The sequence below is a fragment of the Pararge aegeria genome, chromosome 3, assembly GCF_905163445.1.
Source record: "Pararge aegeria chromosome 3, ilParAegt1.1, whole genome shotgun sequence".
Lineage (NCBI taxonomy): Eukaryota > Metazoa > Arthropoda > Insecta > Lepidoptera > Nymphalidae > Pararge > Pararge aegeria.
Genome location: NC_053182.1, coordinates 11,430,344 through 11,502,432, shown reverse-complemented (window position 1 = coordinate 11,502,432; position 72,089 = coordinate 11,430,344). Strand labels below are relative to the sequence as shown.

Sequence of the window (72,089 nt, the reverse complement as noted above, 5' to 3'; positions counted from 1 at the left end):
TTTACTTTGTTGGTAAAACAATGAGTAAAAGCAAACTTTACAAAGCAAGTTAACAAAGTTAACGACTAAGGAAATAATTCATCATCATTATAATAAGTCCATTAATGTACCAAAGAAATCTCTTATAGGATATAGAGCTTAACCCACTACGCTGCTCCAATCCGAACTGACGGTCTTTTTAACAAACTGACAAATTATCAAAATTGCTTTCGATGGTCTCAGCATTATGAAGAAAGAGTTAATCGTTGAGAGTCGATAGACAATCCTCTTAATGTAATAGATTCTAAAGTGTCTTTTATGGATCTTACTCGCTCCTCTTTAGCATTTATTCCATTAGGGAAAAAAGCATTATACTAGGTTTTTTTTCTTTTTTCCGCTACAAGTTCGCTCTTGCCTGCAATATCACCTAGCGGTAAGTCAAAATGCAGTCTAAGGCGGTAGCCCGCTACCGCGTACCGTTGCGAAAAGGAGGTCGTCAAACAGGGACACGCGAGGGCGAAGTTGCCCCCGTCGTCGGGGATCGAACCCGAGTCATCCTTTTTTTATTAGACCTCCATACACATACCATATGAAAATTGTGTAGCACCCGCGACTTCACCCGCGTGTACTATTCTTGTGCAAGTACCTCTTCGACGCACTCTTTGGCGCACTACTTTGTGAGATACAATTGCAACAGCAGAAATGGGCCCCAAAGCGCTCACCACTGCGCCAAGGAGTCAAACAGTACATAAGGAGCCAAACAGATCGAGTCGCGAGTGTTCTACTAGTTTTGTAACAACATGAAGCTAAACGTTTATGCAACGTGACGTATTCTAGTGTATCAATTAGAGTTCTGTATGCCGACGGCCCAGCGTGACGTGGCGGCACGGCGCTGCGCCCGTCAACCCCGCGTCGCGTCGCCCGCCGTCCGCCATCCGGGGACTGTCACTCCCTTTTGTCTGTCGAATATGCAAGCAAATGATCGCCTTATTTTACTACAACGAACAAAATTTCATACAGCGCTTTTGATGATTTTCGTAGGTAGGTATACCTGCCTACGTCTGTTGCTTAAGTAGGTAGGTAGGTAAAGGATATAAAGGCATTTGGTGTGCATTGATTTAAGTTTTCAAGTTCCCAAACAAGGTCTGAGTTGATCTGCCAAAGTATGAGTTGTCAAATTGAAATAGGTAGTTGTTTGAAGACAGTTTTCTATGGTTTGTTTTATTTCATATCCACCGAGGTACAAAATATGCCTGAGTGCCCCAAAGAGAGAACTCTTCCTAGATACTTCAAATCAAGAACAAATTTGCATCTTCTAGGCAAACGATGGACAAAATACTTTAAAAAAAAGTTAACTTGCAACATAGACTTTTTTAACTTCCGGGTGCTACGGGTGTTTCCCTACTTTAATTTTGAATGGAACAAAAGGTTAAATTACAATAGAGTTTTTATTTTACGATCACCTTAGGCCATAAAAGCAATTATGTATTTATTCGTAGTCGCCGTTATTAGCGACTGAGCGACCTGCTGCGCTTCGTTTCTCTATAATTATAGCGCCGTGAGCGATTTCAGAGCCATTGAAAACGATAACACGGAAGCTGCTGAGCTAAAGTTAAAAAACTAAGTAAGTATTGTTACTATAATGCATTTGCTAGTAAATATTGAGTTTGTACAAAAGCGGACCCCGACAACCCTTAAATAAAGTCCACGGGGTGCCATTACATCGGCTCAAAGAGTTGGGTGTAACCCACGGTGCTGCGAGAGTCGACTCTGTAAATCTAATTAAAATATCAATATGTTTGCTACGTCCGCGTTAACAATTCGATTTCACGGTTCACGCCCTTTGTGCTGCATTACTTGTCACTATTACTTACTTATTTGCATCTCGATTAAACGTCTTGCTCGATAAACCAAGATTATGGTTTGATATAGTTAATATGAAGTATAGATTTACAGGGTAGTATTATATTACTGCTAGACAAATCCAACTCATTAATAATCTAATAAACGAAATTGCACTTTGCTCAAGTAAAAAGAAAGACCTGTTTGTAGGACTTGCTTTTGATATCGTTGAAAGTACCAGAAAAAAAGCTTTTTTTTTTTTTTTGTATTTAGGCTTAGCTGCTTCTACATGAAATGAAAAACTTCATTTGGAAATAACACAAAAAAACTTCAGTTGGAAGTACCTAAGTACTAACTCTTGGCCGCAATATCTTCTTAGAACCATTTTTCATAAATACCTACACTTTATGAATAAATAGACTACGACAATACAAACATCGCCTGTAGCTCCAAAGTAAGCTATGGTATAGCTTGTGTTTTGGACACTAAGAATATGATAAATAGATACATAAATACTTATAATATACAGATCATCATAATATTTACAGCCTTCCTTTCATTCATTCATTTAGTATGTTAATATCTGCTTTCTTTGCTCACGAAACGAGAATTTGAATATTTGACTGCCCTTTCACTGAACATCCTTCCAATTCGGGTTATATTTGTAACTAGTGGTTGCCCCTGACTACGTTCGCGTTTGTTTTTGTTTTTAAAGCACATTTTTAAGTTGTGTACCTATTCTGGTTAAAAAAGGGTGCAGTTTTTTAAAGATAACTTTCTAAATTATTCAAAAGAAATTTTTTTTTACTTGTGATATTTTCTACATTATAGTTCGATTGGAAAGTATATTACTGCTTTTTACAAACTCTTGATGATAAAACTTTTTATTTACATAAGAATTAATATTGCGATAAGTTCTAATGTGCATAGCGCACTTTTGTTTCTACTGGCGATCTATTAAAATTTTAGAACACAAAAGGTGCTATTACGACTTAACTATAATAGTTAGATATATTTCTTCGCGGACTTTAATGTAGCAATAAATGAGTATCTTGATTATGTAACATATGTTTTTTATGTATCATCAGTTTTTAAACATTTCTTATGTACAACCAAGTTTTCTCAGTGAACGTCAATTAATGAATTTATAAAGAAAATTTTTCTACTTCGGGTTATAAAATTGTAATTTTCTCAAGGACCTTCAATTTTTTTTAATAAATTATAGCCCATGTTACTTTGTGAAAGTTTAGATTTCTTTTCGGGAAAAAATAGTTAACATTGATCTAGTAGTTTCGTAGCCTATTGGGTACAAACAAACAAACCAAAAAAGCTTTCCTTTTTATAATATTAGTAAAGATTATCAGCATTGTAGATAGCGGAATCCCTATAACCGGGCACTATGTGATGTTTTGCTGGTAGATTTCTGATAAACAAAAGCACGCTTAGAAATTATAGCAATTTCACGCCCGATACAATATGTCAACGTCAGTCAACGCTTTTAAACTGATAGTTGTGTATCGCAAACGCTCAATGTCGACCTCGTAGATTGAAGTAAAAATGTTGTCGCGCAATCCGCCGACCCTTATTTTCGCCATAACACAATAGAACCAGGTAGCAAAGCAAACAGTAATAAAAACGTGACGTATCAATCGAGTTTTTGTGAATGTCATAGGTATATTCGCACAAATCAAATACTGAAGTGTTAAAATTTTTGTTGACAAAGAAGTTTTAAAGTCACTCGACAGGGAGCAAGCAGAAGCATTGTGTCGAGGGATCATTAGTTAGCGAATGTCAGCCCGATTCCGTTCCTATATTGATCACTCGCCTTTATCTTTACAAGAAGTGAGCTCAAATAAACAGTTTAAGACGTGATTTATGGCTTCTTTTCAACTGTTTTTCATTATATTTGTATTTCAACCTGCGATTGTTTGTTTACTCTGGTATTGCCTAGAGTCAATAGACGTTTTCGGAGGTGACATAAAATTTGTATTTACATTTACCTGCCCTGCTTTTACTAAGGAATAAAACTCGGGGGTATCTTTGGGTACAAAAATAAGAAGTGCTAATAAATGAATTTAGCGTTGAACTGCAATATCTGATTAGGCACTATGTTTTCATATACCTACTCCAATACCGAGATTTCGATGTCGGTAGGTAGATAAATGTAAGTAAGCACCTCGTCACTCTAATGGTTAGCATATTAAACTACGGAACACGAGTTCCTGGGTCCAAATGCACGCTTGGGCAAAAATTTTTACCTTTCAAGTTTTCTCTGTTTAAAGAATTTTTAGAAGGCACAGGCGGTGTCAACCCCCGTGTTCCGGAGAGCACCGGTTGTTGGCTGTTATTTCTAACTTGCAGTTAGAGCAGTGAGGTGGGTCTATGCTCTAAAACCGTATTCTGTGTATGGAGGTCTGTAAATAGCGGTGGGACGTTAATAGCCTGCAGATGATGATGATTATGGATGAGGATTATTGGTAGATAGAAAGTAGGTACCTAGCTAAACATATTAAAACCTATCTGAACTAAAACCAAATGTGAACGGAGCATTGTCCTTTGGAAACTATATTATTAGCCTTTATATTTCAGATGTTGTTTATTACATTTTATCAGTGTCATTAATTATCACGGGCGCCTACTAAAGGACAAATGTTACAATGCACGGCTTGCGCGATATTTATCGCGTTGTTCTCAAAAAAACTGAACCCTTTTATATTACAATTGTCACCCTTTCACTTCCAATTCAATTAAATAATGTCTGGTCATTTGGGGCAGGCGCAATGCGGGAGCCGCGCAGAACTATAGCAGGCCAAGGAGCGCAAGTTTGCGCAGTGTCGTGTTCGCGCCTCCCTCAGCCCTCGGTGAAAATTGCGCGTCATCCTGCAAGCACATTAATCACTTCCATTATTAAACTTGTTATTGTGTTGATTTGAAGATAACGTGTTATAAACGGTGCCGTCCGCTCCCGACAAAATAAGCTTTCTGTAATAACGTGTAAGCGATCCGGCTTGAGAGCGCTTTGGAAAAAAAAGAGCATGATTAATGATATTTTACGTGCCATCTATAGACTATAACAACAAATCCGCTTAAGTTTTGATTTATTGGAAATAGATTTTAACTACCAAAATTATTAAAAAAATAAGTAATTAAAATTTTGAAATCAAATTTAAAAAAAGTAAACGGTCCTTTAAACAAGATCACAGCGTTGAAGCGATCATAGCCTAGTGGTTCGACCTCGGCTATTCTTTCGGTGGGCCGAGTTCGAACCTCACGGGGTTTTAAGCAATTAAATATCATTTGCTTTAACGGTGAAAGAAACCTGCACACCTGAGAGTTCTCCAAGAGTTCTCAAAGGCTAGTGTTGTCCGACATTCCGCATTTAAACTAAGACCTTCCACCTACTCTAAGTATCTATACTAATTCTGGCACAAGGCCCGTGTTCTACATTGGGCCAATCATGGGTTGTTAATAATGATGATGATATATGTGCCATTCTATTTTAATTATTTGCTTAGTGTAAGACATAAGTTGGATCAAAGCAAATGAATCACTAGAACATACTTAAGCGAAGGTTACATCGCCGCATTTTATCCGTGTCTTTAGCGGCGTTCAAATTTGCGTTCTGCGGACGACGAATAACAAAATTCTTCTAGAACGTGCGCCCCGCCGCTAAGGAAGCTGTTATGATGCGGTGGTTTGGCCTTGCCTTTAAACGAGCGTGTGTTAGAGTAATTTAAACCGATATAAAACTCCATCCACGAGAATTTAAGGTTTGAGTTTTGAGTCAAGTTGATCGACGTAAAGCTGAGTTTCAAATGGTATGAAGATAAGTGATGGCGATGTGACCTCGTGTTATGGTAATCCGACTAAAATTGATAAGTCGGAAACATGACAACGTCCTTTTTTGTAAATTTGTTTGAAAAAAAACTGACATTGATATATAAGTAAAAAGCAAGAAATAAATATTTTCTACAACATTTTAAGGGGTCAAATAAAATGTAGAAAATTGGTATGTGTTTTATATATAAGTTTGGGTGCTAGGTCCGGTTACCGCGTATCCCTTTTGATTCCTCCGACGGAAAGAGTGACCTTGGAAACATCGGTCACCAATTTCTCAACGAGCAATCTCCGATTTCCAGGGGGTGGAATGCCCGTCGAGGTATGCTACTGATGGGCGGGGTTGGACTGAGAAAGTTCGCTGCGTTCGCCGTATGCAATGAAAGGCCGGGAGCGTGCATTTCTCGTCCACTACTCTTGCTCCTACGGAAGACTTGCGGGTGATGGAAACGGGGTTGTCGATCACCCACAGAGCGGTTCTTGAGTTGGCTGGCGTGCTGCAGTTCCAGCACGCCTCTTACTGACGAAACTGGGCCCAAGGCATCGTTAAACGGTGAGTAGGAACACCATGGTGTTTTAATCAGTAAGAGTTCAACATAACCTCTTCGTCTCCCCATGGCGCGGGGGTATCCATATGAAAAACTAAATTATCGTTTAGTAATAGACCGAGTACTCGTTTTTTACTCGGTAGATACTGGACGTACTTAACAGTTTTTTATTTACTCCTACTCGGCAGAACTCGGTTTAAATGCCCAGTTATTCGGATAAGCATGAGACAGATAGAATGGCTAGTATACAAAGCTACCAGTTTCTCTATCTATATTAGTAATAAGTCTGATACGTCTCGTATAAGCGTAGTACTATAATTGCATAAACAACACTTACAACCTATTTAAGAAACGTGGCTACTAAACTTGCATAAAGAACACTTGCTTAATATTTACGAGACGTATCACGACACGACACTTGCTTCGTATTTAGGAGATGTACTAAACTTTCATAAACGACACTTGCTTCCTGTGCACGAGACGTACTAAACTTGCATAAATGACACTTGCTTCCTGAATATGAGATGTATTAAACTTGCATAAACGACACTTGCTTCCTGTATACAAAACGTACTAATCTTGCATAATTAACACTTGCAATCTGTATAAGAGACGTGGGTACTAAACTTGCATAAACAACACTTGCTTAATATTTACGAGACGTATCATGACACGACACTTACTTCCTATTTAGAAGATGTACTAAACTTTCATAAACGACACTTGCTTCCTGTGCACGAGATGTACTAAACTTGCATAAATGACACTTGCTTCCTGAATATGAGACGTACTAAACTAGCATAAACGACACTTGCTTCCTATATACGAGACGTACTAAACTTGCATAGACGACGCGTGCTTCCTGTATACGAGAGGTACTAAATTTGCATACCTAAAGGACACTTGCGACCTGTATACGCAACGTTCTTAACTTGCATAAACGTCACTTGCTTGCTGTGTACGAGACGTACTAAACTTGCGTAAAAGACACTTGCTTTCTGTAAACAAGACGTACTAAACTTGCATAAGTGACACTTGCTTTAAAGGAAAGTTCCATTAATTTTCTTCGTTACTTGGCACCGACTTAAAAATGTTGTAGAAAATATATTTTGTATCTTGCTTTTTAGTTGTATAACAAAGTAGCTTTTTTTAAAATGTGAAAATTCTTGCTTTAAGTAGCTACATTTACAATTATCTTATAATAGTTAAATGTCAACTGCTCATAAAATATTTATATTCCCGAGCCTGGAGTTGAGGAGTTTTATTAGCTCCTTTATCGAGCATAAGTTGCTTACCAACCATATTCCATTTAAAATTTTTCTTATCTATTTATAACTAACAGTTCTGAGGTAACAAATTTAAAAAATAATAAAACCGAATTGATATTGCCCCTTCCTTTATTTCGTAATAATAAAGGACGTATATTTTTATAAGTATTTTTAATTGATATAAGAAATGGTGGCACTTATATACTTAACTAGTTAGCAGAAAGCCTAGAATTTAATTAAAAAGTCCATAAAAACATAATAGTGATAAAACCAAGGTTTTTTTTATTACAAAGCAGGTCAAGCCGTGACGTATATGTACATCCGTGACGCGAAAACACCGACTCACTTTCGGTGACTTGGCAGGAATTTCCGTTATTGACGCAATCGCCTTCGAGGTCTGCTACTTTGGAGGCTCGACTATGGGCATTCGTGTCGTTCTGCGAATTATATCAATTACTAGAGTATTTTCCTTGTTTGCCTCAAACTTGCAAATCAATTTCAAAAATAAATCCTTGTATTTACTACTTGGTTTATTGAATCAATTACTAAATCTTTTGCTGTTCTTGTTTAGCGATCTCATATCTTAGATACTAATACTGCCCGCGGCTTTGCTCGCGTGTATCGTTTCGTAACTTCTCCGCTTTTATAAAATTCGAAAGCTACAATGTAAAAGTAGTAAACCAATAAGCTCGAATTTACTAAATTAGTAGGGTGTCCGGAATAAAGAGTATCCATCAGGTAATTCAAAGAACTTTTTGAAACTACTTTCATGTCTTAATATAGCTTTATAATCCCATCAGCTATTTTAGAACAGACACGACGCAGCAGTTAGGACCGTTATCTCACCATTGTTGATGGGGCCCTCAAATAAAATAAAGATTTTTTTAAATAATGTTTATTTAAAAAAATACGTCCATGCGTAATTGTTTAAATTTTTCATTGTTAGTAAATTTTTTAAATATCGCATTCTTAATGGGTTACATTATATATTATGTATTTTAGTAAATCTCATCCCGGCTAAAATTTCGGTTTTTGCATGATCCTAAAAGTAAATTCTTGTGTATGATATAACCGAGTGTTGTGCGATGCGCGTACAATACTCTGCAGACCACTACAATTGGGGGCCCTCTGGTTCAGTTGGGGAAGCTACACAGCTGGGGGCCCTGGCATTTTGCATGTCTAGTAACCCAATTGTTACACTTCTGATGAAGACGTTTTGCGACTGCATCAACAGCCAATTGCAGTTCACTGCTGGACTAAACACCTTTCCCAACGGGAGGATTACCACGCTGGGTAGACAGGTTGGAGATCGTTCGGTGGCATATATTATGTACTTACTTATTAGTGATGTTTTCTTGAAAAAAGAAGACAAAATCAAAAAACTCAAATCTGTTGGGCTGTTGCTATTAATATAGTATAATTATTTATTTAAGTAGGGATTTTCTACTGAATATATTTAAAAGGTTTTTTATACATATCTATAATATCTTTTAATTACAAAAGTACCTAGTTAGTTCTTATATATAAACGTCATGGTGATGATAGCACAAGTTTATGTGTATCGTGTACTATTACGCACTTGATAATTTACATAACCAGATGATATTGTTGAAGTGTGAAATAGTAAAAACCGCGTCAGCCTTTGGTTATTCCCCTGTACCTGGAACGAGTTCCGCATATCGAGGTTACATAAATTGTACGTAGCTAAATCTTTTCATTTTATTAAGGTAGGATATTCTAACATTTTGTAACGCCGACAATTTCTCCATATTTATATAGGATGATGGTGACACTTGATACACAGGATACCACAAGAACATGACCAACTAACTAGCAGACAGACTAACTGCTCTTCTAAATATTATTTTATTTAAGATATATTATTAAACCTCTTGGTGACGGCATTTTGGTAACCGCGGCGCGGCGTAGGGACCGTTCGGAGAGGCGTTTAGTCAAGCGGTGGACTGTTTAGGCTATTGATAAAATTATTAAATAAAAGTATTCAAGATAGTATTCGAGATCATGATCATCATCAACGAACCTTATATTCTAGGAAAATTTTTCTTAAAAATTAGCATTTAAATTAAATTATTAAATTATTACGGCTACGGCGTCACCGGGGGAGTGGGGCGAGCGCGAAAGCTCGCCATGAGAAGAGCCCCAGGGCTCGACGACATCGGGGTCGACTTCCGTACCGGTGGTAGAGTCACTACAAATAGGCTGACTCAACGTTTTAAATGTGCTTATAGACTCGGTCTGGTTGAAATAAATTAATTTTGAATTTTGATTTTTTTACCAAAAATTATACTGTATATTTAAGTACAGTAACAGTATACGTGTATTGAGTCTAATAAGCGCAATGAATTGAGAATCCCCTTCCTAATGAAGTTGTATTGAAGAATAGAAAACAAAAGCTATCTTAAGAGAAATTCCGAAAGAGGGATTATTAAGATAAACAAAACTTTGCATAGGTAGACCCATAAAATATGAAATACTTAGTTTGTTACGTTACCGCTCGTTGTTGCACCCTCATTATATTCTAACAAAGGACGAAATGTTACACGCCCCTAAAACAATACTATCAATAGAGCCGATCCGGTGAAACTCGTCCCCGGACGCGTCAGAAATTTTGACGTTTACAGTTTTAAATTTAACAAAAGCTAATTTTGTTGCATTTTACTGCTTTGAAATAGGATCAACAGCCATTAGGGCATTTTTTGCCACGCCTTTTATTAGGGTGTCGTCCGAAGGCCATGCGGCAAAAGACAAAGCGTTGACCGGAATTGCAGGCATAAACAACATTTGACGGCTTCTTTGCTCATTTATGATCCGCATGCTCGGCTTTTGAGTATTTTAGTATAAGATAAAACTTAGAAAGTTTTGTAACAATTTTAAGTAGAATGCAATGATTATATTACAATAATACGACGTTAGGTGTATGAAGGAGTCCTACCTACGTATAATGGTGTAAGTGCAAAAACACATACAGGCATAGAGTAGATACTTAAGGCTGAAACTTTCTTAAAAGATCTGTAATTATTTAAAAATTTGCTAAGTACAGTAATATTGCTAAGTATTAAATAGCAATAAGTTTGTATACACATGAGTAAAAAAAGTTTATCTTAGCTATAAATAAGTAGTCTTTGTTATAATAAGTTGGTTCACTTATAAGGTTTATAGGTTAGTGAATTATAGCATTATACTGGTCCCATCGAATACTTTTATAAAGTATAAAGTTGGCAACTTTACTAAATATGATCCCTTTTAACAGAAAGATTATTCTAAAATATGACAAACCTGTTTTCGTGTGTTGCATTTGGAACCCTTTTAGTAATATTTAAAGGAAGGTCTAAAATAATAGCGTCTAACAAATGACTCTACTGCCCACAATGTGCCTTACATTAAAATAGTTACTAATGGGACAGAACATGTTGTAACCCTTTCATTGTACTCATTTTTTATTGTTTTATTTGGGGGTCAACTGTGAAAAGTTTTATAGATCAATTAATTAAATGTCTGCACGGTCATTGTTGCTAAGTAAATATGGAAATGAACCAGTTGTTAACAATGCTTTGATTTATTAGTTCTGTACTAGAAAAAACCAATGTGAGAAGGTGAGAACTGTACGACATCTGTTTTGTTATTTGTAACAGCGTAGACCTCTTTCTTTTACAATAACGCTACAGTTTTTTTATAGCGCTGTTGCTAATTCCTGGAACAAACCACGTAGTGGTAACAACATCTTGATTTTTTAAACAATTTGCAAAGCGACTCTTTTAGTTTACAAAACTAAATCTTATTGTGTGACATCTTCCGTCTGCAACAACCTTATTTTTACTACCTATATATTACTATTGCCTTGTACTCTTCTTCTTAACATAGCTAATAGTGTATAATATAGTAGATTACAGCATACAAGAAGATTCAGTATTGCCTGAATGTATTTGTTCCCAAAGCTTACCTTATCTAGATACCCCTTGTATTCGATTATTTATACTTAGTTTTAAGAATATGTTTGTTTCCTTTTTCATAAGTTTAGTTTTATCGATTGTTTTTTTTGGCACTATACACACTGCGTCTTTTTAACGTGTATTTTTTAAAAACAATTTGGGCTTGTGCTACAATAGTAATTAAACAAATGTGGAAAAAAACGTTACATTAAAATTTAAAATGAAATAACTAATAGAAAAGTAGAGATATCAGTTCCTATTTTATTTAAAAATTGTAGTTACCCTATCTCGCAGGAAGTGGTTAACGAAGTTTATCTTATTAGGTGATCATCTACAAAATAATAAATTACGTTTGGCCATTGACCATTAGGAAGGTTGCATTTTCTGCATTTTAATATATAGTGTTAAGCAATTAGAATATCACTTGCTTTAACAGTGAAGGAAAACATCGTTAGGAAACCTGCATGCCTGAGAGTTCTTTAGTTCTCAAAGGTGTGTGGACCCCACCAATCTGCACTGGGCCAGCGTGGTGGACTATGGCCTTATCCCCTTCTCATTGTGGGAGAACACCCGTGCCTTGTAGTGGGCCGGTATATGATGAATCGAACGAATACTGTTACTAGGAATAAGCTTCGATGCTACTAACTATAGGTACTGACGAAGGGAAGTGAAAAGAATAGCCGGCTCCGCAGTCCGCTATTATCTCTCACAAGCTAGAATAATGAAATGTCTTGCAAAAATGTATATTGTAAAAAACAAATGCTGACTCTCTTGCTTGGTTTCTTTTAGACAGAACCTGCTGTCCGAATTAGTGGTAGAGTCACTATAAACATATCTGACATTTCAAAAGTGGTTTTAGACTTAACTTGTTTGAAGTAAATTAATCTCTCTTTGTGGGGGGAGATTATAGCAGAGTTATTTAACCCACACGCCCAATTAGTTTCCACACGGCATCATACCGAAACGCTAAATCGAATAGCGGTAGGGTGGTAACTGGGAATTGGGCCTGGGACCTGGGACCTCTCTCAAGACCACAAGCACTCACCACTGCGCCAGGTAGGTCTTTAAATATATTAATCCGGTACTAAAAAATCTCGTAATAATAACTGCCTGGTTTGTCTAGCGGTTAAAATGATCTCGACTACAGATGTCGAGGTCGACGTTCAATTTCCGGGTCGGATTAAAAATTGTAAAGTAGTTAGATACTTGCTAGGGTTATTGTTAAGTTATCAGGAAACGTAATTAGGATATTTTGCTTAAAAAAATGGTTTAGGGAAGCGTCTATTTTCGTAACGTTAGACTTACTTGATTTTTAAATTGGCTTCGTTGGAAACATTTTTAATTTGACTTCTGTTTGCAAATAACCACCGATATTACTATTGCAAACAATTTGCTGTGGGAACCAAGCGATCTTCCTTCCTCTACATAAATTTAAAAAAAAGCGGTTTGTAGGTACATACCTAATTATTTTTTGTATAGTGTTTAGCATGAACCTAGTTCAATTCTCACTGTAGTATGTATTATGTTGTAGGCACCTATTGAGAGTGTAGGCGTGGGACAAATTTTGTTCCAATGTTCACATCATAATCGTTATCATATGACGTCCTATACCTACATAGGTCCTATTTAAATTTAAAGAATATTACACTTTTTATATTTCATAGTGATGTATTAAATATTTTATAAGAACTGACTTTATAAGCCAGTACCTATATTATAAGCAGGTAGCCAACGCAAGTAAGAAGCGCGGTGAATATGTTAGTGCATCTTGCCCATAGTTCCATCGAGGAACACAGAGTTCCTAGCGGGTGCAAGGCAAACAAAACAGTTCCGTTTCCCCCGCAGTGCCACATGCCAGACATTTTATCTGTTTAAAAACAAAAGATAGCCAGAGTATGAGTTGTGCCTTTTAACCTAACATGGCATTGAGTGGGATAAAAAAAAAATTTGAACTACTACTCAATTTGATGTTTTTAAAATATTCTTATTCCAGAATTAAAATTCAATTTCGATGTAAACCTGAAGAGGGTGGAAGTTAATCTTTCACATGATAAGGTATCGAGATTCAATAATGGCGTGTGTGTAATGATGAGGAATCTCAAAATTAACAAACATAAAGACAAGACAAAATGGCAAAAAAACAAACAATAAAAAACGCAAGGTACAAGCCTTGCCAACAGTTCTTTAGGTACCTTTTATGAAAAATAGGACGTAAAAGCTTAAATTTGTATTACGAAGACAAAGTTGTTTTAAATTATGAATTAAAAAATCAATCTAATTCTAAGAAAATTTCTAGAAGACTATTAGAACTACTTGGATAAAAAGTTGTGGCAAACAGTGGCAAAATTATAAATATGCGATGGGATAGACAAAATTAAAAGAAAGCTTAAGCTAGAGAGTGACAGTCAAAGAGAATTATCAGCAAAACCCGTGACCATTGATCATTTCTATTGATTGGGAAGAAACCAATGTCCATGAATAATTACGGGTTAGCTATACCTACCGAAGCCCAACCTATCTTAGCATTAGGTGCTATTTTAAACAGTTCACTTACTAAGATTTTCTACGCAAACCAATTACATATACTTATAGGTATTACCTATGAAAAATTGGATACAATAGTTTTTTAATGAAATACTTTGTTATGAAAAATATAACTACTCTTTCATAAATAAAAGCATCTACCAATGCACATATCTATTTCTTAATTATGTTAAGAGGTCAAAAATTTCAAATTCAAAATTCATTTATTTCAAGTAGGCATTAACAAGCACTTTTGAAACGTCTGTCCGTGTGACTACTACCACCGGTTCGGAAGGCAGATTCTACCGAGAAGAAGCCGGCAAGAAACTCAACAGTTGCTCTTTTCCAACATCAAAAATTTACATTTTACATTTTAACATTCGTTTTTCTATCTTGTGAGAGATGAAAGCGGAGCCGGATGCTTCCAAGCAACCTTGTCATTAAGAAACTCATCAATTGTATAATAGCCTCGCTGTAATAAGGTGTTTTAACACATTCTTTAAACTTATGCATTGGTAGGTCCAAAATTACCTTAAGAATCATATTATAAAAGCGTATACTCAATCCCACAAATGATCCCTGTACCTTACGCAGACGATATGCAGATGACACTAATTTATGACCATTTCTTGTAAGTCGACTGTTTATGTCCACTTTTTGTTTAAGACTGATATGTTGTCTTACAAATACTATATTGTTATAAATATATTTTGAGGCTACCGTTAGTATACCTATTTCTTTAAATTTTTCACGGAGGGATTCACGTGATTTAAGTTTATATATTGACCGTACAGCTCTTTTCTGCAAGTAGTTGGTAGTAGTGCTAGTTTACTAATAACCTTATGTATCATCATACCTGCAGGCATTACCTAATGTCTGTTAAATATCCATTTGTTGTACCTATACTTCATCTATTGTAGTGTTTTTTCTTTACGCTTTGTTAAAATAATGTTATTCTATCTATCTTTTCATTTGAGCGCGCAGGTCGCCTCTGCAATACTCTTTGGCCATCCTATAACTTGGAATTATTTAACAAGAAGAAAAGAAAGAAGAACAAAATTATAACATAACGTTCACCCATACCATCTATGATCATAATATTAGTCTTTACTGGATGGCGCCGCGTGCACGCCCTCGAAGCAAAGCTCTGCGCCATGCCTTGCATTAAGATCAAACGCCACGGCTCTGGGACACGTGTCTGTTATTTCAATAATAATCAGAAGTACGTGACGAGATCAAATACTTCATGAGTTGCTACATGCATGCATGTTAGACTTTCAATTTCTCGAGCTAAATTGATCTATTTAATCGTTAAGGATTTAAAAAAAACAAAAAACTATGAAATTAATGAAAACTTCTTTTATTTAGTTTTCTAAAAATTTACTAATTGTATGCTTGAACATTTGGTACCTCGCAATTGTATGAACTTTAGTTTCGTAAAATGTGAACGCGAATTATTTATACCTACTAATAACCGACGGACGAAGAAAATTCCAACACTCCGTATGGCATGCAAGAACACGTCCTACAAAATGCCGCCGTCTTCTTCAACCTGAGGCATCATGCGCCTCTAATAACACCGGCAACCACGTCCTTCAGACCGGAACATAGCAATGCTGGCGGCAAAACCAAGCATTTGTTGTTGTGTTTACGGTAGTTTTTTTCCAGACGCGCTCTGTCACAACAAGCTCCTAAAATAAAATAGGTTTGCCGTCAAATTGGATAAGTGCAGTGGTGTAAGCTCTACATGGCGCTCTCTAAAAGAGAGAAAGAGAAGGCCAGTTCTGTTCATAATGATATTTTTTTTTCTTACTAAGTACGACACACTTCGCTATCTAGCTCCAAAATAAGGATTATTCAAGTGTAGCTCGTGTTACTGTTACGTATAGGTACTAAGCCTAAGTCAAGTGATGAAAATTTTAATGAACAATATACATAAATACTTATAATACACAGATAAACACTCTGAAACTGAAAAAAAAACATACGATACGTGGAATCGGCGTGTAAGTTTACATAACAAAAATCTGTTAAAATTATTTTGGAAGGGAAGGGAAATTACCTTACGCGGTCCCGTTTTTTCTTTTAGTTTCAGGGCTGATCGAATTTGTGGGATGAATCGGACGAAGTCACGGGCAATAGTGTTATGATAATTTAGTTTTAAATTACGCGTCTGCTTTTATGAAGTTTTAATTTCATAATTTTGCAGAAAACCAAATGCGTAATAACCAAATAAGGTTTATCTTGCACACCACTCTTAATAAATTGTTCTAAATAAAATTGAATTGAAAAATGTTACAAAAATAAGGAATCCCCTGTTCCCTGTATTTTAACTTGAAGTATTTTAACTTTAGGTTACATAACGATTATTTTTATTAATCGAACATTAACACATTCGCTAAGCCTGGACTGCTTTCAATAAAGATATCGCTTTCGGCAACTTAAAAGTGAGGGTTTCTGCAACAAAGGCGACATTTAGACACTGCATTAACGTCGAGTGATCGGTTATTGATACTTCATGATACTTCTAACAACATTTTAGGTACAATTGTCACAAAAACTACGCCGCCTATTGTTATCGTTATACGCATAAGGGATGTCTTTAAAGTTATAAGGTTATCTGTGAGTAATCAAAGTCACAACTTTTGTTTTTTTTTGCTACAAGTAGGTACCTGCCTAGTAACCTAACAAGGAGTACTTAGTGAACAGAAAGCATATGCTCCAAAGACCAAATAGCCTTAATTATAAGTAGGTACCTAAGTAGAGTAGTGCTAGTGCGAAGCGCTAGCCGGCATGCGAAGTTCTCAGTAGGTAGGTATACGATGAATGCATCTGCGCCATAATGTCATAGTGCTGTCTCACCTGGTAGTAAGTAATGATGCAGACTAAGATGGCAGGTTAACCTGTTAGGGGTATGGTAGTTATCTATGTGTAACCAGCGAATGCAGAAGCCTCCCGCTAGTGTTCTATAAAAACCATGGCATAAAGCGAACAACTCACACCTAACGATGGTTGTATCAATAATATTGTTGTAAAGATTCACATATTTTTCTTTACAGGTTGGGAAAGAAGTACCTAGGGAGCGTCCTACTAACGAAACACAGACGGATTGAGTGGGTATGTAATAGAGTGCACTGAGATCGCTTTAACGCAATAGAATGTTATGCATCCCTAGTAGGTATAATCGAAATATTAACAATGAACCTGGTAAAAATATCAGATTTCGACATTATCGGATCCTGGGATCAATCTCCCCCAATAAAACGCGTTGGTACATAAGATACATTTATCTTGCTACAAAGGAACAAAAGGCCAGAAATATGTATATAAAACACTCGAAACGTCGAAATAGCAAAAAGCCCATCATTATACATTCATATGCTTTGTTACTTACAGTATTTATTTTGAAACATGTCGAGGGGAGAAAACCCTCTTTCCGCTCGAAAGCTCCCGAAATTACACAAAGAAGGCGGCGGGTTTGCAGAGGCGGCATCGCAAAGCACTGTTATTGGCCCTACAACGCCCCACCAGTAGGATGCTCCGCCCTGATGAAAACTCTCCCCGAGCCGATGCTACCCAAAGGCTCATTCAGTCGTTGGTTGTCATAGAGGCAAGACGTGTCGTAAACATTGAAAGTTGTAACACTTACTAGAAATTTAAATTAATATCAGTTTTGGGGGTTTAAGTAGTGATGTTGATTAGTGTAGCCCTGTGATCGTAGAATTCGCGTTATGCACGCAATGAGTGATCCAGCTGCTTTGGCAGGAATGTTACCATTCGATTCCATCGGACTATATGAGCAGCCGAAACCAAGATTTATTTTCAAAATGCCGCGTGTTGTTCCGGATCAGAAAGCAAAATTTGAATCCGATGATCTGTTCAAGAGACTGAGCCGAGAAAGTGAGGTAAATAATAGATATATATTAACATTCAATCTATTATATTTTATGAAATAATGTTACTGTGTTGCCTCAACAGGAAAATTAAGGAGCATGAAATCTGCTCATTACGTAAAATAATAATTAAGAGTAGGTAAAGGAAGGTTATTGGAAACGTTCCAAGTTTTATCCTTTCTGTAAATTTAGAGCGTAAAATCATTAAGTCCTGGATGTTGTTTAATTCCAAAATATACGAGGAGCGTACGATGTTATGTCGTAAATCCTGCTAATGCTAAGTTTTGTGGTAAAGTCGCTATTCTGCATAAATTTGAGGCCCCGAGTCCTTAAGGTCTATACTAATCCGTACCACTCCACATTTTCTCACTTTAGCTTCGATAACTAACTGAGCAAACTCTGATTCTCCTACCGAAATTTTCATAATACGGCTTGGATCAAGTTATCGCAGATGAGATAAATAGATCGTTATTGGCTTCGATCATAGATGCTCTTCTCGATTGCTCGCTGGGTAAAAAAGTGAGCTTTCATAATATGAACCCTTAGCGAACACTTCAGAAAAAATTTACTTCATGTTTTGAAATTCAATTGATTTTGAATAATCTTCAAATCAAGTTAATTAAAAACCAATTAGATATATCTCTTTGTATGAGGAGGTAGTCAGTTGGACACAGTAAGAACGCCGATTTTATGTTTGAATATTGATTCAGTGGACTAGTTCGTTATTGTTCTTTGGAAATTTGATAGAAATGCAATTTATGCGTCCCTCGAGAAATACTCTGTCAAGTTACCACTACGGACAATCTGTTATTTTTTCTATATTTATAAATTTGATGGCTGGATACGTATGCTGGACGTATTCAGAAAGGTCATTTCAATTGATCAATGACTACGAAAGCATGATTACTCAGTTTAGCCAGCAAGTAATAACCCAACAGACTGTTAATAGGTACTGTATCACATATTACGTAAAAATACAAAAAATAACTGTACTTATGTTCACAACAGGTGAGATATACGGGATACCGCGACCGTCCGCCCGAGGAGCGCCAGATGCGGTTCACAAGCGGTTGTCGGGAAGGCCACACTGAGATAGCCTTCACGGGCACCGGCACCAATTTGCAACTTGTGTTCGACCACTCGCCCTACAATAATCGCGGCTGCGACTTTCAGAAGGAATCCGGAAAGGTAAATAAACTAAGCATTTGTTTAATATTCTCATTTTATAGTATAGCTACATATCACACAATCTATATGGCAGCCTGAAGTTCCAGTCTCCAAGGAGAGCCTCTGGAACTTCAGACTGGAACACACATGGCACGGAAAACGGAAAACAAATCAAATCTGTTTTAGTCACCAACCTCGACATTGGAATCATCCCTGTTAAGGTTTCGGTTTCGTTTTTTTTTTTTAACTGGTAAACCAGAAAACCCGGTTCTTATTTAATTACACTCGATTTATTGAAATTTACCGGGTTTTCCAAACTTTTATTTATTTTTGTAATTTATAGCGTGCTGCTATGAGTACGAGTTATCTGAGCGGCACGACGCGACGTTAAGATGGGCATAAGTTAGTTCAATGCACAAGATTTTTTTAAATTACTTGCTTTTTCTTCGCCAAAAGTGTTGTCATTTTATGGGTATGGGTATTTAAACATCTTTATTTTTACGTTTGACTGAAATCTATTTAAGAAGATGTATAATTTATACTATTTTTTGCTCTTTTCAGCTAAGTAGACTGGCACGCGCCAAAAAATAGGCCATCTTTAATCATTTGTCAAACAGTCTAGCGCGTCTAAAGCGATAGTCATTTAAAGTTTACGTTTACTTAACGTTTACGTTACAAAATAGTTCGCTCAACTAGAACAGTAACCTAGAGCATTTCGGTTCGATAGATCATTTAACCGTTAAAAATAAGAACATTATAATAAACCGGTTATTACCCAACATTTTTCGGTAAATTGAAACCAGTTCCGAGCTCCGGCCTACCACGTAGTGTACCTATATTACCTTAGCATTTGTAAAACCAATATCTGCGCAGCCGTAGGTACGTAAAAAATAACTTTCTCATGCCACATTTAGATAACAATTAAAAATAATTATTAAACAAACCTTAGTACCGATGGGTAAAAATGAGAAGTTTTGTATGCCAGGAACTAAGTTTGACGCTCAATCTCAACTCATTCTGAGACCCGAGCCCTGTAGTTACCCGATAATGGAGCAATGGTTACCTACTCGTAATTTTTCAAAATCGAGTAGGTAAGCATCTTCTTAGACAAATACGTAGGTTGAAATAACATAACAAATAAAACAACATTAACATACCTATAAAACACAAACAAACACAAAAAAAATATTTTTATCCTGTTAGTAATTAATATTTGTCATAGTAAGTCATTCATTTTTATGTGTTCACTACCTAGTACCTACTAGGAATTTTGTACAATTCTTAAACCAGTCCTGATCATTAAATGCAATTAGCGTAGCTACCTTTATAAAAAGAATTCCTGTACCGGTCTAATGAAAATATTTATTAGAATAGTGCTTCTAATGTGAATCAAAAAAACGTACATATTAAGGTTTCCCAATGACATCATTCCTCACTTGACGCTGATAGCACGTCATCAACGCACGTTTCCGGTCGTATTTCCATAACGAAAATTAAGACATAAATAAAGTTGCTTCTAATGAAAAATATATTAAGCCGTAACACCCAATATAATGTGTCGGTCACGCTCTACATCAGCTTACCTGTTCGAATGAATGACATCTTTCGCTTAATGACGATTACACAGAAGAGTACACGATTCAAATCATGTTATTGCATTAATTTCTATGTTCTATCACTTCTATCTACTTCTAGTTTTGAATATTAATGACGTATCCGATCGAGGTGATAAAGCTTGCGACTTTTAATTAAGTTATACCTTACTTGAAGAGATTCGATACTTTTACCTGGCGGAGGTAAAAAGGTCATAATACGATACATTTCCAATTCTACCTTAGTTTACTCCATTTTAATTTACAGTTTACTCCTTACACTCCATCATAGTGTTTTTTGTTTGGCTGGGTTTTGCCACTGGCCGTGGTATCTTAATATCTAGTGCGTTTCGATCATATGTGGGTACGCATAATGGGAACAAGGTTTTGGGATCAATTCCCATTCCTGAACAATACGATATACTTTAGATGTGTCCAGTTTGATCCACTATCCACATTTTTTTTAACATCGAACCGCGAGGTACCGTAAGGATCTGCATCCCATCGTGGTTGATATACCGCGGACGCGTACGAAGCACTTTGCATCTACGTTTCTGATTCGCACCGCAAGGATCTGGAATGCCCTTCCAGCTTCAATTTTCCCAAGTACCTACATTATGAGTACCTCCAAATCAAGAGTTAATAGGCATCTTCTCGCACACTATACCAGTTCGGTAAATATTTTTTAGGGTAGGCCTACAAAACTGAATCAAATTTTTCTGTTTAGATGAGCTAAATACTCAACGTTTGTACTTTAATTACGAAACGCTGTGCTGATTGATCTGTTGTGGCATATGAATTGGTTCATATTTTTATTTTTATTGTTGTAGTTATAATTGACACAAGTGGGTAGATTATCGAATACATATTTATTAAATTTAATTTCATATTATTAGAGAAGAATCATGGTGCAAGTAGAATGTTATATAAGTATTTATGTGGGAGAACAAAGAAGAACCTAGAGAAATACCAAAAAAGGTTCGGCAATTTTTAGAATGCGTTCCTTGCATGCCCTGTGTTGCTTTGCTCTGTTTTAAAAGTTAGAGATGGATGGATTGTGTAAAGGAGCGTTTTTATGCGTTTCAAAAGAGTGAACAGTGAGAAGACGTATAATTGAAGGGATTGGAAGCAGACTGTGTATTTTCGTCGTCGTTCCAACTTACGGTTCCCACCCTAAGAGCAAGAAGAACAGAAATTTTGGTCAAAAATAAGTAGGTATCCAACTAATTTGTTCAACACGAATATTTTTTTCACCATAGCTAACATGTTTGGTCTCCCAAGCATACACCTAATTACAACGTTTAGTCATAGTCTAGGTACCTAATAAAGTGACGCTGTTTCCATGAAGGTAGGTCACTAATGAATTCTAAGTAAACCGGGCGTGCCTTTTCAATAAAATAAAGTTGTCTTTTCATTATAATTAATTATAATATTTTTAATTAAACAATACTTACTCGTGAAATAAACACAGATACACGTCTACATAGTTAAATTCAAAATTCGAAATTCATTTATTTCAAATACCTACTTTATAAGCACTTTTGAAACGTCAAGTATGTCTGTTTGTAATGACTGTACCACCGGGTCGGAAAGCAGATTCTACCAAGAGGCGGCAAGAAACTCAGTAGTTGCTCTTTTCCAACCACTTACGTGCTTTTGCTACCGTCTAGAACAGCATTCGTACTTATGACAATGATGTGAATGGAACTATTCAAAGCTTAAATTAAAGTTAGGAAGGAACCTATGTATTTTTTCTTGGATGCTAGTGGCAACGTAACATTTTATACTATAAGTAGTATATATACTTATATATACCAAAAAATGGCATATCTAGTTAACTATATATACCTAAAAGGGAAAACAAAATAGTTACTATGATATAAAAGTTGTGCGGTATGTATGCAGTCATTACTTTTCCTAATAAATAGTAAGTACTAAAAAAATACTATAAAAGCATCACAATGTTTCAGGCATATAAATACTTACCTCTGCCTATATACCTACTGCTCTGTTGAAAATGTCTGAAAATAAGAGCCGTTATTCTTTTTCATCTGATAAAATTAAACTTTTATTCTACAAAGAATGTATAAGAGCGGACTCATTTGATGAACTATTTGATTGAATTTAGCCCCTTCGTTACGTCGAAGCCGCCTGCTGCGTTCCTATATGAATACTTATATTTATTTACACTCGGTTCATTTAACAGCACACTCGAGTGTGCACGAGCCCTCGTCTTGAAAATGATTTTATTAAATGGAAAAGGCAACTAGGAAGGTACCGTATGTTATTGTGCATTGAATCGATATGATTTATATTTATAGATTTATATTACTAACCTAACTTTTATATTACTGCGTTCACTTTTTGGCTTTACTCGATTTCATTGTCGTTCCACATTAACTGGCGCTGCTTTTCTAATAATATATTTATTATTTTTATAAATTCATTCCTCATCTTATCCATTCTTGACACAGAACACACGGCCATATTTACCGTTCAACATTCTGATCAATTTAAAACCATACAGATCTTACGACCGTTTTATAAATTCTGTATTCCGGACGCCCATATCACTCCTGAGACCTGATGCCATTTCATCTATTCCGCATGCATTTTATTGTCTACGTCTCTCTCAAAATTCGCTTCGTTTTGAAAGAACGATCCATAGTTATCCAGAATTGGTGCAGACCGTAGTGGCTATACCATTTTTAGCGACCGTAGGGCGATTTTTGGGAAATGTGCGGGGCCACCAAAATCACAGATAACATGTTTTGCTGATCTGTAATTCAGTTAAACTAAAACATGCACTCTCCAATTTATCTTGCCATAATCCCATGTGGGTGGCATGTGATATAAGATCATCAATTCCCCGAAGAAACAGTGACTTGACTACATTGACAGCCTCTGACTTGTTTCATACCAGCTTCTGTATCAATCTCTTTCGCAAACCTTACATACCTACTTTCCAGGGACTCTTTTAATCTTGTAACAGCGCCGTATGATTTCAAAATATTTTCTTAGTAAATATTTTAATAATAAGTTAAACGCTAAGCTTACCTATTCAATAATCACGTAAATAACTCATTTAATTACATACTGTTGTATACGATAATTATTAATTAATCGTCCAATTTTTTTTTTATTGGGAAAAATTTTCTTTCTTTTTTTTCTTTGTCTTTTGCCGCTTTGGTTCCAGCGGCTGCCTGCATAGCTATACCTGCCTGCGATTCATTTGATGCTATTTGTCCTCACATTTAGAACAACTATACTTTTTTATTTTGTAGTGAGTTTGTTTGGTTTTTTGCAAATGACTACCATCGGTTGTGAAAGCAAAATTCTACCTAGAAGAAATCTCCCAATCAGAAGGCAAAATAAAATTAAACGTACAGTTACTCATTTTACAATAATTACAAAATCTAGTCTAATAATACAGAACTCAAAAAAGGGACACAATTTATTTCATAGCAACGTGACATCAATTACCTATAGGAGAAACATTTATAGGGAGGGTGAATTTCCCGACTGAAATCAATAATGGAAAATCTCCTGTAGGATTGGAGGGCGTCGGGACGCCACGCCCGATGAGCCATCATGGCCGCCACGCAGCGGCGCGCGGCGTCGCAACTTCGCGTCGCTCCGTTAGCGTCATTTAGCTTCTTATAGAAAACTTGCGGTTCCCCTCGACTTCATTCGTGTAATATAATGTAATAATAATGTACTTCTAAAAGTAATTTTCTCCAAACAATTCTAAATTTTATCCGCTATCCTAACATAATATACCTCGATCCTTACACAATATTTCGATATGATTTCTTCTAAGAACAGCATATGAAGTCAAGCAAGTATCTTTTGATTACATTCGAGGAAAAATCTAGCAAAATCGCGGTAATTCGAAACAAAACGATTAGGAAATAAAATTAATAATAAACAATCGATTTCAAGATTCAACAGTTACTTACCATCGCACCGCAAACCGCTGGCGCTGTTGTTTCATTTGATAGCTTAATGTTTAGATATATAACAGTCTTCAAAAAGGGTTACCATTAGTACCTACCCTAGATTAGCGCTTTCAAACCATAAACAAACATTTAACATTTTTTGTCAAATTAAGTTTACATGTCAATGCTATGTGCACTTGTAGTTGAGGTGCATATCAGTCCATGTTTTTGTGGTTGTGCTATGTTTAAAATAAAATAAAAAATAAATACTAGATAGAGCTATTGTAGTCCAAGCTCTAACGATATTTTTTCTCGAATATAAAGTATCATTGGGATTTGGAGTCAATACCTTATTGAGTCCATTATTATACCAACCGTTGAATCCAGCCTAAACGTAATAATCAATATGTCGAATCAGTCAATTAAATTAAAATAATAAATCAAAATAGAAAATCAAACTTACGGTGATGACTCCAAAATGAAATAAAACAAATCTACCTATGTATTTCTCCATAGTGAAAAAAAGGATGTTATTCTTGTTTCTGTCCGTGACTAAATAAAGGTTTTATTAAAAATTAGATTAACATTATTCAGAACATTCTCTACGCAAAAAGTAAATAAGTACTGAAAGCTACCTCTTACGAAAAGTTTTCTTAGTTATTTAATAATAATTTTGGATAAAATAACAAATTAGCGAGATTTTACTGTTTATACTAATTTTTAAAAAAATAAATTATAATATTTTTGATTTGACGTAATTTACGTATGTTTTAAATTTTAACTACCTAATGGTATAGGTGATTAAAGTCGTTACTGCTAAATAATTGAGACTGCCATGTGTTTACGAATGTAGAAAACTGGACCATCTAAATTGATATGTATAAAATAAATAATAACATAAAATCACCGAAGCATAACTATAATAAAACAAAACCGTACTGCCTTGGAAGGTATATTACCTATATACGTAATATCTAGTTTTATTTATCGCTATTTTTAATTTCATATTCTACAATAGCTAGAGAGCTACGAAGGCATTCTTCTGGAGCCAAGTGCAGGCGGTTAAATATATGGTGTAGACATTTTACAATGTTGTTATTGTCGGTAGACAAGTACCTATCTACTTCCTTACGAAACAGATGGTTGGCGTAAAATACAAAATAATTTTTCCTGTAGGAAGTTTCGTATATGAAAGCTCAATAAAAAAATGTTTTTGTATCATTTACAACAGGCACCCACAATTATTAGGTAGGTAAGTAGATACCCACCTTTGTTTGTGTGAACTGTGAAGAGGATGCCGGAATGAACCGAGCACGCGATGAGCTGCGCCTACCTTCTGTCGTTTTAAATTTTATGGAAAGGCACCTAACCAAGTACCTTCCACAGAATTAAGAAAATACAGAACCGTCAATCAGCCATCATTGGATGCAGTGCTTTGTGTCCAAAAACAGTGAAAACGCCCTGCAAACGTCTCGCTTTACAAACTTTTTTTCATTTTCCCATTATATGGTTAACGTTTAGAACATTAGAGGTAAAATAATGACTGTCAACTGCTAAATGGTATGAAGTAACTAACCACCTATTCGAGAAACACTAATAAAGCGGAGTGGCATTTGATGCTTCAATATTAATCTTGTAAACGGTTTCGTATGCCCTTAATTTTGCGGTAGCTTCCTATGAATCTTGAACGTTTTAACTGAGAATAAAAGTATTTTTTTTTGCATTTATTTTTAGTGCACAGGCCTTAGAATAAGTTATTTACGTTTTCAAAGGAAGCTCTGTTTTGACTATCGATACGTAACGTAGCTTAAAATGGAACTCGTTTGACTCCAGTTCGTTTACACTCTCACAGTAAGTGCTAATAGGAAAATAAACAAAAGGATAACCGAATTAGCGACTCCAAAATGAGTATTATTATGTCAAATTTCCTCTGACGTAGGTATCTAAGTGTTTTGTTACTCGTAAACGACGCCACAATTGCGAGAGTGCAAATCTTATACCGAGCTTTGTCACAGTACCTAGGCAGTTTGAAATAAGTAGATATGTTCACATGAAATATAGTAGGTAGGCTTCTAAATGTTCCTTCTATGAAATAAGGGCAAAAATTATTCCAAGAAATGGTTTCTATAACTTTTTTGTCAAAACTTATAATCACCTACCTCCAACTCGAATTTTTTGCTCCAATTTTTTTAAAGATTTCAAGGAAGGTCGCAGTCATTAATTAACTAACTTGTCGTTTTTCTGTTTTGTTTATCAGGCCCACATTGTATCCCGATTTATCATGAACGGTGTTTGTGTGCGGTGGCGAGGCTGGATTGACCTGGAGCGTCTGGACGGTGCCGGTTGCTTGGAACTCGACGAGGAACGGGCAGCAATCGAGGACGCTGCGCTAAGAGACCAAATAGAACGTTACAACCAGCGGCTGAGAGATTTCGAAGAAAAACAGCGTGCCTATCGAGAACATGGAGAGGAACTCAGGGCTCACTCGCAAGTCCACGCTCAGCGCTGCCATCAAGCTCGCCAACCACCGCATCCTAGCCACCCCGCACATCCGCATGCAACGCACCCTGTCCACATAAAGCCACATTCCCAAGGCGCTCTTATTTCATAAGGACAAGCTCAATGTAATATCATGTATCAATCAATATCCAAAGCTTATACAAGTTAATCTTACTTACCTTACTAGTTCTGTAGTTTATCTTACTTATTAGATGTTAAATAGGTGCTTACGAGTACTAGAAATGTGAAAGCGTGTTTGTTGTCTTGTCCTTCGATCAACAAAGCAACCGATTTAAATGTTTCTTTACATACATAATGAAGTTTATGGGGCACTCTCGGTGTCACTAAAAGTAATTATATTATTACCTATTAGTATTTTAATTGGTAAATGAACGGACTTTTATAAAAGTCCTTCCAATAATAGGTACAACTTCCCGCAAAGTCAGTAATACCTATATATTATCATTTATGTACGTGTAATAAATGAAAGCTATAGAAGTTTATGAATGTATGTACCTATTAAGAAAATCGAGTTGCAATTTTAGTTGAGTAGAATAAATTTAATAATAATTATTATTAATTAATTTTTAAAAACACTTGATATTAAAATATTCATTAGGTATATTGTGTAGGTAGATTCATACTTCTAATATCAACCTATTAGTAAAACAATCATCTATCTAAAAATAAAAGAAGTACCGGCTCGTAATACCTGTAAGAGTCATTAGTTGATAGTCTTTACCATTAGTTATTATAGCGTTTGAGAATTTTATCGAGTCTATAGAAAAAAAACGTTTAACTAACTCTTAGGTGATAACTATTGGTGAACAGTTGATGTATGCCTAGGAATCTGCTTAGATTAGGCGTTATGTAGGCATTACCAATTGGGCCAATCATGTTTTTTTCGCTATGAAATTCAAATCGCAAGACCTTTTCACTATAATACCTGTAAACAGACTTGGTGAAGTAAGTGTGGGGTACGGGGAAGCGAAGTTAAACACTGAAACTATGAGACCTGTTCCCCTAAAACTAAGCGATTTTTACAGAATGATGATAAAAAAGCAAAAAAGATGTGTGTTTCGTAAAATAGGCCAGTAACTAAGCTGTGTAAGCAGCCCTATTCAGTATTTTCCAGAAATTACTATGTGATGCAGAGAAACCATTATTTGCGTTTAACCTAGCTCCTAACTGATACGATGGTTTGGGCAATGAATGACAGTTGGCGACGATACTTAAAAAACCGTTAATCAAGGGTATATATGTAACCAGTTAACTTGAAACATAGATTCTATAGTCAATTCATTATATTGCAGAATAGGTCTGTAGTTCCTTAGTAAAACAATTACTTTTTGACTTTCAATCATTTTAGGATTTGACTAGGATCTGCGCTTTTAGGATTTGAACGTAAATAAAAATCAGGCCCTTGGAATATTATGTTTATCTATAATTTTTTTTTAAATGCATATAATAATTTCGGAACCGACAGGATTCGAACTCTCGGTAATCGCGGCCAGAGCGCTTTAATACTAAGCTACGGTTCTCTAATGCCGAAATTAATATATGCCCTCTGTATCAGTCTTATAGTGACTGTATATAATTGTACCTTTTGTTTATGTTCACTTTGATAAGTGATGTTATTTCATTTTAAGATTATTGATTTTATATTGTAACTAAGTTTATTAAATGTACATACATGCAAATATTGTGATAATACTGTAAATAAATCTTTACAATTTATTTTTAAAATATGATTATTTTAATTCATTTACCCTCGTTTCCTAAGTAATCCTAGTAGCTACAAAAGTACATAGAATACAAATAAAGTTAAACGTTATTTTAGATATCAAAGATTGAAATATGAAAGTTAGCAAGATTGAAACTGATATATTGGAAACCAACCTCTCAATATGCATAAACCCCATTTTGATGTAAAAAACTTACTTTACCCGGACCAGTATGGCTTTACTGAGTACTTAGCACAACTGATGCAGTCACGAAACTTATTCCAAAATTCAAATTTCAAATTCAAAATTTCTTTATTCATGTAGGCATATCACAGGCACTTATAAAGCGTGCATACATATTTGTTTACATAATTGTAACGGGATGGTGATAACTTCGTTCGCCAATTTAAATCTAAAGCTACGAGGGTTCCAAACGCGCCATGATCTAAGAAGAGCCCACAACAAACTCAGCCGGGTAAATTTATTTTTTTGTTATCACCATCTTCTAGTAAATTTATATTAAGCTATGAAGCTAGAGCAATTCACACCCAAGCTTTTGTAACGTTTAAATAATCCTTAATATTATAATAGGATTTTTCTGTAAGCTTACGTTTTATATAAACTTTGAACTTATTGAGAGACATCTCAAAGATTTCATTTGGTAATTTATTATAAAATAATATACAATTGCCCTTGAATGAATTTGCAATTTTGTGTAGCCTAGTAAACTGCAAAACGAGTTTATTTTTGCTCCTAATATTTATATTGTTACAGTGCATTTTCTTTTTAAATTTTGATATATTTTTATGGACATACAATTAAGTTTTCATATATGTACTGCCTATGCTTCTTTAAATTTATTCCTTAATGACTCTCTTGGGCCCATTTTATATATCGCACGAACAGCCCTTTTCTGCAGGACGAAAATAGAATCTATATCAGCAGCATTACCCCATAATAAAATGCCATAGGACATAATGCTGTGAAAATAACTAAAATAAACAAGCCTAGTCTTAATATAGATCCCTGGGGGACACCAATTTGCACAAATTACCCGTTAGACCGCTTTCGGTTCACGTCAACTTTTTGAATTCTATCATTAAGATAGGAAATCATTAAATCTAGAGCTATGCCCCGAATTCCATAGTGGTGTAGTTTCCTGATTAATGTTTCATGTTGTACACAATCGAAAGCCTTGGACAAGTCACAGAAGACGCCAAGTGCGTCCCGTGACTCCCAGGCTTCAAATATATTTTTTACTAACTCAACACCAGCGGTTGTTGAGCGACCCCGTGTAAAACCAAATTGCTGCCCGTGCAATAAATCGTTCTTATTAAAAAAGTGAAGTAATTGATTTAATATAAGTTTTTCAAAGATTTTACTGAGAGTAGGTAGTTCAGATATTGGTCTAAAGTTAGAGGGGTCAGTAGTACTACCCGATTTGAAAAACGGAACTAGTTTACTATGTTTCATTAAATCAGGAAACACACCACAGTCTATACAATTATTAAATATGAATGATAGGTTAGGTGCAATTATATCAATCAAAGACTTTACAACGTTAACGGAAATGCCCCACAAGTCATTTGTTTTCTTATTATTTAATAATTTAAATGCCTTAATAACGTCTGAGCTACTAACGTGTCTGAACATAAAAGTATCGTTACATTCAGGCACATTAAACTTCAACAAAGAGAGAGAAATGTCCGGTGATGATTTCAATGATTTTGTTGTGGAGACAGGAATGTTGGTGAAGAACGTTTCAAAAGCAGTTGCAACCTTGAAAGCTGACGTTATTGATTTGTTATCTACATCAAGTTTGATGTCATTAGTTCGAGGTGTTACTCTTCCTGTCTCCTGATTAATTATATTCCAAGTTGTTTTTATAACATTACTGCTATTTTTTATTTTATTCTGTATGAATATAGATTTAGCCAAAATGCATTCACGTTTAAATTGTTTGGAAAACAATTGCACATTTTTTTTGAACTCATCACTGGTGTTATATTCTCGTATCGCGTACAGATCATATAACCTTTGTCTACTTTTATGCAATTCAGTCGTAGCCCACTCACTGAAAACTAGTATATCAGTAATCATGACAGACTTACTAGTGAAAATGGAATTAAATATTGTAATAAATTTACTAAAGAAAGTAGTGTACATTGCGTTAGGGCCAATTGTAGATGATAAAAAAGGAAGGTCCTTAACAAGGCCTATTCTCATTTTCTCCAGTCGGTCCGATGTCACAGGCACAAAAGTTATTTTATGTTTAGACAATGTTTTTTCCCAATTTTTGAACTGGATCAGAATCTAATTTACTTATTATATTTTTAGTGATTGGGTTGGTTCCTTTTAATTTTTGGTGTATAAATATTATCCAAATTTTTTTGGTGTACAATATAACCACAACATATGAGCGGCACTCGTGATTTTGAAATTTTTGCACATACATGATTTCATGACTGATAAACAAAGAATGTTGACGATGTAAACCGTGCTGTATTACGAACTTTTAATCAATTATTCTTAAATTAAGCAAGTGGTTAGAATTTATTTTACTTTGAAAAAAATTGTTATTAACATGATAAGAAATGAAAACACACTTCCAGAGATCTTTCTAAGAGTGTCCTCAAAGTTGCAGTGCAGGAATATTCCTATAATAAGTAGGTAATAATATTTCGGGCAATATGCAAAACTCATAAATACAAAACCAGACTATAAGAGACAATGTTATATCTACTTAGTAATACAATAGTTACTGTAAAGATGTAAATAAAATAAAACAAAATTAGACAGCATACCGACATTGAAAAGCTAGGCCTATCGAGTTTTGTTGTGGGGCAAATCTGACATTAAAAGTATATTTACAATGGAGAAAAGACCTGTACGATCGATATAAACCTAAACTTAAATCAAATTAACAGCACGAACGCTTCGTGAAAAAATTCTATAAATAGGCTTATTTAAAAAAGTTGTGATAGCCTCGTAGGACTTTGTCTTTACTTTCGGGGGTCGAGTACGAAACGCGGCACGCACCTGTGACATTTCTAAGTTATGTCAGTTTTAAGAAATAAAATATCACTTGCTTTAATTGTGAAGGGAAACACCTGGACTGAACCTGGATGCCTGAGACCACCAAACCGAACTTGGTCAGCTTGGTGAATACAACCTGTGGTTCTCTAAGACATAATTATCTATTTTTAAAAACATTATGGAGAACCTTCGAGCATGCATGTCTCCCCACGATGCAGTCAATGCAAGAAATATTAAATCAAAGAAAAAATCCTTATATACTCATAACTCAGAATAGCTAGAAGTGCGTACGGGAATCGAAACGCGATCGGGGCTATCACCGATCCTGATAACCACCTGGATCCTGATAGATAACCACTTTAATTCAAATTTCAAAAAATAATTTCAAGTAGTAGTTATCTAGGTCTACTTTGTAATCCAACTAAAAAAAAATACAAAAGCATCTTTGAAACTTCAAGTCTGTCCGCTTATAATGACTTTACCACCGGTTCAGGAGGCAGACTTTACCGAAAATAAACCCTTAACAAACCCAGCAGTTGTTCTTTTCCAACATCTTTTAAAAAAAAAATAGTTTTTAACTTCAGGGGTAGGTACACTAGCGGATAAACTAAGCTCAGCTGCCTACGCTCTCAAAAAAATTAGACAGATAACTGACGTAGAAACAGCTAGGCTTGTTTACTTTGCATACTTTCATAGTTTTGTCTTACTATATTCATATTTCAGAAATAAGCTGTACGGTAAAAATATAAACTTAAATCACGTGGATCCCTCCATGAAAAATTTAAAGAAATAGGCATAAGTATACCAATTACTTTTAATCACTGCTTCCGTAAGTACGGTACGGTAGCTTCACAATATATTTATAACAATATAGTATTTGTAAGACAAAACATTACTCTTTATGAACGAAAACTGGATATAAACGACCGCCTTACTCGAAATAGACATAAGTTAGTAACATCTAAATATCGTTTGCGAAAGGTGCGGAGGTCATTAATTGAGGGTTTGAGTATATGCTTTTATAATATGATTCCCAACATAATTATTGACCTACCCTACCTATATTGTTGTTTCTATACGATTGCTAAATGTCTTTACGACAAGGCTGCTTGGAAGCAGGCTCCGCTCTCATCTCTCACAAGATAGAAAATTTTAAAGATTGTAAACTATAAAATGATGTTGTAAAAGAGAAATCTACTGAGTTGCCGGCTCTTCTCGGTGCCGACAAGAAACTCTGCCATCTGCCTTTCGAACCGGCACGGTGGTAGAGTCACTACAAATAGACTGTCTTAACGACAAGGCTGCTTGGAAGCAGGCTCCGCTCTCATCTCTCACAAGATAAAAAATTTTAAAGATTGTAAACTATAAAATGATGTTGTAAAAGAGAAATCTACTGAGTTGCCGGCTCTTCTCGGTGCCGGCAAGAAACTCTGCCATCTGCCTTTCGAACCGGCACGTCGGTAGAGTCACTACAAATAGACTGACTTGACGTTTCAAAAGTGCTTATAAACTGGGCCTACATGAAATATATTTTTTAATTTTTATTTTATTTTTTTTGGCAATATCTACGATTGACGGACTACGATGTAAGCAGATATAGTCGCGAGGAACCGCTAGTTATACTAAATGTAATTGATATGGCGTTGGAGGAAATTCCGACTTTTGATATTTTATATTTTTACTTTAAATAAATAATTACACTAAAGCAATTAGGCATCCGTGAGCCGTCACGTCACATATGTTGTTCGCACAGCGCCAGGGCCGCGCATGCGCAGTGCTGCACGCGCGGCGCACCTGTGCCCGTGCGCCCGCACAACCCTCGCCCCACGCTCATTATACCCAATTTAGTCCAGGAAATGTTCCCATTTATGCTCGTTGAACACGCCGTTAATTGCTGCATTTAAAGGTTCAATAGTCAGAGCAATTTGTTGCCGCTTTTCATTAGAAGAGCATAAAACACTCATTTTTTTAAAGCACCTACTGCGTGTAGTAAAATTCCTACCTGCTTACTATTGACGAAGTAATTGAAAAAATATAAACCTACTGAGGATCCATTAAAATTTATTTTGTTAAGTACATAGACAAATTGTTAAACATAGGGCTGCATACCTTTACTTATATTAAAGTCGTTTAATATTATTAAGCAAATACTTATCATAAATAGTAAATACACCCCGACCTGTTTTACATAGCATTGCAATTGGCATAAACCCGAATTGTACCTCCTCCTTTCAAAAATCGTTTGGAAAGAAAAGCTTGGGTGTACACTGAGAGATGATAATAACAAACGGAATACCCGAGTATGTTTCATTCATCAATCATTTATTCAATCATTCGTTAATACGCGAAGCAAAAACTTTTTACGAAAATTGCGTGGACGGAGGTGTATGAAATTTCCCACACTTATAGTTTACATAGAGCGGAGCGGACTGCAGAATACTATTTATTGAAGCATAATAAATATATTAAATACATTGAATTAATATGTTACTATCGTCTATCTGATTCTTAATCAATAAAACGAACATTACTCGTATTTCTCACACAAACACGCGTATACAACTGTTTTTTCATCATATCTTATTTTATTATATGTTTGAAAAAAAAACCAAATTAATAAAGTCAGTGTCAGTGCCTTGGTAAAATCTGTGATAAAATAACTATACCTAGTCTTTTGACAGATTACTGTATGATATAGAGAATAGAACTTTAATAATGTTCAATCACCGACCTAATATTACGACAGAGTGTTCAAAGTTATTATTCAAATCATTTATAGTCGAATTTTGACCACTGCGGGACCACTAGTATACCTAGTTTAAATACTTATAATTATGTTAAACTAGGACACCAAATACTTAAATGTTCATCACACAAACAATCTACAGAACTGCAGGAATATCACCCACAGAACTGAGAACAGGTATCTACCTAATACTCATACATACAATAATAAACAACAATATAAGTACAATCATTTTGAAACTAATGAAACAGTTTCAAAATAACATCGATCTCATACGTAGATAGTTTGCAAGATACCTTCATATATGTTTTACGGTACTCTAGAACCTTTACGCGGAAGTGAGCATTGAATTCACAAAATGTCTAATCTTTGATCTTAACTTGTTATTGTGACGTTCGGCACCTTGACCGACAATATCGAGCAGGTACCTAGTTATTGAACACCTCAAAGGCTCAGATCGATAGATATAAAAAAAAAATAGCATGCAAAAGGCAAAAATCGGAGAAGATCCAGAGCTCTACACAAAGCGACCGTGATTTATCAGTGTAGTCTTTTTGTGCAAAAGCTCCGGTCAGTATGAGCGAAGCACCAAAAGCGCATTTCATGTAGGTAATTCATATACAGCGTGGGAACGATTTGCCATATCCGCAAGTCTTGAGAAGTAGGTATCTACTTACTTTAAACTTATTTTATTATTTTAGTAAGTAGGTGGTATCCACCTATCTTTTTCCGCGACATTGGCGGCAACTACTTTTTGTTTTAGGGTGGGACTAAACCATATAATACCTCAGAGTTACGTCCGTTTAAAACAATTAAATATCATGATAACGACTAAGATTCCAGGAGGTATCTTTACGCCATCTGAGTCTCAATGATAGACTGTACGAAAATGTACCCGTATTTATATCAATATACCCACCGACACAATGTAATGAACTTTGACTGTGGAAGAAATATAATTTTAATTATTTCTTGAAATGTACTCATTTATGACGACCGGTGCAACGGTGAGCGCTGTGTATTTAAGTAGGAGGTCTCGGGATCGATTCCCAGCAGGGGCAATTTTGAAATTAATAATACTTATATATTACTTTTTCTACTGTAGGTAGAAAAAGTTATTTTGACTGCTAACAGTGTAAATTGATGAATAATTTCGGAATCAACCGCAAGGACGTCAATTTTAAAATTCAAAAGTCAATCCGTGTGTCTAGAACTTAGCAATTTGTGCAAGATACTTAATACGGAATAAGGCTTTAGGCTACTTTTTACGGCGGGAAAACTTAAATCTTTTGTATTTTTTTTGTATTATAATAAAAAAATTACTTCGTACCTGTATATAGTGTGCATGTTTTATATACCTAAGTATTTTACAGGACAACCATAAATATTCTAAATCCCGGGTTATATGAGTAAAACGCCTTTCCCCAACGAATATGAAAAAGCAAACTCCAATAAGAAATGAAGCAAATAAAATGGGATATTAAATTTATACCAAGACGGCTGATATATAGGGTTTCTTTGACTGCTGACACTCGAGATGCCTCATATCACACTTGACTGGCTAAGTTGCTAAGTTGTGAACGCATGTATGGGGTTTCCTTTCTTGAAACTAAGCACGCAGTTTTAGTTAGTTACACATAGTTAGTTTCACTTGAGGACTTGTGACATGCTAAATTAAAAAATATATCATCATCATCATTGTCATTATCAACCCATTACCGTGCCATTACAAGCCGCGATGACGGGTCACAATGAGTAGGGCTTAGGCCGTAGTCCAGCATTCTGGCCAAATGCGGATTTGTAGAAATGATACACCTTAGAGGACAAAATTCAATGGTCTCGGAAATGCAGATTTCTTCACGATGCTTTCATTCGTTATTAATGCCAGTAAAGTTTACTTTAGAGATTAATGTAGGGAATCGAACTCTGTCATCACGATCACCTTACACCGCATTAAAAAAGTGTTACCTCAAATTATAATTTTAAAAATATCAACATAAAAGAGATCGGACCTTTTAAAACCACTAAAAACCAAATAAGTAAATATTTTCTACAACATTTTTAAGTGCTAAGTAAAATTTTCGACATTTTACATTTATATCTAAGTTAGAGTAGTCTAATGTCAACTGCTCGTACATCTACAAAATATTGCTTTTTCCAAAGCAGGGGCTTAATGGTTGAGGATTTTTCCCGGCCCTTCACCATCAGCTCCTTTATGGTCACGAGCATGAGTTGCTTACATGCTATAAATATACCATAACCGCAAGAGCAACTACTGTAAAACTTATTATTGCATAGTTTCCATTCTTTGTTTTCATCATCAGTTTGACCTGACTACATGGTAGGTACTTTAAAAAAAAAAGCTCAAGTTACATTAAAGACTTCCCTCGATTTTTCCTGGCTGCGTCAAATAGATTTTAATCAAATTAAAACGGGTCCACCTCTGGGGTATGATATATCAAACAAAAAAAGAATTAAAAGAACAAAAGAAGAATCAAAATTGTTGTGTACTTAATTGGCGGAGTAATTGCGTAACAAATATGTATATAAAAAAAACATACAGTCGAATTGAGAACCTCCTCCTTTTTTTTAAGTCGGTTGAAAAAGAATGCAGCACTTATTAGGTATGAACTCAAGAATTCAAAATTCATTTATACCAAGTAGTTTAAATAAGCACTTTTAAAAACGTCAAGTGGGTTAAAAGAAGACTTGTATTAACCTATTTAAAGGTACCTTTAAAAACTAAAAAAAAAATCATTACAAAATATTTTTCTGATTGAGGCTAAAAAAGCAACAACGAGACACTTTTTTGAAGAACTTGAAATTTATCCTTCCTTCGATGATAGATAGTTTCCAATGATGCTTCAAGATACAACTAATCAGAATTGAAGAACTGAAAAATCTAAATCAATTAAATAATGAGAGAAAGCAAAACGAAATATTCGCATATAGGCTGGACGAGAAGAAATTTTAGCGTGTAAGGCAATTTAATAGCACAAAGTCCACAACCAAATGGAGCTGTTTGTTTATTCAGCAGCCGTATATCGCGCGACTGCCGAGCTCATACATCAAATAGAGTTTTATAGCCAAGATGCAGGCAGCGGCACTTTGAAACAGAGTAGCGCCATCATCCACATGTTTCCTCGAATTAACGTCTGTTTTCTCCGAACAAAACGGCCGTCGTAAAACAAGTAGATTACTGTAATAAAACATTATTGACTGCCTTGTTGATAATAAAAAAAACATGGTAAAGTCTCTAGTTATAGTAGTTACCTACTGAATAGTTAAACATCCACGTGGAACGCGTAAGTTAACTACGTAGCCTAGATAGATCTCTACCTTAGATTTTTTTATCTGGGTAATGAAGGAAATTGAAACAACATACATATACCTCATCATCATTAACCTATAAACCAGTAGGTAGGTATAGGTCACGGGTCTCCTCTTAGATTGTGAAGTGTTTAGGCCCCACTACACTGGCCAAGTAGCCAATATTATGGAGAACTCTCAGACATGCAGGTCAAGATATTTTCTAGCCTTGACTAGACTATCACTGCTTGTTATTGTTAGAAAGAAATAGTTTGCATATTGGGGCACATACAATTCGTTGTATTCCATAATTTTGTTTAACTCATCCTGTTTAGTTCGCCATTTTTTATACATTGACTCAATAAGAGGATGGCAAGGCGTAGCAATCAAATGAGAGAGATCCATCCATGATTCTAAGATATATTAAGTCCGTAACTGAAGGCAGTCGGGAGTGCGCTCGGTCTCCGTGTCTCCGAGTCTAGATGTATAAACACACTTTCCAATTTATAGAAGTGCGATAAAGAGGTCATTTATTTATTTATTCATAAAACACACCAGTAATTAATTGTAACAACATTCATTACAAAAAATTGTTGTTAGAGTTACAACTTATGTCTAGTGCCATTACAAAAATCAATTAGGTATAGGTGTACAGCATTATCTTTATTATATCTCCGGTCAAAAATAAAAGAATAAAAAGTATTAAACTACGTAATATTAAATTTTAACCAGGTACCAACTTTTTAATGAAATATTCATTATAATATTAGCTCCGGTAGGTTGCTAATTCCTATTGCCACTAACTGGAGGACCTCGCAGTATAAATTAAAGGCCACGTGCAGGATTATCCTGGCTAATAGAGGGCGTGCGTCGGATTATCCCGGGATCATCAGGTGATTTTGCCGTGTGCTAGGGGTCGAAGCTCTCCACTGTCATGTATTTTACCCTCTGAGCTTTTACGGTTAATTGCAAGCTAAGTAAAATGCAGCCATTTCTATCATTAATTAGATATTTCGGTAGGCAGCCGTTGATGCGTCGATATGCATTAAGGTATAATATGCATAGTCATTAAAAATGTATGATTGAGTACACTAGATTATTATTTAGACTTTTTAGTGTCCCTCCACATTCACATGAACACAAACAGTGTTACTTTGACGACCGTTTGGCGCAGTGGGCAGCGACCCTGCTTTCTGGCTCAAAGACCGTGGGTTTGTATTAGTGGTAGTATTAATTCTTATTCAAATAAATAGTTTAATCATCTAGGGTATTTATATAGCAGTAAAATACTTTTTCATTCATTCCAATTGGATATTTAATTTAGAAGTTATCGCTAGTTAAGAAAATTTAAGTACCTACACCTAAACAAAACAGTTATTTTAAAGATGACTTAATTTTAAAAGTTATTTTTAAAAACTACACTCCACAACTTAAATATCTGTAGCATTCGATTGTTGAATACCTTATTAATCGCCCTTAACGCCTTAAGGGTTTAATTAAAAACGGTATAAATGACTTAGGAAAATCCGGCGAGTCTTTTATTATTTAGAGCTGTAACCTTAGTACAAGATTTGCTCGCTCGCAATCGAGAAGTATAAAAATACTTAAAAATCGGAATAAAATGGATATGATTGACATTCTGCTAAGGCCCAAAATTGTCTACAATTCTATAGCTCGGACTTTTGACAAACGTTTATTAAATAAAAAATTGGTTGCCTGTAAAGTCGGTATACGGGCGAAAGTTTTACGTGACAACGACTTTGAGTGGTAAAATAATTTTAATGTGAATATTCATTCGTATAGTAGGAAGAAGGATGAAATAATAGTAACAATTTAAAACATTTATTTATACAAAGAATTATATTTAAAACATTAATTTATACAAAGAATCTCGCACTGAATTTCATATTAACAAAATTTTATTTTTACCTTTACACATACATACGTATTTATATACAAATATACATACAATAACTTGCAATACATTTGCGTACAATGAAACAGCGTTTACTACAAAGGGACGCGTGCCTTTCACTTTTTATGTCTGTCTGTCTCGCTCTTAGGCGGGCGCGTGCCTCTCACTCGCTCTCATTGTGAGCGCATAACGTGAGCGGAGCGTAACGCAGTTTCTTGAAGTGTCACCCGGCAAACCAATTTATAAGACGTTGTCACGTCAAAATCAGAAGTACAGGCTGTGCGAGGCTAAAACGAATGACATTAGGTATTTACTTTAACGATTACGATTTATACTCGAAAACAACTCTTCGACAGGTAAAGAAGATGTAAGTAGGTCGTTTATTATTAAATTTGTTACTCGTTATGGAATCCTCTGTGCGTGAATCTTATTGCACTGGGCTGTTTTTCTTTCACAAACCGTATGTACCTATAACCTACGTAACCCTTAGTCGAGGCTTAGTCGATATCCCGAACGAACCTTCGCTCGTTTTTGCGTAATGCGCGCACAAACCAATGACATACAGTCAAAAAGACAAACAGGCATACAGACAAAATTTCAAAAATTGCATTTTTACGTTCTATTGCTAATTTCTAACATCTCCCAGTAATCTTTTTGCAAAAATCTTCAATGTACCAGACTGTACTGAAATTTTGTCCCCCATTTGAAGCGCCACATAAGACATACAATTGTCTGTGGAACTAAGAACTAAAACCCACTTCAGAGCTAAAATGGCACAGGTCACAAATTAAAACAACAAAAACAAGTGCGACCACCCTCTCCAAAGATAAAGGCTCTGATCTTAAGTAAAGATGTAATAAATTGGGGAAAATTGTCTTTTCGCATTATAGTATGAATGAACTTGTAATAAAATCTCTTTGGCTATACTTTAGTATCTGGCTTGTTTTGGTATTATTAAAAAGAAGATAATTCCAAATTCAAATAAGGAAAATGTGTGATTTTTATTTGTTCTTCGTACTGTGAAGATGAGCGTATCTAATGAAGAAATTTGATACTTACATTTTAAAATTTTACTACAAAAAAGTTAAAAATGCAACCGAAGCCGCAAAAAAAATTGCGATGTTTATGGACCTAGTGCAGCGTCTGTAAGAGTAGCACAAATTTGGTTTAAGCGTTTTCAATCTGAAGTAGCCAAAGAACTGGGAATTGACCACAAAACAGTATTGGCGCATTTGAAAAAAAACTAGGTACACAAAAAGCTGGGTATTCGGGCACCTCACGAGCTCACTGAAAGAAACCTAATGAACCGTGTTACTCATTTGTGATTCTTTATTACGACGTAATGAAACCGAACCATTTTTGAAGAAGCTGATAACTGGTGATGAGAAGTTGATCATGTACGACAAGAACGTGCGAAAAAGGTCGTGGTCGAAGGCCGGTCAGGCTTCATAGACTGTGGCGAAACCTGGGTTAACTCGCAACAAGGTGATGCTGTGTGTGGTGGGATTGGAAGGCAGGCAGGACCATCGATTCTGAACCCTTCTGCGAACAACTGATGAGATTAAATCAAGAAGTTGAGAGAAAGCGGCCGGAATTAATCAACAAAAGGGGTGTGGTTTTTCATCATGATAACGCTAGACCTAATACATCTTTAGCCACTCAGCAAAAATTAAGAGAGAGAGAGAGAGAGTTTCGCTGGGAGGTGCTAATGCATCCGCCGTATAGTCCTGACCTTGCACCTTCAGATTTCCACCTGTTTCAGTCTCTTCAGAATTCTGTAGGCAGTGTCAAATTAACATCACGAGAGGACTGGCAAAACTACTTGTCGCGGTTTTTTGATCAGAAGCCCTGGGAAGCAATGGGATTATGTCCCTACCTACAAGATGGCATAAAGTAATCAAACAAAATGGTACCTACATACTCTAGTTAAATGTAAATAAACTATAATAAACAAAATTTGAATTTTCTTAAAAAATGCGAAGAAACTTTTTCCCCAACCTAATTTATCTTCGCCTACATTATTCTCTTTGGCCTGTATATAGAAAAGAACTCTATGGTATCATCCAAAGAGTAAATGTATAAATATGCATATATAGATATCAGCTTTTTAATCTGTGACACAGACAAATTTTCAAATTTTGATTTAAGTGATTGAATTATTTAGATCTGTTAAATGTGAATTTCTAATTATTGGTGGTGAATTGGATTTGGATGTAATTTTTTTGGTTTTGTACGTCCAAAGTATTTTACGATTGACTGAGCAAACCAGCAAAAGTATTAAAATGAAGGAAGCGGGATATTCTATATTTCATCAAGAGTACATTATAATGGCAGAATAGTGAGCCAAATTTACTATTTTTATTTATTTTTAATGAATCTTCTAAATAAATAGTTTAATAAATTTTTTCAGTCGTATGCTGCAGACAGAAAATTTACCCGGAATTTATGTAATACCATCACATGATAACTCATTCCGTTAGTACTTTTAACCTTTTTTGTAAGCTAACTGTTGATGGTAAAAGCAACTTTAAAAACTCACATATTCTATTACTTTTTCAGTATGGTATGGAGTTATATTTATAAGATCAGGCCTCTATGCTGGTGGTGTATTTAGATTTACCTTAACATTACCAGAAAAATTCCCAGATGATACAGTTCCAGTGAGTTACCCATTATCTTATTACACATTATATGCAAACTTTATTTCAAGGGTATTATAATATATAATTAATTGCCTATAATAGGTGTTACGGATACACAACCTACCTATTTACTCTACAAGTGTTGGTACCACCAGGTTTATATTTCATATTATCCTTATTGAAGAACAATATTATCACGCATATAATCTTTTGCTTTAATATTTTTAAAAATGCTATTGATATAAGGTTATGGTTGTAAACTCGTGTATAGGAGCAGCAAAAATTCCAAACGAAATAAATATATAAATAAATAAACAGTAAAGAATTTTTTTTACAGTCCGTGAAATTCACATCACAAATATTTCATCCAGGAATAGATGCATCCACAGGTATTCTCAATCTATGTGAAGTGTTTCCTCAATGGGACAGAAAACAAAACCACATTTGGCAAATTTTGAAATACTTAAATTGGATATTTGCCAATTTAAACATGAAAGTTCCAGTTAACAATGAGGCATCTGCATTGTAAGTTTTAAAAGATATTTTAAAATTTTAGTTCACTTGTACCAGTCATGGGTATCTTTACCTTTATTACTTATAAGTTTAAGCAACAAAAATATTTTTTTGTATATTTCTACCTTTTTTACAGATTTAAGACAAACAAAAAACTCTTTATTGATAAGGTGAAAGAATGCATTGCATCTAGCATAGAACATGTGTATGATGCCCCAACAACAGAAGATAAGCATTACATAACATTTCAACCTTATGATCCTAACATCCATGACAATGCTAAAAATGTCATGTTAAAAGAACCAGGTGGAAATGAAAGTTCTCATGGAATATCATGGGTGCAGTCTGGATCTTATCAGTCCTTCTCAAAAGAAGACACTACATAAATCGGAATATTTTAATTGAGTATATCAAAACTAACAAATATATCTAGCCATACTAAATACCTGTGATATATATAAAAAAAATGTAGTTCAAGTTAACACTACAGATTCCTTATTTGAGTTCAAGCTATTTTTTATAATTAATTAAAATTCTATTATTAAAAAATAAAACAATGGTGATAAATAATAAATAATTAGTACATAATTTTTCCTACAAAACAAATATTTTCCTAGCTGATAACAATAAATACATAGTTACAAGAGTATTTTTTTTAATGTTAATAATATTTATCTTTAATAACAAGTATTAGACACAACAAATAGTTTTGCAGAATAATGTTTTACATTTAAGCTACATTCTGATTCATTAAACTTTTTTCCTGGCAATCAACAAGAGTAGTATCATGTATCAGGGACTGATTTAATATTAATATTGTGCTTGCAAACTGTCTCTGGGAACCACAGCTGATCAAGTTGGTATTGTTTTGTTTTCCAATTAAAATGTGTTGGAGGTTGTGTTTCTCCATTTTCAAAAGTGAAGTTTTTGCTAATTTCAATAGAGAGTTTAGATCTGACCAGTCCTATGCCACCATATTTATCTTCAGCAGGATGGTAAACCCGACCAGTTTTTGGTAGCATGTAAACTTTTTCTGGTTGAAACTGGGTTAGAAGCAATTCGCCTGCATATCCAAATGTCATAAAATCAACTTCAGGGTTTCCCTTAGATATAATGTGTGTGTACACAATAGGAACATCATCACATCTTATATAATTTCTTTCTCTTCCACATAAAGATATATAAGGAAAATCTTCATGATACCTTCCAGTTTTATTTAATCTTATTCTTTTGAAAAAAAACTCCAAAAACTTCTTTTCTTTAAAACATGAGGTAAAGTTTTTCATTTTTGAATCATCTAAAAACAACTGAAATAAAAATGGAACATTATGAGAATAAATAGCAGTGCACTTAGAAGAATAATATTTGTAAGTTGTGTTTACCATTCCTTGATGATCAATAAAGTAAAAGTATTCTCTTATTTTAGGTTCAGGTTCTTGACCCTGTACATAATTAATAAGTCTCTTGGGTAAGTTTAAATATTTTGCAGGGATCCATATTTGTCTGTGAACTTTGTTCATTGCGTTTTCGAGAGTAGAATGGCATGAATTTATGCCAAATGAAAAAATAGCAATGTTATTATAATGTTGTTTTTTTAATTTGTTTCCTCATGACAGGCAAAGATCATTGACCATACGGTCATAATTTATGTTTCAGTTATGGAGGGTAGAGGTAAGGAGGATCATCTGTGTATATGAAAAAGTGTCGTCAAAATGTATTAAATTAGGATGGCGCCACATTTGCATCAAGGTAACTCTTAAAAGAAGCGCCAAATATAAATATTGTTAGAGTAGGCTTGAAAAATAAACAAGGAAGTATGGAGATACAAGGAAGTAAGGTTATATTAAATCGAAGTAAGGTTATATTTACCACAATATTTTGTACAACGTTGTTGTTGTTGAAATTCTCAATAATTAACTACTTTAGTCGATAATGACATTAAATTTTTTAACTCGGCATACTTCAATTCATCTACGATTGCTACATTCATACCATACCCTGTGCATCCACCAGCGCCATTGTGGAGGATTTTTGAACTGTTATTTAGCGCATACAACTGGACACTTTTTTTAACTTTTCTCCCATATAAGATGACTCTCCTTACCTCTACCCTCCATAGTTTCAGTGTATAAACAATTTTGAATGAGAATACAAATATTAGTAATCTGTTCTGTTATTGCTCTGGGTTCTATATACGTTAAGAAATAAAACCATAGATTAGTACCCTAATGCAGCCACTGCACTATGAATAATTCGTCATCTCAAATATATTATCATTGCGAAACTGTTTCTTTATGGCTCTATCCAGTGGGCTTACAATAGTATCTTATTTAATCAATTCCGGACAATATCGGATACCCATGAAGTTTTAAGTAGCTAAAGGTATGAAGCAGTAAATGTGAGGTAGTGTTTAAGTAAATAAATATATACTACCTATAATAATGTTATAATAAAGGATAATAAGTGTTTTCAACAAACAGATAGTAGTAGTAGCTTTGTTGTAAATGATCTTTGCTTGTCCTGAAGGGGTCAATTTAAAAAACAACAACACCCAATAAATAGTATTTGTCACTGTCAGACGTAAGTTGTCGAAACTTCAAAAGCAATGCCAAGTAAAATCAAAACTTTTTCGATTTGAGATTATAGTGGAAAATTAATCAATTTTGAATTCCTTATGCTCATTAATCATTAAAATGATTGTTATTTTTTAGTTCTGTAAATGAAAAAAAGTTACAAATGTTGATTCATTCCAGTATGCTTCAAAGAAGTACAATAGGCTAAAGCCCAGTATTCAACTTTTAAGGTTGCTGCCTTTTAAAGACTTACAATGGATACTATAAGAAGATCTTGGAAATTACGTATGTACTGCTCTGCTAAATTTCTAAATTCATAAATATATCTTCAAATAATAAACCATTATTTTGCAGAAGAATTTGTCGCTCACAAGGCAAATGTCAATTGCCTGGCGATGGGACACAAATCAAACCAAGTGTTGGCTACCGGAGGTGATGACAAAAAAGTGAACCTATGGGCTATTGGACGACAAGGTTGCCTAATGGTATGTTTTCTATGTTAGAGCCTAAATTCATCATCAAGTGGAGGTATTCTCTTTGCAATGTTTCTTACTATCTCAATTAGGTACCTAATTTTATTAAAACAACTTGTGTATCAAAATAAGTAAATGAACTCTAAAAGATCTATCTATATTTAAAATCAGAGAATTCTGAGCTAGGCTCAGAATCTATAAAACTTGCAGTGAAATGTTCCTAGAATTTTTTGAAATATTTTCAATATATTTTACCTTTTTTTACTAGTGTTTACTTTTTGCTGTTCCAGAGTTTAAGTGGCCATACAACACCTGTGGAATGTGTTTGTTTTGGACACTCAGAAGATTTAGTTTGTGCTGGCTCCCAAACAGGTGCTCTGAAAATATGGGATTTAGAAGCTGCTAAACTTTTGAGAACATTCACAGGACACAAAGGAGCTATAAAATGTATGGATTTTCATCCTTACGGCGATTACTTAACTACAGGCTCATGTGATAGTAATATCAAGCTGTGGGACACACGGAAGCGTGGCTGTATTGTAACTTATTCAAGCCATCGCCTTGCAGTTAACAGTCTTCAATTTAGCCCTGATGGCCAGTGGATAGCATCAGCATGCGAAGATGGTATGAATTATATACAATTTGAGGTCCCATTAAACCTGAACTTATTGTTGTGAGCCACTAATACCAATTTGTGATAATTTTGTTAGGTTTCGTCAAAGTGTGGGATGTAAGAGTGGGAAAAGTATTACAAGAGTTTGTAGAGCACACTTCAGGTGTAACTTGTGTCAAGTTCCACCCTCATGAGTTTCTTCTGGCCAGTTGTGGCACTGACAGAACTGTGAACTTCTGGGACATGGAAAAGTTCCAATTAGTATCAAAATTTGAAAAAGACAACACATCTATTAGGCAAGTACACTATAATTATGTTGATTGATACTGCTGTGTTAACATTATCTTTATCATATAAACATCATAAAATTATTACTAAGAACCATCTCAATAACTATCAAACAGAGAAAACCACATAAAAACACGATTGGAACATGTATACAAGCATGGTAAACTTATAATTTCTTCTTAAAAACCTTTTTTTTGTAGGGGTTCAGTACTAACTACTAATACGAATACAGACTAACTGAGCAATTTCATTTTCAAGTGTTCCTCCTACAGTTTTTAGTTAAATCTGTTTTTCTGAATTATACTTAATTTTATTACTTGTGAACAAACTAATAATAACTTATGTTTTAAGCGTTTTTATAGTCTACCTACCTGAAATAAATATAAATTTTTAAATTCAATCTTCCTCTGTTTATAGGCATATGACATTTAGTGATGATGGCGCAACATTGTTAGGATGTGGAAATGATGGACTTCACGTGATTGGATGGGAACCAGCACGGGTACTGGACACTATAAACGGCCATTGGGGTCAGATTCATGACATAACAGTTGCTCAAACACAACTTGTGAGTGCTTACTTTTAACTATAATATTAATATCAAATATTTGTAACTAAGGAATAAGATTTTTTGGCTTTAGTGCATTAAATTTGGGTTTAGCTTGATCTTACGCTTTTCAACCATTTTCCCTCATTTTCATTTAATTGAGTGCAAGAATGACTCATAAACAGCAAATATTTTAAAATTAGTTTAGTTGTTAGCACGAAAGATACAAGTACAGAGAAAAAGTACTGGTATAATTTATGTAATATTATATATGATAATATTATTATATTGTGTGCCTTTCGTTGTTGCCATGATAGCGAGAGACTAGAGAGTGCAGCTGTGTTTGAGCACCACACTTGTGCAATAGAATATATCCCCAGTTGTTGGAAATTCTCCCTGGAGATAGACCGCTCAGGAAATAGGTCAGGGGAACAATTCGTTTTTTAACATTATTTTTTATTATTACAGATTGCAGGCTCATTTCATTCAACTTATGTAGTTTTATCAGTGGTGGATCTCAGTAAAGTACATCCCTTTGGCGGCCCACCCCCTGCTGTCACTACTGCCGTGCGAGACCTCTCACCGTTCCAAAAAGGTCAATCAGTACGTAAGAGCTTCTCAAAAGAAAAACCGCCGAAAGAAGGTAAATAAACATGTTTTTTTACTTCACACTTCACATAAATATTTAGACAAAAATTGCCAAGGTTGTCATGCATTAAGCATGACCTTGTCAATTTTTGTAAATGGTCTTTGGAACATTCTTCTTCGTTTGACGGCCGATTGGCGCAGTGGGCAGTGACCCTGCTTTCTTAATCCAAGGCTGTGGGTTCAATTCTAACTACTGGAAAATCTCTGTTTGGGCGTTTATCTGTATATTATAATTATTTATGTATCATATTAATAAAAATATTCATCAGTCATCGCAGTAACCATAACACACACTTCTTGCCGCAGTTTTATCTCAAACAATGTTACATAAAAAGTTTTTTTTTTTTATTTCAATGTTTTGTATTTTCAAAGTCAAGTCAGAAACAGTATTCAGATTACTGTGTGTGATGTACACGATAAAATACTTCATTAAAATAAACATAAGAAAATTTTTGAACAACTTGTAGAAATTCCTTTCTTGAGTTCAATACCATCTTTTCTTCAATACCAATATATTAACTAGCGGTCTCTCGCGACTTTGTCCTTGTATGAGTCAACCTTAAAAGATAGTAATATGCTGTCTAGGACTTTATTTAGAACTTACTAAAAGGGATAAAATTTCGTAAAATATTATTTTAGCATAACTTTGAACGTTAGCGCATCGCACGCATCGGAATGTATAAAAAGGAATAATTTTTCTCATTTTTGCAACATTTTTCATTAATCGGCTTGCTTCGCGCTTTCCTTGATAAAAGGACTCTATCACTATATTTTTTATCCAATTTGTACCAGTAGTTAGTTCCTTATTATAATATAAACAGAGATTAAGCTTTCAATAAGTTAAAGGTTTTAGCAATTTCAGTGATGCATAGACCGACGCCCCTGGATGAAAAGACTGCTGAGGAATCCACATCTGGAACGGAGGCAGATGAAGAATCAGGTGCTGTTATACCTAATATTAATGACTACACTGAAATTTTCCGCCCGTCTAGAGCATGTGAGTAAACGTGCACGTTGTCCTCACATAGGCACTACAATAAGTTACGATTAACTAATGGGATACTACAAAAATCATTATTTTACAGTGACACGGACACCTCCGCCAGCAACGAGTTTATCATCGGAAGACTTTTCAATAATAGGTATCGTTCTTAAGACGTTCTCGTTTATGATTCTTTTTTTAAAATCTCGTTGGAAGCATTCGTTTTCCTTGGATAGAAAGTACTAACTTGTTTTACTCTCCATTTTGTTAACTAAATAAGTTAAGAAACCGGAGAGCCATTAATCAAGTTGATTAGTTAGCATGTGAAAGAAGGACAAACGAACACACTTTCGGAGTTATAATTTTAGGTAAGACTTGGTTTCACAACCATTGATAAATAAAGGCTTCATTAAAAATATAATATTATAAACCTGACATTAATCTAGCTAGCTCACATAGCAAAACTACAATGATAATCTGTCATAAATATAAATCATTTAATAGATAGACATGTGAATTTAGGGCTAAAGGTTTTTCAGTAAATTCGCTTCTTATTTGTTTCGGAACAAATTCTTATTTGTGGCTTTTCACGCAGTACATGCACACTGTGTAATTGCGAATATAACTGACTCATAATAATTACACGCAAGATTTGAAATTGCAGTTTCTTTCAATTGTGTGGAATTATTCCATTACTTGTGCGGAAATAGTTCTTACTGAGCAAAGAGAAGCTGTCGTAAAGAGCGTAAGTGCGGTCGAGGAGAGGAAGCTTGATGGCCTCAGTAGTTTCGGATCTACATATAATTTTGCGAAGCTATCTAGATAGTGTCGGCATTTACCGCGAGATCAAAGGCGATTTATTGCATCTCTTCTCTGATTGAAGGTTTGGAGGGCACCAGTAAGCCAGAGGGTGTGACGACAGCCGCGAGCACGTCTCTGCGTGCGTTGCTACTGGAGGAGCGGCCGCGCGATTCTCGCATACCCACGCCAAACACTAACAGCACAGCCAACCACTACTCCGCAAGGGAAAAGAAACCACAAATGTTTTCCAGTAAGTGCTAATTTGAAACTTCCATAAATAGGCCTTCAAGACCGGTGATGACTGCATTTTTTACCACAAATTACCTATGATGCTATTTTACTGCTAACAATAGGCTTATTTAATCAGAATTATAACAATAATTAATAAATAAATTGAAATAATAACAAGTAATTAAATAAAAAATTTAAAAACCCTCACCAGTCACAAAGTTATGGAAACATTCAATCGTAACCGTGAACCATAGAACAAGTAAATTAATATCTATATTCAAGGAGTTAAGAAAAATAGTAGCCAGTTTGTGGTGGTGGCCATCTTGAATTTGAAATTTGTCTACAAGTCAAACTCTTATTTGATACCCATAATTTAATTGATCATAGTGTATGACCGATTTTAATGTAACATAGCTAAGAACCGTACCTTAATATAAGTAATATCATTATAAATATTAACACCAGGTAATCATTAACAGGAATTGTCGTGGAAAGCAACAAAGATGAAAATTTGTACCCCACAACGCAAACATCCACTTTTAACGAATTCACCGCCAACACTCTTACTACGTCATTAAACCGACATAATTCATACAAGGAATCAAAATCTGCTATGGATATAAGTAAGTTTCTGTTTTTTTTGCTTACTTGTAGCCGTTACCCGTAACTTCCGCCACATTAGTACAGTAATTTTAAAATTTTACGGGGATTTATAATTAACTAGCTGTTTCGGTTTTTTGCAAATCCCGCTTGAACCCTATTATATGCGATTTTTTATTTATATCCTTTAATCTGTGCTCATTTCTGGGTTCAAGCAATTGGTAGGTTCACTTAACATTCCTTACTCTATGTAAAGTTATTTGTATAGGTGTTTTTTTGTGTTGCAATAATCAAAATAAATCGCGTTTGTTACAGATCCAAATAGTCTTCGTCAAAGCAACAGTGAAGTATCATTAGGTCCCCCATCACTTGGACCTAGATCATTATCTTTCACAAGGCCCCCTAGTCAAAGCTCAAGGTATGTATAAACTTTCTTGGCTTAGCTCGTGACCCGGGAGAAGTTTACCCACGATCGTATACATGATCGGATACATTTTTATACTTTTTGTCTTCAAAATTGTTCTAAATTTTTGTTTCATTTGGAAGCAGTTTGAATATGCTAGGGAAGTAAACATTAAGTTAGAATTATAAAGTAACTAGCTGTTACCCGCGTTTATTACGCTTTTTACATATCCCTTGGGAGTCATTTATTTTCCTGTTCTTGGGAATCATTTGTTTTCTTTTAACTTATTTTATCCCAAGTTAGTTAGGGCGTGAGGAACTACAAACAAACCAACAAACACACTTTCGCATTTGTAATATAAGAAAGGATCATTGGTTTTCTCTATTAGAGGTTGCCTGTAAGAGATCTTTTGCAGCAATTTGCATGGCTACAATTTTATTGTTTTTTATTTTTTTTGTGTATTCAGTTTATTTCTGTATAATTTTGAATTAGTCTGCAATAAAGCATTTCTTTTTATCTATAAATCGGTAACAAGTCTCTAGACACAACTGATTAACAGACAGACAGCCGGATAGACATAAGGACGTAACGAGATGTTAAGGGTTCCTTCTGATGTTTGCCTACATCAAAAAGTCTATTACCATCTGAACACTTGCGTTTGCGCAAATATTAATAAACGGTGTACATTAAGCATTCCATGGGTATTGTTTTTGGTTTGCAGAGCGCGATTAGAGAGCACGGGCCCGCAGCGAGAGATTGAGCGCGAACCTGAACCGGAGTTCGTGCCTTATTCAGTTGACCGGCCTGTCGGGCTCGACCTTGATGAGTTTTTACCTGTAAGATTTGTTTTGAATATAATTGATTCCTCACTCCCTTTAGCTTATTAACGTCCCTGGTTACTGAGCACAGGAGAGAGATTTGTCGATCGGACTCTCAGACTACTTTGATGATGCGTTTTACCTGATAGATTTATGTTTAAATATAGTTGATACGTCATCATCATTCTCAGCCAGACGTCCCACTGCTGGACACAGGCCCCCACTCTCATTGGAGAGAGATTTGTCGACTGGCCACTCAGACTCAAACTCGTCGAGTTACTTTAATATTTACTTTTAAATATAATTGATTTATCATCATCATCTTCCTGTTACCGTCTCACTGCTGGGCACAGACCTTCACGCCTCGCAAACCTTTTGGCGCGGGCGCAAGAAACAACACTGAGTGGGAACCAAGACCCGAACAGGTGTGAAGCCCAAGTTCGCGGCTTTCACGGATGTTCTCGGTGTGATTGTGGAGCCGGCTTAATGTGAGGCTAACTGTGCGGTTATTTATATGTGCGCCAGCGCGGGCTGACGGCCGGGGGTGCGAGGCGCGGTGCTCGAGGCGGCGCGGCGGAGCCCAGCGAACAGGAAGTGCTGGGCGTCATGATGCGGGGACACGACTCCATGATGGCCGTGCTCGCAGCCCGCCAGCGCGCCCTGCAGGTATCAACACCAGCCGTCCCCACCACCAGAGGGTCCCCACCTGTACCTATGGTGCAGGGTGTGCGTCGCATATCTGTGACGTAGTGTTTGGCACATATACGATAGTTCTTAAATATAGTTCAACGGGTACATACCACTATAATATTTTTGGATTTGTCGATATTTCGACCTAGTGGCATGGATCTTGTCCCGTCGTGACTACGATCAATGCAACTGGGTCGAAATATCGACAAATCCAAAAATGTTATCGTGGTATGTACCCGTTGAACTATATTTAAGAAATGTTAATTAAGGACAATAATCTTAAATTACATATGCGATATTATGGTACACTACCATCGTAAGCAGATTGTACGATAATTTCCATTAAGATGCAAAATTTTATATTCACGCCGATATCCAGTAGCCCAATAACAATTTCATTGTCGTTTTAACAGTCAGCAGGGCTAGCACGGGCGGGAGATAAAAAATATATCCCTGACAAGGTATATAATTGACGTGCCTACCTGCTAAATCACTAGAACATGGAATAGGAGAAGTTACCACTTGGCGCCAGTGCGCCAGTGGTCTGAGAATTGATAAAGCTGTGGGAGAAGAAAAAAAGCGGAACGAAAAACCAGTAGAAATGTTGTTTACGCGCCGTTAACGCTAGAAATACAATGGCTAACTTGTAATGCAAAAAAAAAAAGCAGCGCAGCAATTTTGTAAAGTTTTTGTCTTTTCAGATTTTCCATTCAGTGAGAATTAACAAAAGTTTAAAATCTGCATTAGAATCAGCGATCGCTTTAGATGACGCATCCGTGATCTTAGACATCCTAAACGTGATGGCACACAAACCGTAAGTAAATCATTATCATTCATTATTTTTATGTAGTCTCATTTCGTCTATGACGGTCGTCCAAGGTCGTGGGGTCACAACTGGAAAATGTTTGTGTGATGAACATGAACGTTTTAAGTGTCTGGGTGTTTATATGTATATTATAAATATCTGTATTCATTCAAGTCATCTTAATAGGTATCCATAACACAAGCTACGCTTACATTGGGGTTAGATGGCGTTGTGTGTATTGTCATAGGATATTTACTTATTTCATTGAAATCTTCTCTGCGTAATTCGTAAGTGAAACACATAGACATTGAACTCAGGTTGAATTTATTTGAAATTAATTTAATGACTACCTACCTATATTTTTTAACAAGTACTTGATACATTCGTTACACACTGATTGCCTATGAAAGACTCCTTTGGACATTAACTAGATGCATAATGATGGTTTTATTTTGTACATTAAAAAACTATTTGTTTCAGATCATTATGGAACTTGGATGTATGCCTACTAATGTTACCTAAAATATATGAGCTGCTTCAAAGTAAATATGAAACGTAAGTGTAAAACTTTTATTTATTTTGCATATATATTTTGAGCGATGCAATATGCATAGTAGTCCACCAATCCGCACTGGGCCAGTCTGGTGGACTATGACCTTAACCCCCTATTGTGGGAGGAGTCCAAAATGCTTTTCCAGTTGTTATTCATACATCTCTGTACTCATCTAAACTGAACTAAATTGATGAGTGTAAAAGTAGTGCCATCTTATCACTATGTTTTCCGTGGAAAAAGAAAGCACTATTGTACACTTGTCAATTAAGTTTAGCTTGGAATTTTGTGTAAAACTGAATTGGCATTGTCTGTAACCATGACTTTGTTTCCACAGATACATGCAATGTGGTTGCAATGCACTAAGGCTGATAGTGAGGAACTTTTCGTCGGTTGTTCGCGCTAATGTGAGCGCGCCGGTGCGGACACTCGGCGTCGACATCCCACGAGAGGAGCGGTACACCAAATGCGTGCAAATACATCGCTTGCTGTTGGACATACGCGCCTTTCTCCTAAAGCGACAAACCCTTCAAGGCCGACTCGGCGCCGCCTTCCGCGACCTCCATACGCTGATGCAGCAGGGACTCGACTGACGACCGAATGTCCCACCTGGGGCATTGTATTTTTAAAGGAAATGTAACTGATAAAAAAATCTTAAAAATGAAATTTAGTGTTGGCAATTTTATTTTATATAAATCTCTGTGGTCGTACGCTAAAGAGAACGTCACCCGCGCCCGCAGTTGTTTGCGATGCGTACAATATTATAGCGCGCATACGTGCATTTGCGCGTGTTTTAAGCTAGGGACAAACTGATCTTACTTCCGCAACGTATGAAATGCATTTTGGCACTCTTGATTTGAAAATAAAATTTATGTTATAGAATCACACTTATCGTAAGCCAGCTGATCACACGCCTTCCCCGCAATGTCGACCTGTATTGTTTAAATGCATCGGAAGGTGAAGGGGGTGTTCTTAGCAGCCTATCTGTATATACAAATAGTCCTTTAAAATTAACATTGCCCAATTTACAATTCGTTTACGTTGTCTAAGGGAGATTAGTCTGTCTCTAGCTGTAGTGTACAACCTAAACTTAACTTAATTGGCAGGCTCCAAATAGTGTATCTCTGTTATGGCAGACTATTGTCAAAAGAGCAGCACTATTTTTGAACTCTCAATTTAGGTTAGGGATATGGGTTCTACAGAATTGGCACAGATATGTACTTAAATATCAGTGACATCAAATGTTAAAATGTAATAAATGTTAAATTTAGGTTTGACATCCCCATAAAACTGGTTTAAAAACTAATGATGCCATTTTAAGACTATCAACATACCTATTTGGAACTAAACAAACTTTTATATAATTTATTAGAGGGAAACAAATAAAAGCACATAATATAGATGTACTTTAAGAATTAAAATATAAGCAATGTACAAAGACTAATTTTCATGACTGTATTATAGTAAACCATAATATCCAAATACTGCACTGCTTTGTTATAATGTTATTATACATTGCATTCACCAACCATACAATTCATGCATATCAATTATTTAAATCTATTACTTAACTAAAATTATTAATGGTGATGCTTAATTGTTGCCTTAAAATTATCTAATAATGTCAGTTATTTGCCCGGTTTTGCCTTTAGACAATTAAAATTAAATTGCTCTAATCTTTAATATAGGACTTGCAAAAAATCCTCTACACTTCACTGACCACCCACTGCCAGTTCTTATTATATACTTTGCACAGTTCTTTCACATCTAACACTGAACACTAGATTTTAACAGAAAACATAACATAATCTGAGTTACTTTGATGGTAGTTGCAGTAAAATATGATTCCAGACTAATTAATCTAAATTAATCTGGTCCAGCACTAACTCATGAAGGTACATTAACTAGATAAGTACTAACTTATAGCAATGTCATATTAATTTATAAGGTGCTGATAACATACCTATGTTAATATAATATATATATTCATAATAGACTGACAATGGTGCCAATTCTGTTGTAAACAAAACACTATATTGTATAACTAATTTGATATGTCCAAAGTTAGTGTTTTCCTTATTGGTATGCAGTGTGAGAAGAAAGCATTACTTATTTATTTAGACCATGTATAGTTTTTTGGGTACAACCAAATTGGCAACAATAATTTAAATGTCCTGACTTAATTAAAATTCATTAATTGTTTAATTTGTTTTATTAAATACTTCTATAAAATATAGAAATATTTTAAATCCATAGATTATTATGGATGGTTATGAAACTTAGAAAATAATTTCCAAGTCTCCCAACAGGCATCCATCGCACCTCTGCTCCTGTCAGACTTCACTTGGTTGGTTACAACGGTAGCAATTTGTAGCATAAACATGCTATTTAAAAACTTTCTGGGCACAAACAATGTTCTGATATCTGCTTTAATGGGGAGCGAAGGACTACTAATATTTTAATGCACAGATGCTAATAATAATAATTTGTTTTATGCACCTTAATTAGTTATACAGTTTTGAAATAAAAGACATGAAGAATATTCTAATGTTTTTAACCTCACCCGACTGAGTTACTTATTTTATCAACACTGATCTTTTCCTTTTTATTAGGAACACATACCTTTGAACTTGCTAGTCTTTTTCTCTTATTAAAACTATTCATCTTTTTAGCCATTACCTCATCAGATACATCTTTTTGCATATCGCCCTCACAATAATTCGATGTTTTCTCTAATTCCATCAATCTCTCTATCTCAGGGTTCATGCCTTTGAAAGATACTCTACCTTCTATAAGATCTTCACAAAAAGTAAAACTTGATGCAGAAATAATTTTTCCAGAAGCATGTCGCATTTCATTTGTAGTTTCATTAGAATATACACATTCACAGCCATTCTTCTTTTCCATTTCTTTTTTCAGTCTCTCCTTGGTTTTCATCATAAATTTCATTTCTAAAAGTGCTTTGGGCAACTCTAGCCTTTTTGAAGCTGCCATAGTTATACAGATTTGTAAGATTCGTAAAGGTCAATGCTATATTTTAACAGAACTATATTTCTTGTTTTTACTTTTCCCGAAAGTTATGAGTAAAATTAAAATGTTCAGGTTAGGTTATTATATAGGTCTGTTGCCATAGTCCACATTGACATTTCACATTTTAGTTTAGAAAAAGTTATGGAGGGTAGAGGTAAGGAGAGTCATCTGTGTATATGAAAAAGTGTCGTCAAAATGTATTAAATTAGGATGGCGCCACATTTGCATCAGGGTAACTCTTAAAAGAAGCGCCAAATATAAATATTGTTAGAGTAGGCTTGAAAAATAAACAAGGAAGTATGGAGATACAAGGAAGTAAGGTTATATTAAATCGAAGTAAGGTTATATTTACCACAATATTTTGTACAACGTTGTTGTTGTTGAAATTCTCAATAATTAACTACTTTAGTCGATAATGACATTAAATTTTTTAACTCGGCATACTTCAATTCATCTATGATTGCTACATTCATACCATACCGTGTGCATCCACCAGCGCCATTGTGGAGGATTTTTGAACTGTTATTTAGCGCAACAACTGGACACTTTTTCAATATTTCTCCCATATAAGATGACTCTCCTTACCTCTACCCTCCATAGTCAGAATTCAGAAACAATGAAATTGCCAAATGACAACTGACAACCTGTGCCATCACAATCTATTTATTTACTGGTCTGTGATAACCACAGACTGATATGATTCTTCCACAGATAGAGAACCTAGATATTACAATACACTTGACATTTGTTTTGGTGCAGCTTTGCATGTCTATGGCTTTACCATGTGCAAATGACGTTCAAAACAAAATTGTGTTTTTTTGTAATTTGTAGATCTGAGCCAGACCGAAGAAATAAGATTTAAAAACCATCTGAAAACAGATATTTTTTTAGAGGTTATAATTTTAAACAAGCGGTTGTAAGCGAAGGGAAAGAATAATTATAATATAAGATTGTGAAATACAAACTTACGGTGTTTTTTTACATGTTACAACAAATATAATGTATTTATTCATTACCAAGATGACTAAAATCAATGTCTATAATTAAATATTAATCCTAATCAACTTAAAAATTCCATTTTTGAAGAATACATAGCCCCAAGCACTAAATACAATGCAGGTGTCAGAAATAGACAATGTTAAAATATACAATCTCAGTGCTGGAAAGGCTTTACCAGAAGTAAGTTTGAAATTAATAATATATAAACTAAGTTTAGATTATGTACTGTTTATACGAAAAGTCAATGAAAAGATATATGAAAGATCACAATCATTTTCCATTAATGTCCAAATCATGGGGTACGTATAGTAATGTCACACCGCTGGGTACAAACCACTTCCTGTAGGAGAACATAATCCAATGAGAGTTATAATAACTGGGACAAAAGACTATGTGAGGCATAGCGTGACACAACTCATTTCCTAACTAGCGGGTACTGAGAATTGCTAAACTGTAATCACAATACAAAACCAAGGATCTCCTGATCCTTAGTTGAACAACGCAGTTTCATTCCATAGGGAAGAGCAAAAGAGAACTTGGCAGCTACTTTAGGGCAGAAATGTTGTGTGATGAATCTGAAGTAAATAACAATTACTATTTGGTGCAGTTATAATACAGTGGAGGTTAACAGCTTAATATGGTCCTTGAGGCACTGAGAATAAGTTAAGCCTTATAATTCTGATTAACATAGATTAATGTTACTGAACACAACCATCCTTTTACTAAAATTAATCATTATTGTATTCTAGTGGTTAACTGAACAAAAAAAACGTGCTCTCTTGAAGAAAAATGTAGACCTTCGAAGGAGGATTGAGCTTATACAGGAATTTGATATGCCCGGTGTCAGCACTAATTTACGAGTATCTAAAGATGGACAGTACATCATGGCCACTGGGATTTATAAACCTAGAATAAAATGTTATGATGTTAATAATTTGTCACTAAAATTTGAAAGGTGTCTAGATTCAGAGGTTGTTACATTTGAAATTTTAAGTGATGATTATACAAAGGCAAGTAGATTTCTTTTAAATATTGAAAACATACTGGCTAAACTAAACTGGCTTTTAAATTTTACATGACATGTAAGAAAGTAAGGGATGCTTAATTTCCATGATGTTTTAATGTTTTCAGATAGTTTTCTTACAATGTGATCGCTATGTGGAATTCCATGTGGGTCATGGCCGCCACTACCGTCTAAGGGTGCCTCATTTTGGGAGAGACATGAAATACCATCGACCATCTAGTGATCTTATCGTTGTTGGAGCTTCAAACGTAAGAAATAACTTATTTATTCCACGTCAAAGTAATTCAATTTCAATTGGCATGTTTCGATGGGCAATGCATATTAATGCAGGTCTTTTGTAGAGGTTGCAAATCTCACAATCTTGTGCTGTTTGTTACCCTCCTATTACAGTAATTTCTTGATCGTTAATTGATTTAACAAACAATAAATATAAATTTTATTTCTGATCATTTCCAAACAACATTCTACAAATAGTATAGACATGAATGGACATAGATAAAAACTTCATACTACTTAAAAGCATTAATATATTATCATTACCTTTCCAGGAAGTGTATAGATTAAATTTGGAATTAGGGCAATTTCTAGCTCCATATGTGACTAAAGCAACTGAGATAAACTGTTGTAGTGTGAATGAAGAGCATGGCCTGATTGTGTTTGGCACAGAAAGTGGCCATATAGAAGCATGGGACCCTCGCTCTAAGTCTAGACAGGGAATACTGGATTGTGCATTACATTGTTCAAATTCTGAATATAAGTAAGTATACTGGTTAAGTTGAATGAATAATAACTTTATTAACCTGTTAGCCCCTCTGGCAGTTAGCCTGTATTATATTATGATTCTGACACTTATATTTGTTGGTCTCCCATAGTGTGGGTCATAACTTACTGCCAGCAGAATGCATATTTGTATACAGAAAGGATTTCAATAAGTTATATATATAGAATAGCCAGCTCTATCTTGTTATGTTTCAGAAATAACACTGTTCCAGCTATAACAGCCCTTAAATTTAATGGAGCATTAGAAATGGGAGTAGGCACATCTTCAGGCCATGTATTGTTATATGATATTAGATCTAGCAAACCTCTTCTAGTTAAAGATCACATGAATGAAATCCCTATTAAGTGTATAGAGTTTCACAAACAAATGAATTATGTTTACTCAATGGATGCTAGTGTTGTGAAAATTTGGGATAAAAATACTGTAAGTTTATAAGTTAATTGATATTTTCATCATCATCATCATCATCACAACCTTTACTGGTCCACCACAGGGCACGGGTGTTCTCCTGAAATGAGAAGGGGCTAAGGTTAAGTCAAGCTCCTACCTACAGGGCTATCACCGCTTCCCTTGCCTTTTCAGTGAACTAAAAATGACAAAATAGGACTCATTTGCTTATATAGTGTCAATTAAGAGTTGATATACTTACCCCTTACTAATAAACATTGTATAGTTGACACATAGTTTCACAATCTGTTGTCTTCTTTTGAATGTCAAATTACTGATGCCAGATAGAGCAAACAGCTACCAGATATTTGCAAGTATTTCCCTATGAGTATTCAAAGGAAGTTGTAGCTGGTAATGTGATCATTAATCTTAAACTAACTTTTTAACTTCCAGGGTAAACAGTATACGAACATTGAATCTTCTGTAGATTTCAATGATTTATGTGTGATCCCCAATACAGGGTTAACAATGATGGCAGTAGAAGATCAGAAAATGCAAATTCACTATGTACCATCATTGGGTTAGTTTCAATTTAAACATTTACTTTATATGCATAAATTATCTATCTATATATATAAAAGAAAGTTGTGTTAGTTACACCATTTATAACTCAAGAATGGCTGGACCAATTTTTATGATATTTGATTTTTCGGATTCCTCCTGGACTGTAATAGGATAATAAATATTAAAATACGCGGTACGAAGTTCGCCGGGACAGCTAGTTATCTATATTTAAGATCTTAATTGCATGTCCACATAGCTATGTATTACAGTTAACCACATCGCTATGTATTACAGTATTATTAGTGGTGGTTTGTTTGGGCTCCAGGTAGTGCCTGTTATAGGGATCTTTTTTCAATGTTTTCCAAACCATTTTATGCAAAGACAGTTTTTTCTTGATTCTAAACCTGTAAATGGTTTGATTTCCTTAGGACCAGCTCCACGATGGTGTGCATTCCTTGACAACTTGACGGAGGAAATGGAAAGTTCAGCATCACAAACAGTGTATGATGATTACAAGTTTGTGACTAAACAAGAACTGGAGTCTCTCGGCTTAGATCATTTGCTTGGAACCAACTTGCTGAGAGCCTACATGCATGGGTAATATAAAGTTAAATTTTATTAACTTATTGGATTATTTTCTTAAATCTTAATTCATTAATTATGGTAAACTATGAATTTGTTAATAAGTTACTTTTTTCTTTAGTTGGCCAACTTGAAGTACCAAATTGTTGTTGTAAAAAGTATCATTTTTACCATAGTATACGTTTTCATTTTTTAAATTATGAATTTCATTATTATTCTAATATCAGTATGTATTTATGTATGTATAAAATATTTTTTTAATTTTCTGCACATACTTTATTTATATTATTTATATATATTTACTACACATATTATACATATTTTATTGGTTGTCTTTGCAATAATTAACGCCCTAAGTTCTATAATAATCCAAACAAAGTTAATGAAGAATCTATGGATAAAGATGGAACTCCTTGGTATGGACTTCCGTTTCCCATTCCAAACGGAAAACCACCTTCATAGAAATCACTTTCAATAAGTGTACAAGTTTAATAGGTTTCATTGAAGTGTGATAATTTATAAACCAATCATTTTTCAGGTATTTCGTGGACGTGCGATTATATAAAAGGGCTAAATCAATCGCCGACCCGTTCGCTTTTGAAGAATACAAGAAACGCAAAATTAGGGAGAAAATTGAACAAGAGAGGCCATCTAGGATTAAAGTCGAAGACAATTTGCCTAAAGTCAACCGTGATTTGGCGTCTCGCCTCTTGGAGAGTGACACGCGGAAGAAAAAGCAGTCTGCTAATCTACTGCAAGATGACAGATTTAAGGTAAAAAAAAGAGGAAATAATTTAAACGCTCACTAAAATAAATTAATTGAGACTGAAGATTAAGTTTTCCATAATCAAACACATTAAGTACGAAACTCGCTATGTGATTCTCTAATGAATTTATTATTACCAGCTATTGCTTTGTTGTGCTTTATTTTGAAGCACAACAAAGTTGGTAGCAAGTCAATTTTGTTTGAATTGTTCAACAAAATAATTGTTGCCTAGACCAATAAGTGGTATGGGCTTAACTGCCATACCCCTAACATGTTAGCCTGTTGCCATCTTAAACTGTATCATAAATTACCAACAGGTGAGATTGCAGTCAAGGGCTCAGTAATGGAATAAAATTAAAAAAAAAAAATATATATTGGTGCTGAATTTTGATCTGTAACCTAAAGTGACCAGTCGAAAAGTTGCCGATCCTTTTCACAATTCTTTCTGTAGAAATTAGATTACTATTTTTAGACCTGTCAATTAGTTTAGATAGATTGCTAGGCAAGTTAGGAGCAGCAGTTATTATCAAGAAGAGTAAAGCTCTCTTCTAAACTGGATCTGTAAATCTATTTTTTTATAACACTGGAAACACTTATAGTGGAAAATACTAACAGCCTGTTAATATTAATAGTAGAATAAGAAAAAAGTAGACATTCTATACATACATACATAGACTGTTAAACATAGTAGGGTAAATTGTAATAATATTTTTAGAAGATACTTTTTATATAACATTTGGTGATCATAGGAATCTTTAGATAATTTTGATAGTTACAATAAGTACATATTTTCTGCTAAGCATTTAATTACAATTACATATAAAATAAAACTTATTTCCAGTATAATATTATTTAACCAATTAAGCATATAATATTGAACTCTTTTATTTTTTTAGGCCCTGTTTGAAAATCCTGACTTCGAAGTTGACAAGAAGGCCGACGAGTATCGTTTGCTTAATCCTGTTCTATCAAGACTCGATAGAAGCAAAGATAAACCTAAAGTGGAAACATATCATATGGAGGTAAATAATTAACCATTATATTAAGCTGCGAAAACATAATTTTAATATATTGGCGCAAATAAACGACAGCGCAAATTAGTTGATTGCGCCGGCTAAGTAACGTTGACCAAATTCGGTCACTGGATGGCATCCGAATTTAATATTTCTCTTACAGCATGCTAAACCGTCGGTTTTAGCCATTATATCACTGAGCTGGATATTTCAACCGAACCGATTCATTTTATTGCAACCGAAGGTAACAAGTCCCGACAGTCCGCAATGCGGTAGTTTTGGTCTTAGCACCATTTAAGGACATTCACACAGGCCCGTCGAAGCAGTCTAGGCAGAGCAATGGTTTGTCAAGTCTGGGGCGAGGAAGGACCCCTGGTTCGGATCGCGATTTATTGAGTATTAAACTTTTATTTTAATATTGGTTTATTATCTGTGATGTTACCTAATGGCAACGATTTTTGGGCATGTCGCCAACGTTCATTTGACAATGCCATAAATAAGAAACTATAAAGTACCACAGAGTATAAGATGATATACATATTATATAAACTACCTTACCGGTTAGTACTTGACTTAACAATGTTACCGAAACGTAGAAAAACATAGTCTCGTAAAAACTTTCAAAGTTTTGCCCTTAAGTATAGACTTAGATAATAAATTAACTGAGAAATAAAAGTTTGAAAATCGAAAATTCCCTTTTCACGACACTGGCTCAGGCCAGTAGTAACTACATAGCCTCGGTATAAGTATAACCTGTAAAGATGGCGTAGGCATTAACCAAGAGATCAAAGGCGTCGAACTGCTGTTTATCTTGTTTATACTCTGATATACACTATAATTATAAGCTTGTTGAGGATGAAACTTGGAGTATTTATTATTTATTTTTGAAACTATTTTGGTTCTAGACCGAGGACAATGAAGATAAAGATTCCGATCGCGAGCTATATGAATCTAGCAGTGACAGTTCAGACGATGAACGTACATGGGCAAAAGATGTTAAGAAACAACACAAAATAATTCGATACAAAAAGCAAGCTGAAGATGGGCAAGATGAAGTTAATGATGTAAAAAATGAGAAAGTATACGAATTTAGTGAAGCTCCTAAAATAACTAATATCAGAAGTATCACGCAAGTGAGCAAAAAGAGTTTAGGAGACAGATTGGCCAAAGAAGGTTCAGTTGTAGTGGCCACTACAGGAGGAAACAGAGAGATGAAGTTTTCTATGAGAGATAAGAAAAAGCCTTCTGAAATTCAGAAAAAAATGAAAAAACACCATGAAGAAAGAAAGCAGATAGTTAGGAGAACTGGGTTTTTAAGTAAAAAGAAACCCCTAAAAAGGTTTTAATATTATAAATACAATAAACAAATGTTTCGTGTACTATTATTGTTTTATTTCATCTCTTGAAAGTTAAAGTACTGTTAAAACGATAAGAACGACACAGTGAGCGATAAAAGTCAGTATTATCAAATTTTTCCAAAGCTAAGATCTATGTATTTATATTTATCTAATTAATTATGATAATTGCAATTATGTATTGAGGTTCATGCATAGCGCATAGCTCTACTTAAATGTACCTACATTTATAGTCAAGCAAAATAAACAGTTTTTCTCGTCCCTTATCTTTTTAATGTAAGGGTATCGGAGTTCAGCGTTAATTGCAAACCGTTGGTCGAGTATTAAAACATAACGGGTTTAAATGAGTTTTGGTATTAAACTAAACCATTAAAAATACATAGATTAATTATGAGTTATAATATCGCGCAGCCCTAACAACACGTTAAGGTACGACGCTGCAGCAAACTGGTTAGATCTACGATCTTAAAATAATAAACTGCCATTTTATACTAAGCGGATGTCACATCACACATATGAGATAGATCTTTTTATACCGAATAAATTCGCAGTAATTCGTATATTCTATTAATACCTATTGACTCTTGACGCTTATGTTGAATGCATTTTGATATAATTTGGTAATAAGCTATTTTAGAATTATTAGCATGATACTTTTCAAGTCAAGTACAAGTCGATAAACCTACTAATATTAAAAATACAAAAGTCGTTTTGTTTGGTTTCGGTATGTTTATTGCCCATGAATACTGCATGCACTACTTTCATGAATATGTGGAGTTGGGTTATAACATTATGTTATAACATTAGCTCGGCGACAGCGAGACAACATACTTTTTTGAGTAGGCATTTTATCGTTCCGGATTTCATATTCGCTCACTTGGTGTAAAATTCGCCTACTCAGTATTTATTTTTATTTGCCCGGTTGGATTTTTAATATTTTTCATTTTCCAGCAGTGGGAATCGAACCCACGGCCTTTGACTCGGAAAGCGGGGTCACTGCCTACTGCGCTAATTGGCCGTCTGATAATATTCCAACAACAAAAAACTTGGCAAAGTTTATTATCTTAAAACTTCGAGGTTTTGATTGTAATAATTTCATTATCTAAGGTACAAACAATGAAAATATATACAAAATGTTATTTACATCTGCAAAATTCTGTTGTAAGTCACTATCACCAAACAATTTAAAAGCTATAGCATTAAAATGCAGTTCATTGCTATTTACTTTTATAAAATATGTTATTATAATATTATTATTGGTAAAAAATCTAAATCTTTGAAAAAGAGGGTAATACTTAAAAATACTAAATGATAATCTATCAATGGATAACAGTTGATCACACGAACATTACATGAGACAAGAGAAAATGCAAAATGACGATGGATCATTCGGTAGTTGTGAGTATTTAGCAAACAATTATTTCCTACGTATCCACTTGTTATTCTTGAATTACCGCCCATAAATAAAAAAAAAAAACGTTTAGACATCAATACGAGTTATCTATTTTATATTATGTGCTCAGTGCCAATTAAAGTATTGATATGAGATGGATATGAGCAATAAAGTGGCTAATGAGCTTTTATTTCAATGCATAGCTAGTGATCTCCTGGATAGCCATGTACTAGGCAACGACAAGCTGGGCGTGCCAGCTATGGAGAGATCAAATAGATCTAGCCTTGACGTCAATAGTGTTGAAGTGAGTGTCTTTAATTTGTCCAAATACCTAATTTTAAAGCCAGGGCTCTTTATGCTTTGTTACGTTTATTATTGTGAAAAAAAATAACATTTTAAGCTACCTTTCTATGTGTTTACTTTATTGCCTACAAACAAATCTTGGGCTGTTTTTGTCTTTTTTGTGTTACGTGATTAGTGAACTAATTGAAATAGCCTTTATTGAAATTGTGCGGTTGTTTGTGCACCCTCTCGTATTTGGTTCATTTTCGTATTTTTATATTCGTTATTTTTCACATGGGGTCAGATATGAATGGATAGAATACCGATCGAATTGATCGTTACTAAAAATAAGCACGCCTTTGGGGACAGATGTGTGGAGAAAAGTCAGGCTTACGAATGCATAAGAAAAGTGCGAAAAGCTGAAGTTAGTTAAATGCACAAACGGTCATTTGGTCAATTTTGGATGAGCTGAGCGCGTTTATTACGATTTTTTACAAATCCCGTAGGAAACCTTAGTTTTTCTGGAATAATATGACTATTCGAGTAAGTACCATTGAAAGTTAATTTATCATTACAGATTGGTGAAATAACGGAATCTCCAGACACTGAATATATGAGCACATCTGCCATTTTACATTATTGCAAATCAAAGGTTATGTCCCACTTATTTGATCTTGCAATTTATTTATTTCACATGCCAATGGATTGTTGTTAAATGAGTTTGTTTTGCTTGCAGATTTTACTTCCGTATTTGAAACTTCTCACTATAATGGGATTAAGGCCCGTAGTAGATGCATCCAATTCATCTAAATATGCGATTTGCTTTTCACATTTTCACTCTGCACAGGTTGCAGTGTTCATGTCACTCGGGTATATTCTTCAATACATGGCATGTTTCAGGTATTATAAATTTCAAGTAATATTACATGGGTAGATAATGCATTTAGCTATTTATCTATTAAGTATTTGTAGTCTAAACTCCCATAGGAAGTCTCGAGGTCGATCCCCGACTTAGTAATTTCAGAAATTTAGCTTTTTCTGCTTCGGCCGTGGCTAGTTACCAACCTACTAACAAAGACGTGCCGCCAAGCGATTATGCGTTCCGGCACGATGCGTATGACGTAGAAACCGATTAGGAATTTGGGTTTAATATACCTATTTACCTTACCCTAAGCAGGTTAGCCCGCTCCATCTGAGATTGCATCATCACCTGGTGCGATTGCAAGTCAAGGGCTAACTTGTAATAGATTAAGAATAACCTGTTTTGTTTTATAAACAAGACCTATTACCGCAACCTCCCAGTGCTGGTTTATAGACATAGTTAATTTACTACTTAATAGAACTTTCTTTTTAGTTTGATACCCATAGAGATATCTATAAAAAGTTTTTAATATTGTATTCTCTTTTCAGGCGAGACAGAGGCTTTTGTTATAAATTAGTACCATTAGCATTAACCTCCTCGTTAGAATACGATGCTTATAAGCAAGTATGTTATGGTAATGTCGCATTTACCTATATTGGGCCCAGTGTATTGCATTTCAGTGGGTTCTTGTACGCTTTGTATCTCTTCAGAATATCCGATAATGAACAGCTGCAAAATCTTATGGAAAGGGTTAGTTTTTATTTTATACTTTTTGATTTTACCTTTTTTTTCTCTAATGACTTTGTCATGTTTTAAATGCGAGTGTTAATAATATTTGTTTTTAAGCAACCTCTCAAGTTGGTTTTTGGTGCGTGCGTAAGTGCAGTGGCGTGCATTGGGTTTCTTACCAGGGTATGCAGACACCAGGAAAATTGTATAAAACGGCACGAATTCTCCTCCTATTCCAGTAATATATCAATGTAAGGGTATGCAGTGCTTTTGTGCATGTATGGAGTGCACGCCACTGCGTAAGTGTGTACACGGTTGCTATATCTTCTTAATTCTGTATTTGTAGGTATTTCTACTGTCTTCGTACGCGCCCCAAGGTACACCGACTGCTAAACCCAAACGTTTGTTGCGAATGCTATGGTTCTTCATTATTCTCAGTGTCCTGTGGATGTGTATATCTTTGGTCTCCGTTAACTTAATGATGGCGAAAGGAACAATTATGTTCAGATGGATGGAATCCAGGTAATTCTTAAGTATTTATTTGTTACTTATTTTGACAAATAATAATTTCAATGCGAAAAAAAGTACGAGAATGTGAACATTGCACCCAATTTACAATTTCTCTATCTTTATGCTGTACACCAAACAGATCGTTACCTATGCTCGGCTTAGCAGCAAAATCGATCTTGACAATGTTTTGCAACAAATCCGAGGAATTCGGCCAAAGCTTGACTGCAGATTGAGTCAAATATAGTTTTACCAAATGATTGCTTTTGTTTCAGTTCAGGTGGAACGTTGCTGGGCCTTAAGATCCTTCTCATATTATGCACGTTGATACACGACATGGTGCAGGCCACCGTCATCACTAGCTACTGCCTCCAAGCGCAGCTCTTACAAGCCCACCTTATGTTTTTGAAAGAGCGTCTTTTGAATAGAACTATAACACCATTGAATTGGATGAGAGTAAGTATCTAAACTCTATAAGTATCTAACTTCATAATTTTGTGTTGCAGATCGGGTATGCCACTAACATATTAATTTACTTACTTTACTCTCATTTTTGTCATAGGCATTTACTATGTTGTACTTTTGTTTTATTGTTGCTATACATTTATTGTTGGAGGTGGGCGTTAATTGTTGCGACACAGTTTATTCTACTGCAACGGTTATCGTATATTATAATTATGACCAATATTCGATATAAATAAAAAAAAAAAATGTGTTGTTTCTTGACTTGTGTTGCGTCATTAGGTACATCAGATACATAAGGATCTCAGTACTCCCCAGCTCTAGGAGGTGCTGAATAGGATTAGGCAAGATACGATTGTAACTTTGTTTATTTGTATTAACCTACCTTGATGTGGTATTATATCTAAATGAAAAGTAGGTAACAATAAAAATTATTTTTAATTTCATTTGGAGGGAGGTGTATTGCTTAATATGAGCAGAAATTAAGGAATAATTAAGATTAAACTTATATTTAGGGTAATTTTATGACCGTAAAAACGGCGCTCAAAAAAAACCTTATTTATTTAAAGTGGGAATCTAACCTAGGATCTATTAAATCCCCAGTCGAAAATGCTAACCACTAGATCAACGGATACGGTTCAAGTAATGTTACCTACATTACTAGGTAGGATATCTATAATTTTATTTAAATATTTATGTACCTACTATTTCAAAAAAATTCGTCCACTCTAATCTTCGGTGTAATAAAAAGGATAATATAGAATCGGCCTGACCACAAATATGCCTTTTATCTAACAACTGTATTTTTATCTAACTTAATTTATTATTCCTCAAATTGGTTGCAGGAAATAGCTGAATTCCGGAAGTTGCTTAAATATTTAAACAACGACCTGGCACCTGCCGTTTGTTTGTTTACCATCGTCAATATATCCTGGGCGGCGTCGGGAATCATGTGGCTCCTTAATTTAGACAAGGTGGACACCGGCACCGAACCTATCGCTGGCCTTAGCGTTCTCAACCAGTTGCTCTGGATATCAGCAGTCTTTGTTCCGTTCATCCAGGTCAGTATAATTAAATTACTAATTCTATACCTACCTACTTGATTTCTCATCCCAGCAGGGCTAGCAGATTCCTTCTCATTCCTCAGATTGTATTCCCTAACAAGGGATATAATTGATGTGTCCACCTCCTAAAGCACGGTAACATGGAATAGAAGAAGTTTACCCCTATTTATTATCACACGTATATTATATAGATATTATTTTCACTTGTGCGCCAGTGCTTCGAAAATTGTTAAAGCTGTGGGAGAAGATAAAATTTTATCCCCGGGGATATAATTGTCTCCTGGCTGAAATTTTACTAAATGGTACCATCTTTGAATTACCATCTTTGTAGTCTATGTTAGATAGAACCACAAATAAATAATAAATATTATGTTATCTATGAATTAGTAGTAGGTATTTTAGCTAGTGTTATTTCCGCTTTCTAAACGGACCGGGTGATAAAGTGTTCTATATGTTAGTTCCGTTTATAATTGCGTGGGATGATTGTTATCTACTCATTGGCCTATTTAGGCTCCTTTTAATTAAATACAAGCTACTTCCCGCGGTGAATAAGTTTGAATATTTTTATCCACGGTTCCGATGCGTACCGCTAGGATGTGGAACGCCCTCTGCAACGTGATTGCTGCCACGTATAATTTGAGTACCTTCAAGGCAAGAGTGAATAGGTTCATGCTCCAGACCTAGACCTTATCATTGCTTTGTAACAGGCATGATTGGCGTCAAGCGCTGGCCTATCGTTGTTAATAATAAAAATAAATCTTAATTTTAGACATTTGTCCGTATCGTGTTAGTAATACAATGTAGTTAAACCTATGGTTTCCTCTTAACAACTAAAACAACCTTATTCCATACAAAAAATTCTTTATAGTCTGACTGAGTCCCCCCTATAGCGTGTGTGAACACCATCCCAGCACCCCCAGAGAGAGCTGCCCAGCCTGCATGCCGGTAATAACAAAAAATAAAATGAATTCTTTTTATTTTAATTACGTGTACAATCTTATTCATTGCGTGTAAGACCGCGGTAAATCTAAATTCGAAGGAGTTTGAAATGGCAAAGAATAATAGCTAGTGATGGCACATCAAAGTTTTTCTAAAAATTCAGTTTTTCACAAAACGAAAGTAGCCTATATGTTAATCCATACAAATAATCTTATCTCCATATCGAATATCAGTTTAATTCTGAAGAAGTAGCCAATGTATACACTTGTTTTACAATATTAGTATAATGACTACCGAATGTTCCCCGCAATCAAATGCGGAAGTTTGTTTGTTTGTTTGTCCTTCACGCCCTCACCCAGAAACCAATCAACTTGATTTTTTTGCATAGAATTATTTTAAAGAATGGAGAGTAACCTAAGCTATATTTTTATCCCAGGAAAACATTTTCCCGCGGGATTTTTAAAAAACCGTGATAAACGCGGACGAAGAACTGGGCGACAGCTAGTTTTTTGATAAATAAAGTCCCACACAAATTTTAATATACGACCTTTCGACAACACACGAATACACCCAATTTACATTTACGACACGCAATTTTTAGGCCGCACGTCTATCGAGGGAGTGTCGACACACTCAGTCCGTGGGGCACGAACTTTGCGCACGGCCCTTTCTACACCAGGACACGCCACAGGAAGACATAAGCACTGTGCTGGCCTACGCCGCGTCGCTACGACTGCGAGCGAAGCTCTTCCACTACCCGATCGCCGGACGTTACATCTGCCTTTTAACCACACTTACACTCATCGTACTTTTCGCATTAGGAATGTGCCACTATTTGCAATAATTCGAAACGAATTTAATAATTTAATTAATTTTATCTATTCTATTTTTGATTAAATAGAATTTCTAGATATAATGATTTTGCTTTAATTTGACAAACGTACTATAACTTTCTCATCTGATCATCTAGTTATACAATAATCTTGTATTTCCTTATAAAGACTTCCAAAAAAATATTTATTTGGCAAACGTACTTATAACTTCCTCATCTGATCATCTAGTTATACAATAATCTTGTCTGCCTCTTATAAAGACTTCCACAAAATTTGTTTATTTGCCAAACGCACTAATAACTTTCTCATCTGATCATCTAGTTATACAATAATCTTGTCTGGCCCTTATAAAGACTTTCACAAAATGGATGCAGTTTATAGAATCCAGGTTTTGTCTGGGAGACTTCCGCCGTGGCTAGTTACCACCCTAACGACATAGATCACATAGACGCGCCGCCAAGCTATTTAGAGTTCCGCTTCAATGCCGCGTAGAAACCAATTAGCGGTACGGGTTATCTCAGACTACATGTTCACTTACCCACAGATGATATTGCCAAGTGATGACTTGTAGTGG

The 72,089-nt window shown here is 35.0% G+C and overlaps 6 protein-coding genes across 8 annotated transcripts; 4 read left to right on the top strand and 2 right to left on the bottom strand.

The window, feature by feature from the left end:
- Positions 1 to 17,554: 17,554 nt before the first annotated feature.
- On the top strand, positions 17,555 to 28,711 carry LOC120637392 (protein big brother-like). The gene is made up of 3 exons (XM_039909214.1): positions 17,555 to 17,852; positions 18,849 to 19,028; positions 26,795 to 28,711. Exons 1-3 carry the CDS (start codon positions 17,679 to 17,681, stop codon positions 27,146 to 27,148), a joined length of 708 nt encoding a protein of 235 aa, XP_039765148.1. The 5' UTR covers positions 17,555 to 17,678; the 3' UTR covers positions 27,149 to 28,711.
- A 13,197-nt stretch (positions 28,712 to 41,908) lies between these two features.
- On the top strand, positions 41,909 to 43,489 carry LOC120637096 (protein crossbronx homolog). Its single transcript, XM_039908734.1, has 5 exons — positions 41,909 to 42,104; positions 42,177 to 42,241; positions 42,326 to 42,426; positions 42,746 to 42,933; positions 43,058 to 43,489. The coding sequence occupies exons 1-5, from the start codon at positions 42,049 to 42,051 to the stop codon at positions 43,305 to 43,307; spliced, it is 660 nt and encodes a 219-aa protein (XP_039764668.1). The 5' UTR covers positions 41,909 to 42,048; the 3' UTR covers positions 43,308 to 43,489.
- A 49-nt stretch (positions 43,490 to 43,538) lies between these two features.
- On the bottom strand, positions 43,539 to 44,534 carry LOC120637108 (UPF0598 protein CG30010). Its single transcript, XM_039908758.1, has 2 exons — positions 44,304 to 44,534; positions 43,539 to 44,228 (listed from the first exon to the last, which is right to left on the bottom strand). The coding sequence occupies exons 1-2, from the start codon at positions 44,439 to 44,441 to the stop codon at positions 43,707 to 43,709; spliced, it is 660 nt and encodes a 219-aa protein (XP_039764692.1). The 5' UTR covers positions 44,442 to 44,534; the 3' UTR covers positions 43,539 to 43,706.
- A 673-nt stretch (positions 44,535 to 45,207) lies between these two features.
- Positions 45,208 to 56,145, top strand: LOC120636540 (katanin p80 WD40 repeat-containing subunit B1). 3 transcript variants are annotated; one of them, XM_039908075.1, is made up of 17 exons: positions 45,208 to 45,303; positions 45,675 to 45,779; positions 45,849 to 45,979; positions 46,258 to 46,591; positions 46,678 to 46,876; positions 47,286 to 47,436; positions 47,884 to 48,058; positions 48,926 to 49,060; positions 49,149 to 49,205; positions 49,929 to 50,096; positions 50,557 to 50,700; positions 50,993 to 51,095; positions 51,802 to 51,916; positions 52,424 to 52,564; positions 53,290 to 53,402; positions 53,874 to 53,948; positions 54,281 to 56,145. In XM_039908075.1, exons 2-17 carry the CDS (start codon positions 45,749 to 45,751, stop codon positions 54,534 to 54,536), a joined length of 2,328 nt encoding a protein of 775 aa, XP_039764009.1. In that variant the 5' UTR covers positions 45,208 to 45,303; positions 45,675 to 45,748; the 3' UTR covers positions 54,537 to 56,145. The 3 variants fall into 3 exon arrangements, with proteins under 3 accessions (XP_039764009.1, XP_039764017.1, XP_039764000.1); XM_039908083.1 differs by lacking the exon at positions 45,208 to 45,303 and having other exon boundaries at positions 45,517 to 45,779; positions 48,926 to 49,003; XM_039908066.1 differs by lacking the exon at positions 45,208 to 45,303 and having other exon boundaries at positions 45,517 to 45,779.
- A 357-nt stretch (positions 56,146 to 56,502) lies between these two features.
- LOC120636986 (M-phase phosphoprotein 6) lies at positions 56,503 to 56,937 on the bottom strand. Its single transcript, XM_039908564.1, has one exon. It carries the CDS (start codon positions 56,935 to 56,937, stop codon positions 56,503 to 56,505), a length of 435 nt encoding a protein of 144 aa, XP_039764498.1.
- A 794-nt stretch (positions 56,938 to 57,731) lies between these two features.
- Positions 57,732 to 71,573, top strand: LOC120636985 (nucleolar protein 10). Its single transcript, XM_039908563.1, has 18 exons — positions 57,732 to 58,152; positions 58,722 to 58,982; positions 59,104 to 59,244; positions 59,545 to 59,753; positions 59,972 to 60,200; positions 60,618 to 60,744; positions 61,157 to 61,325; positions 61,849 to 62,083; positions 62,973 to 63,098; positions 63,995 to 64,432; positions 65,986 to 66,141; positions 66,697 to 66,771; positions 66,856 to 67,019; positions 67,530 to 67,731; positions 68,057 to 68,232; positions 68,493 to 68,673; positions 69,525 to 69,740; positions 71,284 to 71,573. Exons 1-18 carry the CDS (start codon positions 58,087 to 58,089, stop codon positions 71,524 to 71,526), a joined length of 3,414 nt encoding a protein of 1,137 aa, XP_039764497.1. The 5' UTR covers positions 57,732 to 58,086; the 3' UTR covers positions 71,527 to 71,573.
- Positions 71,574 to 72,089: the final 516 nt, after the last annotated feature.

Bases quoted from the DNA above. Each gene is read 5' to 3' on its own strand.
- LOC120637108 (XM_039908758.1), bottom strand. From the start codon at position 44,441: ATGAACAAAGTTCACAGACAAATATGGATCCCTGCAAAATATTTAAAC. The intron at 44,229-44,303 runs GTAAACACAACT...TTTTTATTTCAG, and splicing joins TTATTGATCATCAAGGAATG to TTGTTTTTAGATGATTCAAA.
- LOC120636986 (XM_039908564.1), bottom strand. From the start codon at position 56,937: ATGGCAGCTTCAAAAAGGCTAGAGTTGCCCAAAGCACTTTTAGAAATG.
- LOC120637096 (XM_039908734.1), top strand. From the start codon at position 42,049: ATGAAGGAAGCGGGATATTCTATATTTCATCAAGAGTACATTATAATG. The intron at 42,105-42,176 runs GTGAGCCAAATT...AAATTTTTTCAG, and splicing joins TACATTATAATGGCAGAATA to TCGTATGCTGCAGACAGAAA. The intron at 42,242-42,325 runs GTTAGTACTTTT...TTACTTTTTCAG, and splicing joins ATCACATGATAACTCATTCC to TATGGTATGGAGTTATATTT.
- LOC120637392 (XM_039909214.1), top strand. From the start codon at position 17,679: ATGCACGCAATGAGTGATCCAGCTGCTTTGGCAGGAATGTTACCATTC. The intron at 17,853-18,848 runs GTAAATAATAGA...TGTTCACAACAG, and splicing joins GACTGAGCCGAGAAAGTGAG to GTGAGATATACGGGATACCG. The intron at 19,029-26,794 runs GTAAATAAACTA...TTTGTTTATCAG, and splicing joins TTCAGAAGGAATCCGGAAAG to GCCCACATTGTATCCCGATT.
- LOC120636540 (XM_039908075.1), top strand. From the start codon at position 45,749: ATGGATACTATAAGAAGATCTTGGAAATTAC. The intron at 48,059-48,925 runs GTAAATAAACAT...TAGCAATTTCAG, and splicing joins AGAAAAACCGCCGAAAGAAG to TGATGCATAGACCGACGCCC. The intron at 52,565-53,289 runs GTATCAACACCA...TTGTCTTTTCAG, and splicing joins CCCGCCAGCGCGCCCTGCAG to ATTTTCCATTCAGTGAGAAT.
- LOC120636985 (XM_039908563.1), top strand. From the start codon at position 58,087: ATGCAGGTGTCAGAAATAGACAATGTTAAAATATACAATCTCAGTGCT. The intron at 60,201-60,617 runs GTAAGTTTATAA...TTTAACTTCCAG, and splicing joins AAATTTGGGATAAAAATACT to GGTAAACAGTATACGAACAT. The intron at 64,433-65,985 runs TAATATTATAAA...TTAAAGTATTGA, and splicing joins AGAAACCCCTAAAAAGGTTT to TATGAGATGGATATGAGCAA.